We start from the raw sequence: 71,269 nt of genomic DNA, 5'->3' as shown, positions 1-71,269 counted from the left end.
AACATTAATTCCACAGATAAAAAAAGTGAAGAGATAGAATATGTATCTGACACCTTTATGTTGGCAACAAATACGTTTAGTAGTTTTCTACGCCTTGAGAAATCTACCGGATGATAGTTTTTCGCGCCTCGGGACTCCTATCATGAACCACTGTGCTTCGAGTGATCCACTAGATGCAAGATGACAAGTTTTCGCGCCTCTTCGAAAACAAGTCGTAGACTCCTACGCCTCGAGCAATCTACTGAATGATGATCTTCTGCACCTTGGGAAGATTGATGTGTGATAGTTTCCACGCCTTGAGAATCCTATCGTGAGCTTCTGCGCCTCGAGTAGCTCACAAGTAAAATTCCATACTCCGGGAATAACACTAAGTGTCCACGCCTTGGGACACCATCGCTGACCTCTACGCCAAGAGAAGTGTGCAACGACCAACCATTTTCCGCGCCTGGGGAAAAACTTGTCTGATGATGAGAAATTACAAGTCTCTGTGCCTCAAGAATCTTGCAACGTGAATCGTCCGCACCTTGCGAGATGATCACTAGGTGTTTGATAAATGTCTGACGATGATTGTTCGATTAACCCCAAACAAAGGCTGCAGTATGTTTTGTTGATGACTTGATGTTGAGACCTTTAAACCGATTATATCCGATCGCATTAGGTGCCTAAAATGATGAGAATGTGACATTGATATTTGCTGTGGGAAAATGGTAATTTTATTGCCATTTAAATATCAGTTGGAATTTCTCACGAGTTTTCGGTGAAGAAAATTACTGCCAAATAATTGCGAAAATCTCGTTCAAACTGGTCAAAGGACATCGGGAATATTCCCTGAGGATTTCCTGTTGCCGCTGCACGTGCCAGAACGCCGCGCCACGGGGCAAATTGCCGTGACACGGTATTTTCTGTCGTGTAACGGCAATTTTGTGGTGTCACAGTAAACCTATTTTTTTTATTTAAATGCAGGTAGCAGCCTGACTTTTCATTTCATTTCATTTTTCCGTTGGTTCACATTTTCGCTACTACTGCTGCTGTTTCTTGCTCAGATCTTCGCCAAACTTGGTCAAATCTCTAGCATAGCTTCTCATTTTCGCATCTCTACACAAATTCATGTAAGTTTTTCTGCCTTTATGTTGATTTTTGCCGAAAATTGTGATGTTTTTGCGCAAAGAACTTTAAAAATTGAATTGGAGGTTTTCGATTTTGAGGTTTTATGTTGAAATTCTTGCTATGATTTTGCTTGTTTATGAATGTATATTGGTTTCTGAGCAATTTGAGACCAAGTTTGCTTGATTTGGTGAAGAAATGAAGAATTCACCATTTTTTGTACTACTTTGTACGTGAATGCAATTGTTGGTGTTCTTCATGTTTCTCTTGTTGTTTTGCACTTAAAATGATAATTTAATTGTTGTAGATCTTATAGAAAATTCTTTGTCACACGAATCTACTGTATTTTGTGCAAATTGAAACATACTCTATTTATGTTCATGTACTACATTATCATGGAGAACATAGTATCATGCGACTAGGAGAACTGTAGTATTAATTTGTCACGGGGAAACTAGATACTAGAATGACTCCATTATTATCATGCGGCTAGGAGAACTGTAGTACTAGTTTGTCATGGAGAAACTAAATACCAGAAATGATTCCATTATTTTGCTAATTTTTAGCCATGAGGTAAAATTTTAACGTATAACGGAAAATGTATCCTTGGGTAGCCCCCCGAGCTGTCTTGAGTAAATGATTGAATAACTTAGGAAATGATGCTAAGTATTTAGATTTTTATTTCTTTTTTTTTAACCAAAAAGTATGCCTCGCCAACGAGATAGAGACGTTTCTACTCGCGGCCAGCATCGGGCCTATAGGGAGGACACTCCTTATGTACCTGAGGAGGAGGAGGAGGACGGGTTTTACAGCCTCAGTCACGGGCTTCTACCAGCAAGAGTAGGTGGACACCACATGAGTAGACCCCAGACTAGTTGGTTTTCTACCGTGAAAACCACATTTCTCACCATCCGCTTGTTGGTTTAGTAGATGGTGTGCTTTGTCATCACGGCTCGGGATCAAGAGAATTGATCCCTAGGTTACCTGATCGTATCACGAGGGACCCTGATACCAGTGCTTTGTGGGAGTCCACCGGTCTAAGTGACTTTTACTCGGCGATTTTTGGGTTTTGCAGCCCCCGAGGTTGCGGTTCGACCATTGTTCGAGCCTTGTTGGAGTATTTTTGGGATACTACCAACATCTTTCATTTTGCTTGGAGGGAGATGGCAGTGACCCCCCTAGACTTTAGCATCATCAGCAGCTTACGCTTCACAGATCGAGCCGTTCAGCAGACACCTAAGCTTACTTGGTCTTCGAGTGATGTAGGGGTTATTAGGGCCCAGCCGCTACCTTGGAGTGGTCGTCGGAGTCAGCAGTCAGAGTTAGTATCTACTCTAGCTCAAGGTCTTGACATGGCAGGGACGACGCCCGAGCTGCGTGTGCGGATTTTTGTCTTAATTCTTATCTTTAGGACTCTTTCTCCTGAGAAGAGTTCTCGTTCTCTTCTTCGCTACTTGCCGTCCTTGGCCAGGATTACTGAGATTGGGTCCTTTAATTTGGCCGGCTTGGGGTATGCTGATTTGCTTTTGTCGCTGCGGCAGGGTTGTCGGCAGGTAGATGACCGGACCCCTGTTACAGTCTACGGTCTCTAGAAGGTTGTAGAGGTGACAATCCCTTTTCTTGTATTTTGAATTTACTTCTTTGGCTCATGAACTCATATATTACTCTTGTTGCTGCTGTGGTTCTATGAGTACTTCCCGGGATTGGCTCCTCGTCGGCATCAGGGAGCAATTCGCGGTTTTCCCATCGGCGCGAGTTAGCGCCGACAGGGCGAGTCACGTGTAATTCGGTGGCGAGCTTTCGAGGGCTATTGCATCGGGATACCTCCACTATTGGTGTAAGGATCGAATGTTTAGTCTTCTTTCCCCATCATGACTCTGCGTCTTGGCATTCACCTTGTTTTTCTCTCTTTTCAGATTCCGATCGAGGTTGTATACTGCCCCTAGGCTAACCTTGAGGGCCTTCTAGTGGCTTTGGACATCTTGGCATGCCGTGCTATCTTCTTCGACACTGCGCGCGCTATTTGGTATTTGGGTGAGCAAGTGACTCGACAACACATTATTGATTGTTTTGTGGTACCGGTGCTTCCACCTCTGTCAATGTTACATGTGCGTACGCTGGAAGCGCTTGTGCATAATGGAGGTCATCTTTAGATCTTTTGGCGAGAGCTTGTTTATATGGACGCCGACTATACTCGGGAGTTGCTTCCTTTCTTGGCTCCGCCACCACGTCTTCCTCAGGTTTGATCTTTGGGATATACATTTTTATCGTAGTCACTTTTTAAACCATCGAATAACCTGATTATTCGATCATGTTTTAGGTGACTGCTCGTCGTAGTGGGAGGCTTGAGATCGGTATGGTCAAGATGCATATCCTCAACGCTCCGGAGGGCTATAGACAGGCCCAGGAGTCCTATCCTAAGGACATGGAGCCGGTAAGTTCTTCGACTAATGTTTTAACTTTATTTGATCTTGTTTGTTACTGAATTTATGTTTCTGCTTCCAGGTTTAGCGTCCAGACGCAATGAGCATGCTTCGGGTTATTGACGCTCTGAAGTACTGCATCATCAAGTTGCGGCGTGGTGTGAGCCGTCGAAGTAGTACGGATAGCGTCCATGAGGTATGTTTATACTTGACTATTTCATGTCTTTTAGGAACGGTGGAGGTCTCGCTCGCGTTCAAGGCATGGAGGCTTGGGTGAGTCTAGCCGTTGCCGGCGATCCCCAAAGACTCGTCGGCATTCTCAGCCACAGCTTACTCAGCCTTTTCAGCCTCTGCAGCCTACATTTAGGCCCGTGACTTCTCCTCTGGACAAGGGCTTACATTCTGTTCCGGTGTATTCGACGATGCCTATGTCTTGGGGGCAGCCACCTCAGCCTATGCAGTTTACAAGTTGGTCAGGGCCTTCCTTGACTGTGACTTCTACATGAGCTGTGGAGTCGAGCAGGGACACCACTCCACGTACTCGAATGATGGAGGGGCTTTTCGGTGCGTCCTTTCCCTATCAAAGCCAGAGAGAGCCTGACCTGGAGTTTGTTCCTAGTTCATCTGGATCAGAAGATTTTTAACCGAGGGATTTTATTATGTACTCGTTGATAACACTTGACATTACTATTGCACATTTTATTCACACTTTATGCATTTGACACTTTATTTATTTATTTATTTATTTATTTATTTATTTGATGTATATGTTAGTGTGTGCATGTGACTATTTGTGTGTGATTGTGTATGATTACAATGCGAAAAATTTCCGTAATTTTTCATAAGTGGAGGGTACCGACCTTCTTCCGTAAAAGAAAAAACGGAAAAGATGTTAAGATGTTAAGAGTTTTACACTTCCCCAAAAAAGAATAAAAATTGAATCAAGTTTTACAACTTCCCCAAAAATGAAAATGAATAAAAGAAGGGGACAAGTTTTACAACTTCCCTAAAAATGAATAAAAAATGGGACAAGTTTTACAACTTCCCCAAAAATAAAAATGAATAAAAAAAATGGGACAAGTTTTACAACTTCCCCAAAAAAAATGAATAAAAAAAATGGGACAAGTTTTACAACTTTCCCAAAAATTAAAAAGAATAAAAAAAAATGGGACAAATTTTACAACTTCCCCAAAAATAAAAAAGAATAAAAAATGAAACAAGTTTTACAACTTCCCTAAAAATAAAAATGAATAAAATAAAATAAAAAGATAGAAAAATGAAGGTAGAATCTATAACTATACTAAAACAAAGGGCACTCAAGCTACACCTTAACACATGTCCCTCTATGCTTAAGAACTTTCCCGCTCATTTTTCCACCTCTAAATATATCAAGTAAAATTGTGACATCGCAATATACTATAAATATGTATATTCATATAGCTAAAAAAATATATTCTTGCAAGGCAAAAAATATATTATTGCAAGGCAAAAAATATAGTATAATATATTCATTATATTTACAAAATAACTTTACAAAATAATCTAACATAATATATTCATATACTTACAAAATCAATTCCTCCTTATTATAACTAATTAGATCAATTATTAAAATATTTCAAAAGTTCACTTAGATATTAAGAGATTAACTCACTTTTTAAAAGATAAACTAGCCTACTTATAAGATCAATTATTAGAAGATTTTAAAATATCTTACAAATAATTTAGATCTTATGTGACAAATTGCATAATATTTTTTTATCTTAAATTATACGTGCAATTTTATTCAAAAAAAAATTATACGTGAAATATGTGACAAATATGCAAATATACTTGAAAGATATTATAAATAATAAGTATATATTTGATATGAAAATCATAAGGAATTTTCTAACTTTATTCAAAAATTACTTCATATTATAATATAATCACATATATAATATCAATAATCATATTTGTAAGAAATCAACTCTCTATGACTTAGTTCAAATTACAACTACAAGTAGAAATATATACTAAAATACATTGCGACTAAATAAAATAAAAAATAATACAAGCATAAATATTGAAGGAAATAAATAAATATAGCTCTTTACTTATACAATGAATGAAAAATATTATTCTGTATTTATATATTGAACATATCGTTTCAATTATGGCTACAAGTAGAAATATATACTTAAATAAATTGTGACTGTCCTTCAAAAAAAAAAACAAAAAAAAAAAAGGCTACAAGCATAAAATATTGAAAGAAATAAATATAGTTCTTCACTTATATAATGATTGAAAAATTACTCCATATTTTATAAATTGAATATATCTATCAATTATTAGAAATTTAGAACACATTTTGGACCATTAGAACAAAAGGCACTCAAGCTACACCTTGACACTTGTCACTTTATGCTTAAAAAGTTCCTACTATTACCTCCGCAATAAATTTGATGATAACACATTGTATATTATTACGTTGATATATAATTTTCGAAGAATTGGATTTGGGTTTCATTCTGTTTCCTAATATAAAATCAAGAAAATCCACAAAAAAACCGAGGAGCTGCAACAAGGCGTAACTTGAGATAATTCTTGAGCCTAAATTGGATGATTAATTTATTGAAATCTATAACTTGAAAAAGGAATTGTCGAAAAACACTGATTGTGGATTTGAGAAAATGGGGCTAACATGCGGCTGAGTTTGCAGGCTGATTTTCAAATTGGGTTTTGATTTTACATGTTCAAGCTAGGACATACGTAAGTAGAATGATTTGGTTATTAAGATATGATTTTGAAGGTGAATAGTGGGTTTGATCTTTATAGGGAGACCTTATAAGAGATTGGAAAATGTGGGTATCACTGTGTGTGACACCAAGCAACTTCAAGTGTCTAGAGTACTGATATGATTTTTTCATGATAATGATGAAGATGCTAAGCTACTATATTAGATACATTAAATTGTTAATATATAATATTAAAGTTTTAATATCAGATACTCCATATTAAACTTTTGATACCAAATATTAAAATTAAATCTTGATATCTGATATTAAAAAAATTGATATCAATATTTAATTGTTGATGTAAGATATTAAAGTGTTGATGTCAAATTTTAAAATATTGATAGATAATTAGATATATGGTTTACATTAAATAGATATATCACGATAATTTTTTATTTATATTGGTGTAACTTTTGATAATTTTAGGATAAAATGTACAATATGGACGTTTGTAAATTAGATTTTTTTTCAAAACTATGACAACCTTATGGAAAGAAGAGAGTATGTTTGATTAGCTTGATTTAAATAAACATACACATAAAGGGTAATACATGAGACATGTAAATAGGCATATATAAATCATTTTGATTAAAGGTATAATATAATCGAAATATATAAAGGCCATAAAACTTATTATTCATATCTTTAATATGTCTATTTTTTTAAAACATTAAATTGAAAATATCATAATGAGTAATTATTGTGATAAATGGTTGTACATTATTGTGATTTATATTGCTGTATAAGTTTTCAATATTGTGAATTAAATTCAAACAAATTTTATATGTGGCTGGCCACACTGTGTGGTTAGGGTTACTCGAGTTATTCGATCAGGGGTTACTCGAGTTACTCTGTTAGGGGTTATTTGAGGGGTTCAGTCAGGGGTTACTCGATTAGGGTTTACTTGAGGGGTTTGGTCAGGGGTTACTTGAGGGGTTCGGTCAGGGGTTACTTGAGAGGTTCGGTTAGGGGGTAATTGAGGGGTTACTCGATCAGGGGTTACTTAAGAGGTTTGATCAGGGGTTACTCGGTCAGGGGTTACTTGAGGGATTTTTGTTCAGGGGTTACTCGATCAGGAGTAACTCGAGTAACCCTTGACCGAGTAACCCCTAACTAAGTTGCTCGAGTAACCGTGGTCACACGGTGTGGCCAGCCACACAGAAAAGTCCCCCATTAAATTAAATATTGATTAAATTTTATAAAATTTAGTATTTGAACTGTTAAAACCGTGCAATTGCACGGGTTCTATACTAGTTTTATTAAAAATAAAACGCTAAAGAGAAGAAGAGTTCGAATAAAACTCCTAAAAATCGATTTAGGGTAGACGGAAGATAAAAAAAGCAAAAGAAAATCCGGAATAAGAGGGGTCAAGGATAAAATTTGATGTTGATTTTGTGTCTGACACGTAACTGCTGCCGTGGCACGGTAGGTTTTTCCGCGACACAGTGCTTGTTGCCATGGCACGGTGATCCTACCGTGTCACGGAATTTTTGCGCATGCAGCTGGATAAATTTTTTTCGTTCCTAAACTTTTTTTTGCTATAAATTTCGACCAGTAATTCGTCATATGCATAATTATGAAACACAAAATAACTAGAATTTCATATTTCAATAACAATGTCTCAAAACTCTAACAACACCATGCTTGATTGGTCATATTCCTTGACCAATGTAGAAAAAAGAGAGCTAGAAACATTCTTTACCAGAGGTGTCTTAGCATTAAGGCACGTAGCAATTGAACATGATTTTCTAAGAGTGACCTTGGATTATTGGAATCCTGAAACACATTGTTTCAAGTTCAACTATGTTGAAATTTGTCCTGTGCCGGAAGAATTTGGTGCTATTTTTGGCTTCCCTGCTAGATTCCTTGTTGCAATGCCTACTCAGCGTGAGTACTACTACCATAATTTTGAGCGTCACCTTAATCTGACAGGCGCAGACTTGAATAAAATTGTATGCGGTGGTGAAGTAGATTTGGTAAAGCTTGAAAATTTATGTTTAATCGTCTTGTTTTCGAATCATGTCATGTATATCGTAGAAGTGCTTTTAATTTTTGCATGTTTAGCAAGCTTTTATTTGCAAACGATAAAGTAGGACATGCTAGTCTAGTTTTTGTGCTTAAGCATGTTGAATCTGGAAGATACCCTATGCCTACTTGTCTTGGAGAAACACTGTGTGGTTTTGATGAAGCGAAATCTGATCCAAAAGCCATCATGAAGGGCTCTCCGGTACTATTGCAAGTAAAAAAATAAAATTCTTGATCCTGAAGAATTATTTTTTAATGCGACACTAACCATCTGCCTTTTTTTTTTTGTTGATGGAACGTTTAGGACTGTTTGAAGCCCCGGACGATATCGGAAAATATGGTCCCATGATCTTGTTCGTAGGAAGAAAATCTACTCTGCGAACATGTCTTATGATGACTGGAAGGTGTTCTTTGCCAAGAGGGAATTTTCCCTTGGGTGGGTGGTGCCGTGGTGGAGGCTTACTAAGATGATTGGGACGAATGAAATCCATATTTTCTCATTTCTAGCCTTTCAAAATTGACTTTTTATTATCCTTCCCGATTGATGCAACAATATGGACTTGAACAAGTAGTTCCACGTCATAATGATAGTCCTCGTGAAGTATCATTGTATGAAAGTAATGTTCACAAATTTGAGGCATACTGGATTGAAAGACCAATACGGACTGTTTTTACGAGCGATCAACCTCCTCCACCCTTATCTAGTGAGTACAAAGCTTGGTTGAATCCTAGAAGTAGGAGGGAACGAGTTGGATCACAAAAATATGATGTGAAGGGATGACTTGGAGGTAAAAGGGTGTCCCCCTAAAGATCGTCTTGGTCCGAGATCACAAGGAATTGAGTTTAAGACTCCTATCATGCCTAGGAAAAAGAGTTGGGTAAAAGGAAAGGGTAAAGAGAAGATGGTTTATAGGGAGAAGCGACCTAAGGATTATGAATGAGGTGAAAGGGGTGAAAGTTAAACTAGAGGTGTGACGATTTGAGCTACTAACACTAGGCGAAAATACAAATGGGCACCGGTTCAAAACCCCCATTTAGCACCAGTTTTGAACCGGTCCTTATTTGAGGGATGCCAAAAACCAAAAGATTTGGCATCGGTTCAAAACTAGTGCGAAAACTTAGATTTCGCCCCGGTTCTTGCTGTGAACCGGTGCAAAAAAGACCCAAAAAAATAAAAAACTTTTTGCATCGGTTATGTTTTAAACCGGTGCCAAAAATGCCCCAAAAATTTATAAAAAAATTTTTTTTTGCGTTTTTTTCATTAAAATTGATATAGAAACACTAACATATATATAAAGTTACATATTTTCATTAACAAAGGTTGTAATATTACAATTAACCTGCACTTCAACATTTATAGTCTACAATTCACCCCCCCCCCTCTTGTAGTAATCGAACTATTTTTTGCTGTATAAGTTAAGGTTGGAAAAGGGCAAACCATTGGGACCTCCTTAGATCATGAATGAGAGCTGGACTTTCCAGAAAAGGACAATGTCACAAGAACATGCCCACATAATCAAACTCTTGACAATGTACCACAATTCTGTTAAGCAAATTTGATGATCAAGTCAGCAACTGAGCTGGGTTTTTCTACATGAGGGATACGGCCACAATCTGGTATTTGACGTAATTTTGCATCTTGCAGCTAACCGTGCAGTTTCTGCAAATTATCTACCAATTTCCAAACATTTGTCAGAATCATCTTCGGTTTCATGTTTATGAAAGATTACACCCAAAACCAAACAAAGGACAAGAAAATTAAGTAATGCAACACTTTTGCAATCCATTTACTTCCCTTAGATACAGGTACTGGATGCACATACAAAAGAATTGGTTTATATAAGTCACTCACAAAGAATTCTGAAACTAAATGGATACACATATAATTGAATCTCGTTCTATAAAATTCACGGATAAATAATCATCTCAACATATTTTCTGAGTATCAAAGACACAAAGCATGGAATAGCTAGCTCACTTGTAAGTATGTAACTATAAGATATACATGACATGCTCACCAATGCTAGCTTGTAGCTGATAATCTTGTCATCCTCGCCCCATATTATAAGTGTCTGCTGCTTTACCTGTCAAACCGAGTTATAGAAACGAAATTGTAAAAAAAATTATAAGTTGTCACGTTCCATGTCCTTAATAATATAACCTATCATCATCATCATTCATCAATCATCCTTTCTAACAAAACTATAGTAACAATAGCTAAAACAGTAAAAGAACAGGCTTAAGAAAAAAATATAAAGAGAAGAACCACCCAGGAGAGGGGAGGACAGGGGAGAACCGATGGAAAATTTGTTCCCATTATTTTGCTAATAAAATAATGGGAACAAATTTTCCATCTCGACAAACATATAACCAAGAAACACTAGACTACTAAAAGAAGTACATAAAGAAAAGGCAGCCACAAAAGGTTAACAAAATTATTTCAGCCAAATCAAGCTCCGCCAAGGCTAATAAACCTTGGGGGATAGAGTCAAGAAATACAAAATCTGAACCAACATTGTTATTTCGAGCCCTCTATCTATGTGAAAAGGAAGCAATACATCATTTTATTATTACTTCTCTTATGTTTATGTTTCTTGTTCATTTTGATAAGCATCTCTAATATAATTTGTAGCATTCGTATCATGAAGCAAGTAATCCTGAAAAAAGTTCTTAAAAGGAAATACAGATTTGCAACTGCAGCATGGATTCACCTCAATCCCGAAACAAAGAAAATCAAAGCAAAATGCACGAAATTAACAACAGTACTTCTGATTTATGGAACCCTAACTGAAGATTTAGGGTTTTGATCCATCAATTGAGCATCAAAAAACAGTGTGAACCATCAAATTTTCAACTAGGTATTCCTCAAATCTTGTAAACCCAATTCATGGAACACAAAAAGTGAACATTCTTGAACAAATCGACCAAAAAATCCAAAATAATTCCAAAAAATTGAAAACCCCTAGTTAAGTTGAAACAGAGTTAGAACTTGATAAAACTAACCTCATTGTGAATCCCGAGGAAGCAAATCTAACCTTAGAGACTGCTTCAATGGAGGAGAGAAAGCTCAGAAAGTCCGAAGCCACTCCAATGGAGAATTTTGAGTACGCTCCACAAACCAAACCCTGCAACACATTAGCAACCAAAATTGACTCGATTATCAAACTAGACTCCAAAAATTATGTTAAATTCTTCGACTATCTATAACCAATAGTTCAATTATCCAACTTCGAAGAACCCTAAATTGAGTATATAGTGACAATTAATTAATTAAATTAGGTCAATGATTAAAGAAAAAGAAGCATCTAACCTTTGAGACTGCTTCAGTGGAGGAGAGAAAGCTCAAAATTAAAGCCCCTTCAATGGAGAATTTCGAGTACGCTTCAATGGAGGGGAGAGAGAGGAAAGAGAGGCAAATGAGAGAGAAGGAAAGATCGAGGAATTGAAAGAGAAAGAAAGAAGATTATAACCGGGTTTTTTTTTATTTTACAATAGCTTTTGAACCGGTGCGATTTACTCACTTTTCGCACCGGTTTGGTTAGAACCGGTGCGAAAACTCTTTCCCTCAATCTCGCCTATTTTTTTCGCACTGATTTTTTAAAACCGGTGCGCATTTGGCGGTGCCCATTTAAGTTTTTCTACTAGTGTAAAGACACACTAATGGTGAAGGCTGACATGGTTGAGAAGAAGAAAGAGATTCCTAAGGCAAGAAGGAATTGATCAATATTGCTTTGTTTTAATGATTTAAGTTTTAATTTTAAATAAGGTGTATGATGCCAATAGTTGTAGTGCCATTTATTTTATTAATAATAGCATATTTATTTTTGCCTTAATTAAAAATTACAATGACTATTTCCTTCTTTTTTTTAATTATCTGAGTCAAGAAGTCGGACGCAATGGAAGAATAATAATAAAAATAAACGTCGAACAAAACAAAACTGCAAGTTTTTCGCAAAAAATGGATTGTCGTGTCACGACATTTTTGCCGCGTCATGTTAAAATTTGTCGTGTCACGGTGCTGGTGTCGCGTTGCGGTTCTTCTTGTCGTGGCGCGGTGCTTGCTGCGTTGTGCGATTTTCAATTTTTGATGTTGTGCTTCCTCGTTTGCTGTAATTTTGTTGACAAAGAAGGGATTTGATTTTTAAATTGGTCGTGCCCCCTTGGGGGGTTGCCTACGTATCCTTACAAAGGAATCAAGCCAAATGTATCTCTATTGGGTCTAAAACCCGTGCAATTAAGCATAAAATTTCTTGAGTTGATCCAAGTTGGTTAAACTACTGTAAAATTTCACAATGTACGGACCTGACCAGTTTGGTCTAAATTTTCCTCTTAGATCTAACACATTTTTGCGAAGTGCTTTGAGTACCAAATCGCATTCTTTGATATTCCTAGTCTTGAATTTTTTATTGAAATGTCGTGCAATACGCATTTGATAGGTTTGGACATGATGCAAAGCTACCAAGTATTTTTCATCAAGTAAGACTAGTTCATCATATCTTGCTCTAATCCAATCGACTTCGTCTAGTTGGTTTCCTAAAGCAATCCGTAGAGATGGGATCTCTGGCTCGATTGGTTGTACGGCTTCAACTCCATACACTAAAGAGAAGGGGGTGGCTCCTGTTGATGAACGAACAAAAGTTCGATAACCCCAAAGAGCAAAATGTAGCTTAGCTTGCTTGGCCAATCTTTATAATTTTTCGTCATCTTTTTGATGATGGTCTTTACGTTCTTGTTGGCTGATTCTGCCACACCATTAGTTTGTGGCCTAGAAGGCGATGATCTGTGATGTTTGATATGGTATTTCTTTAATATTTCTACGCACTCGACTTGGAAATGCGTCATGTTATCACTGATCATTTCGTGAGGCACACCATAACGGCATATGATGTTTTTCTCTATGAATTGAGCTACATGTGTTGCGTTGAGCTCAGCATATGAAGCAGCTTCGACCCATTTGGTGATGTAGTCAATTACTACAAGGATGAACTCATGTCCTCATTGTCCTGGCGGCGTTATCTTCCCAATGATGTCAATTCCCCAAGTAGAGAAAGGCCATGGAAAGGTATATGTGTAGAGGAGTGATGGTGGAACATGTTGTAAATTTGTGTAGATTTGGCACTTCATACATTTCTTAACGTACTCGTGACAATCTTTTTCCATGGTAGTCCAATAGTAACCTTGTCACTGAATTTACTGGACTAACATTTTTGCATTCATGTGCATTCCACATATTCCGACATGAAGGTTTGCCATTGTATTATGTGCTTCCTTCTTAGTTATGCACAACAGGTTTCTTCCCAGTGCGGTCCTCTTATGGAGTTTTCCCCTGATGAGCACATACTGTGAGGCCAGGAGCCTCAAAGCACGCGTGCCCTTTAATCAATGTTGGGAGGTTACTCTCCCTTTGTCACATAGTTAAGGATGTTTGTGTACCACGACTCTTCGTCTTCTTCTTGCGAGTCTTTTTCATCAAGTGCATGAACATAAGCCGGCTCGTATCTTTGTTCTATGGTCAATGAAATTCTAATTGTATCCCTTGGGATTTGGACCATTGAATCCAACTTAGCTAGCGCATCAGCGAACTGATTATCTTCTCTGGATAAATAAGTGTATTCCACTTCATCTAATTGCTCCGTGAGAGTTTCCAAATGAGCTTGACACATAGCAAGACTTTCACTTCTCACTTTCCATCTCTTAGAGATTTGGTTGATGATTAGTGAAGAGTCACCATAAATTCTTAGCTTCTTGATTCCCAAAGCAATAGTTGTTTCTAATCCCAAGATGCATGTTTCATATTCTGCAGCATTGTTGGTGACGTCAAAATCGAGCTTCATAGAAATTGGGATGTGTTGTTCGTTGGGTGATACTAGTAAGACTCCTACCACACAACCTTTTTGGGTTGAAGCTCCATTGAAATAGAGCGTCCAACTATCACCCTCAATCATAAGCAAGTCTTCATCAGGGAAATTTTACTCTTCTTCCGCCATCTCAGGTTCTTCTAATGGGAAATCTGCTAAGAAATCGAAAACTACGGAACCCTTGATGGCTTTTGTGGAATGAACTTCAAGTCAAACTTAGCAAGGTTGACTGTCCACCTTGACAATTTGCCGTTGGGAGTGGCTTTCTCGAACAAGTATTTGAGAGGATCCATCTTAATACGACATGCACCGTATGGGTGAGCATATAATGTCTTAGCTTCTTTACGGCCCACACAAGTGCGAGACACAACATTTCGAGTGGTGTATACCGGACCTCATAGCCTTGAAGCTTCTTACTCAAGTAATAGATTGCAATTTCTTTGCTTTCAATTTCTTGTGCTAGCATTGCCCCCATCGTTTCTCTTGTGACCGTAAGGTAGAGTAGAAGAGGAATGTCAGGTATCGCGGGTGCTAGCACAGTTGGATTCGCCAAGTATGTTTTGATCTTATCGAAAGCTTTTTGGCATTCATCATCCCATGTGACTGGGACATTCTTTTTAAGATTCTTGAATATAGGTTCACATACCATAATGAGTTTGGATATGAACCTACTTATATATTGTAACCTTCTAATGAAGCCTCAAGTTTCTTTCTCAGTCTTGGGTGGTGGCATGGACATGATCGCCTTGACTTTTGTGGTATCTATTTCAATTCCACGACAACTGATCACATAGCCTAGGAGTTTCCTTGATGTAACTCCAAATACACACTTTGTTGAATTCAATCTCATGTTGTACTTGCGAAGTTGTTTAAAGAACTTGCGGAGTGCAATGACGTGGCCTGGTCGATCTTTTGGTTTGACGATCATATCATCAACATAGACCTCCACTTCGTTGTGCATTATGTCATGTAACAATGTTGTTGCTTCTCTTTGGTACGTGGCACCCGCATTTTTCAACCTGAATGGCATTACCGTATAGCAATATGTACCCCATTGTGTGATGAATAGGGTTTTCTCCATGTCTTCTTCGGCCATCAATACTTGATTATACCCGGCGTACCCATCCATGAAGGAGAGGAGTGCATGGTTTACTGTATTGTCAACCAGAATGTCGATGTGAGGTAGAGGGAACCCATCTTTTGGGCTTGCTTTATTGAGATCTCTGTAATCAACACACATTCTGACTCTTCCATATTTCTTGAGAACTGGAACCACATTGGCAATCCATTCTGTATATTTGGACACTTTGATGAAGCCTGCAGCTAGTTGTTTCCTGATCTCTTCTTTGATTTTAAGGGCCACATCAGGTTTCGGGTGTCGCAGCTTTTGTTTGACGGGCTTCATACCTGGAATGAGTGGAATCGTATGCTGAGCTATGTCCCTGTCAATACCTGGCATATCTTGGTACGACCAAGCAAATACATCAACAAATTCACTAAGCAAGTTAATAAGTTCCTTACGTTTGTCAAGACTTGGTGTTAATCCAATTTAACCTCTTTGAGAGTGGTGTCATTGGAAATATTAATTGTTTCTGTATCTTCAACTATTGCAGTTTTATAATCGTGCTCTTCCATTGCTTTTATTAGTGCTTTGTCATTTTCATCATTAGCAAAGCAATATTGATCGGGGTTAGGGGAATGGCACGCATCGTAAGCAAAGGTACTCATCTCATTGAATTCATTAACCATTACATCAAAGAGGGCAAGGTCAACTGCAACCTCACCAGAATTATTGGGGATAGATAGAGGAGACTCAATAATAGGAGGAACTACAGAAAAAGACTCAATAGCAGATACGGGTTCAATCTTAGATCCTACAAGCTCACAAACAGACTCGGACTCGAACTCATACGATTCAGATTCATCAAACATGGGTCCTTGCCCAATGACTTCCACCTTCTCTCTACTTAGAGTAGTGATCTTCACAGTTTTGCGCCAATCCTTCAAAACACCTTCAGCCAAGACAATGAACTCAGAGGGGTCAAAGTCCTTATTTGACATAACAGCCTGGATGAGCGCAGATTTATCATTGTCGATGCGTCTGGGTTCATTCATCTAGAGCCCAAAGAGAAGGCTAGTAGCCATTTCACTAGAGCCTGGACTAGTTGGTTTCTCAGCTGTGGGAAAATATCACTTTCATCGATGAAGTCACAATCCATGAAGACCTCAAATCCTGGCTCACGCCTCCCATTGCAGATGAAAGGTTCAACAAATTCATAGCACGGAAAATCTTCCCCTTCCTTGATGTACTGGCCATTGAGAGTGAGGGGATAAGGATCCATAGGCATTTCCGTATTCATGACACGAGCTGTGTTGCGAGCAACCATCTTGGGCACAACTTGCTTCATCTCTTCTTTCGTTGGCTTGAATCCCAAGCCAAAGGTGTCCTTCTTGGGTGCACCAGGGTACCCCCAAAGTTCAGCCTTTTTCTTCTTAATTCCAAGGGTCATTCCGAGGATATGCCCTTATTTCTTCATGATTGCATTGACATTGACATTGGAATAAGGATCGAAGTCGAGGTGGCACTTCTCTTCTTCCTCGATCATGAGAACATCTTCCAAAGAAAAGCCCCAAAGATCCTCATCTTCGTCATCATGCTCGACATGGACAATAGGGGTGTCGATGACGTGGATGCGCATAGGAGAGATCTCAATAGTGATTGGAATCCCTCCAACTATTGCTTTGACTTTCAGGTGCAGTGATGAAGGGATTGCCTTTAGCTCATGAAGCCAAAGGCGTCCTAGCAATAGATTGAAAGAAGCCTTAATATCCACCACTTGAAACTTGGTGTCACGTTCAATGGCTCCAATAGTAATATTCAACATGATAGTACCCACGACTTGACGGCGAGTATTATCATAAGCTTAAATCCCTTGAGTAGAGGGAATCAATTATTCATCTCTTATGCCAAGCTTCTTCGCAGTGCGAAGAGGGCATACAGTGATTGCCGAGCCATTATCAACTAGGCTCATAGGGACATTCATTTGCCTGCACACCACATTAAGGTGCAGTTCCTTGTTGTGTTGATCCTCTTCTGGGGGTAAATCCTTGTCAGAAAAAGAAATCAGATTGTTTGTGCTTGGTAATTTAGTAGTGAGAAAGTTGACTAGCCCTTGAGGAGTCATGTCAATATCAACTCCTATCTTAACAAGAGCTTTCATCACAGCCTTTCGATGCTCAGGAAGGTAGCCAAAAGCTTCCACACATTCATTTCCACCTTAGTCTTTTGAAGTTGCTTGATCACATCGTTGCTTAGAGGGTCAATGGGATCAACTACTGGTTGTGCTTGTGGTGGAGGTGTAGGTGGACCAGGTTGTTGTAACCTTCCGATCCGGATGAGAACCTCAACTTCGAGATCACCCCATCACTAAATTCATAACTGGTGGCTCCAAGAGATAGACGTCTTCATCGTCCCTATCCCAAATTCCATTAACTTATTCATAGCTTGAAATAAAAATAATTTCTAGAAGAGGCTCATCCACAGATTGGATGAGTAGCAACGAATCAAAGGAGATCTCATCTCTTGTGATAGTCAAAGCATCAGAGAGTGTACCTATTTAAATATTTGGCTTCTTGGCCCTTGGAGGGACAGGAAGTTGATTAGCATCAGGATAGCATCCTTCAATTTCTAGCATTGTTTGGAAGTGTGACGCCTACCTTGGTGAAACTTGCAATGAGCATTAGGTTCATAGCTTGCACTTCTATTTTCAGGCTTGGGCTCTGGAAATGGCCCAATAGGCATAATCAATCCTTGACTGTGAAGGCGATCAAAAGCAGTATCATAATTCATTCCCAAAGGTGTGTAAACCCTTCTTTTCCTTTGGAACTTTTGTGTGGGAGCATTGAGAGCCAACACATCATTGAGGTTGTACTGCCTAATGTTGTTGGTAGCATCATTGGGCATAGAAGACGAAGAAGAAGGATTGTCGTTCTTCTTGTTTTTCCAAGTATTGTTATTGTTACTGTTACCAGCAGTCTTGATCAGCTCATCTTCGATTTCGATGCCCACACTGTATACAAAGGTGTTCAAAGGCAAGAACCTAAGATGTTGCTTGTACTTGTGAGTCAGGTTCTCGGATAAAGAGGCAAACCATCTCCCTTTCTTTAGGGGGATCCACCAAGAATGCAGCTGTTTCCCTCCACCTGTTCAAATAAGCGGTGAAGCCTTCATTCTCTTTCTGTTTGAGAATGGACAATTCATGTTAAGAAGTTCTAGCTTGAATGTTACATTTGTAATGATTCATATAAATCTCAGTAACATCACCCCAAGTTGCAGTATACTTGGACTCCAGATAATAAAACCATTGCTAGCAAGCATGCTCCAAGGAAAGAGGGAACACTATAGGGAAGAGTGCCACATCTAGTCCTTTAAGAGTCATGGTTGCAGAGAAAGCCTTCAAATAGAACATAGGGTTGTCAGTAGGCTTGACTTCGGTAAGCCAACAGTGGAGAAATTTTCAGGGAGCTTGCCTTTCACAGCCAAAGCAGTGGAAGGTTGTTCCACGTAGATGAAATCTTCATAAATTTTGCTCACTTTTTCTTTCAGCTTGTCAACTGTAGCAACAGTGACATTTGTTAGTTCCATGGTAGTGACTTTGGTAGTAAGGGATTGCATCATGGCAGAAAGTGCCTCGATGGACTTGTTGATTTGCTCAATATCTTCCTTACTAGCCATTAGAGTGTAATGAAAATAAATTGGAGATGGTGATGGAGATGAGCTTTGTGGAGACGATGGTGGTGGTTTCCTTGCACGCCTCTTAGGTTTAAGAGATTGTTGTGGTAGTGACTCGAACCGTACCAATCTACCCTGCTTCTTGACCAAGCGCTGCGATATTGAAACAAACGCACCTTTAATGACTTGACTCAACCTTGACCCATTCGAAAAGTAAGAAAGAAAAGGGAAATAAAGAGTTTCGAAAAAAAACTCGTGAGTGATTAAGTGAGGTTATGAGACGCGTGTTACGATTGTACAGCTAGACGCGACACTAGGCAAGACGCACAAACCAAAGAAATACGCACGAAAGACCAAAAAAAACTAACAACAACATTCCTTGGATACCGTGCCATAGTACAACTATCGTGGCACGGCAAGCTGTACCATGGTGCGGTATAGCCTATCGTGACACGGTACTCAATTCCAGGTTCAGCTCGTGATATTTTTCCAGTTTTATTTAATTTTAGGGTCCGTACTAATACTATGTGGAATAAAAACCCTCGGTCATACGTTAGTCAAAACAACAAGATGAACAAACACACTTGGGGTTAGTAACACGACAATGAAGCCAAGTAACACTTAGTCACGATGATGCAATGAAAAGTTCACAACCTAAGGTCAAATTCTATGTTCCATTATGGTCAAGCTTTTTGGTGTCAACAGGGTACCATGGTTAAAAGTTTAGACGCGTTAGCAACGCAGCCTCCCTTGAGGGTGTATGCCAATAGGCGGGTCTTCAAGTTCGTGATGAAATCGAACTCGACTCCATGGTTTAAGTGGATTTAATAACTCGGATGAACCCTTATTGTCATTAACGTTTTCGATCGATAGAGATTAAATACCCCGAGGCTATAACATATGTAGAACACATACGGTTTTCCGAAAAAACGAAAGAAGCTAATTGTGAAAAAAAAAAAAAGCAGAGCCATTGTTTTATTTTTAGCAGTATCGTGCCACGTCAAAAGTTGTCGTGCCACGGTATAGATTGCCGTGACAAGGTAATCTGTGCCATGCCACGGCAGTCCTACCGTTGCTCGGTACTGATTAAAATAAATTAGTGCCCCTGTTTCTTCGATTGCAATCAGGTTATTTGATTTTTCGTACGAGACAAACCTAAATACGACGTTAAAACGTCATTACATATGCAACAATGCCAAATTAATCACAGGAATACGATTTAAGAATCTTTCAAGTCTCATCCATTCTTCTCAACTAAATACCGATCACTCAAATTAATAAATAATCAAGAATCCTCCCCACTGGAGTCGCCAAATTATAGGCGTCGTTCGAAGCGCACCTAGTTAAGCATGTTGTGAATAGCTTGGCACTCATAGAAAGTGGGAATTGACATACTATTAGGAGCACAAATAGAGACAAAGCAAAGTAGGGAGCCGCCAACAAGTTTATAAGAAATTTGTAAACCGTTCACGGATCATTATAAGGCAACCACGAAAGACAACAACGATTGACCCATGAAAGTTACACCCCATTCATAATCCACGAGATTACTAACTCCATATAGTTCGGAACCACTAAAGGAGGATCGGGGATGAAGGTACGAAGTAAGTCATAAAATCGCATTCGCCCGTATTGGCCTCTACTCGATTCTTACTGTGAAAAGTATTTCCTACGATCTCATAGGCATACAAACAAAGTTTCAATTTGCTCCAAACTATTATCAAGCTAAATTAGTTGAATGTTGATGCAACATATAATTCTAAAATATTGTGATCACATTAATTAAACAACATTAAAAAGGAACCTAAAACCGGTCGTTCAAATTATCTTATTAATCGTTATATTCAATTATATATTCCCTTTTACATGCAATATGGTGATCAATAAATGTAATAAAATAAACATCAACACTAGAAGCAATTTAACCATAAAAACAACGGTTAGTATATGAAAAACATAACAAAAACCGTTAGAAATATAACAGGAACAAAAGAAACATAAACGCGTTAGTAACTTCAAGGAAAACAATAAAACAATAATGGAAAATTAATAAACAATAATGGAAATTAAATCAAATGAAAGTAAAGTTGATTTGGGGGCTAAACCCTCAAACAGTTCCACCTTTCACGCCTTGATTTAAGTTTAGAACTTCGGATAAAGTACAGACTGCGTAGAGTGCTTAGGGAATGTATTGTGAAAGAATAGGGAAGGCAAATATTTAGGCTAGAGCATAAGAGAGAGAAAGAATGATTTTTGGTGCCCCCAAACTGAGAAATGAGCCTCGTATTTATAGAGGAAATGAGAGGGGTGAGGTCCGGAAACCCTAAAAATGAAGCACCGCATAGAAAATTAACCTAGAAATTGTTGCGTCACGACGTAAATTACCGTGACACGGCACAGATTGCCATGGCACGGCATTTCTACCGTGACACGATAAATTCCCTTTCCTAGACTTCCGTCTAAAATCACTATCTTTTTGTTTACATTTAGTACAGAATAATTTAGGTGTTGTTTCGGCGTTTGGGCTCATTTTAGGTTTAAGGTTTTAATATTTATTAATCGAGCTTAATGAATAAATAAAATGAATTAAAATGGTTTGGACTGAAATAAGGGTTGGACTATACTTTAGCTAAATACTTGGACTGATCTTTTAACCGATTTGTTTAATGTGTTTGACTGAAAATGAATTTTAAGCACTCCCAAAATTAAATACTCGACCCGACTAATAATGGCGGTGAAAAGTTGTTCATCATCGGGTTTGATTATGGGGAGACATTTTTAGATGTCTACAGTTATGGGTCAAAAAAAGTTGTTCAAGACCCACAAAACGGGTCGGGTTCGGGTCAAATTTGCAGGTCGGGTCAAAAATTGACAGGTCTACTAACCGCATATGAGGGTTCCACAAAATTTGTTTCCTCCTATTGAGAAACTCCATTTTGCCCCAATACTTTCTATACATTATTGTCGATGCCATCCGCACATATTGATGCCCAACATGCGCTCTAGGACCTGATACACCGTAATAGTCCCTTTGCGTGGCATCCATATTATCGCATTCAATGATCAACAGTCCTGAGCTACATTGCAACAAAAACAGAAATAAAAAATTCCATAAGAACAACCAAACCTAAAACTCATATTTATGATAAGCACAAGTACTCCATCCTTGAGATAAATAAAACAAAAGTAAAAAAAAATAAAAAAATGAGACGTACTTATTTTCATCCTTCAAATCCTTCCACCCTTTGACAAACGTCACCAACCGGTTACCAAACCCGGGTCACTATGTTAGCACCGGGTTCACCATCCCTCGAACAACATGCACAGGAAGATTCCTTCTCTTCATTTGGGCACTTTTCAGCGGCTACTGCATCCTTCAATACCTTGTTACTGCCCCCACTATGACGGGGCTGGCTCCCTTTACCAATGCTACTAGTGTTCAAATCTTGATCGTCCTTCGGTACACTGCCCTTGGAACCAGTAGCTAATTTGTCCCAACAATCCTCTCAACTAGACTTACAAGCATAAGGAGTTAACTGAGCAAGGACCTACATCATCCAATTGTAAGGGAAGTGTCAAAGGGTTAAAAAGAAAAAAAATGATCATAAAGTAAGCTCAGTTCATAAATGTTCATCAGTTTTTAACCTCAGTTCATCACAAAAGTGATATACCTGATCAACCACGGCATTGACCGAATTATAACCCACACTATTATTTTCCTCCAACCCGACATCACCGTCTCGTGGAACTAGAGGATGGTCCTCCCCATAAGCAACATCAACAACCTGCAAAGGACCATCAAAGTTAGTTAAATGTTACACACGGCACAAGGCAACAGAAACATCAATAACGGACTACAACTCATCGGCAAATTCCCAAATTCTTCGTCAGACCGTCGGTGGTCTTCTACAGCACCCTTCACCTGTTCAGAATTCCACACCTTCACCCTCAGATAAACACCCCAGTTAATTGGTACAGGTTGAGGTGATCTAAGTAAAAAATCTGCATATTCCATTAACTACATTAGTAACTTTGAAGGAATAAACCCATAAAAAAACAAGCAATTATATAAGCTTACCAAGAGAAACACAATGCTCCCACCACATCCGCAACGAAATCCATTTTTCTGAAATTTTGTCTGAAATCAATCAGCGCAGTCGCGCACCCAATCTATTGTGAACTTGCACCAATCATACTCTACAGCTTCACATGCCACTGTCAATGTCGGCACTAAGAATACAACCAAATTCAAACTATTCGCCGTCGTGCAGACTACCATTCCTAGAGCAACTATTAAAAAAAGATGTCATAAAGTCCTCTTTATCAACTTCTGTCTCAAGCTCGACAACAGAATCATCTTTTAGCACAGGGCACAAGGCATCGGCTGTTGCATTCAGGGACACGGTTTCCCCCTTTGACCCTACACCATAAAGATTAAATACCCTTATAATCTTCTGGGTATCCCCTTCGCCATCCCCGGCAACTAGAGGCATTGGAATACCAAGAATAGACCTCACTTGATTTGGCCCCAACGGAAGAATTGCACCATCTCCAAATATCATTGTCCCATCGCCAAACACTCTACTCATCAGCCAGTAACAGAACTGCCTGGGTATAGTCTTCACATTCAAATTCAGCAACCCTGCAAAACCCATACTACTCAGCAACAAAACCCCAGTTTTCCCCCAAATTAAACCCTGTGACCCATTTTCACAATTGTGACCCTAATTGCGACCCATATTCAACACGATTAAGCCCAAGCCATGTATTCAATTACAATTTACTCAGTTACTCCGACATACCAAACCCTTTATGATTTTTTGCTAAAAAAACCTAACTTTTAAACATCGTCGATTTTGGGAAAACCCTCACTTATTTAGTTCACATTTCAACATTTAAACATGTAATTACTTACCTATTTCAACAATGGAGTATGTATACAATTGTACTAATGATTCGCCACGCCCTTTCCTTTCAACAATACTTCAGCAATTGAGAAGACCTTTCTACCGCTTCGCGACCTTGCTATATCCAAAGATCTTTCTTGCAATAACCCAATCTCACCTGAATTGCTCAGAAACATAGTCCAAGAGGAGAGGAGCTCAGAAATTATGGAGGAGAGAGAGACGAACAAGTCGAAGAGAGAGAAAGAGATTAATTTTCTTGAGAGGGGAGGAAACATATGAGAGAGGAGGAGACATATGAGACAAATTAAATTTGCATAACGAGATACTTTTCCTCGAAACGGCAAACCAGATGCATTTTTCAAAATTACTTATTAATTGACGCTTTTGCCCCTGCGAGACAGTAGTAAATGTCTCTCAACCCTCCGTTTGAAACACCTCGGAACTAACCATCGCTCCCCTCCTTGATCCTCAATTATATTTTTCACTAGATGAAACCCGTGTGATGCACGGTGTTTGTATTTTTTCAAATAAAATATTTTACTAAATATATATTTATCTGATAAACTTTGTGATATTCACTTGTTTACTACTTGAACTTTTTATTATAAAATGAATTATTAATTTTGTTTTTCATATTTAGATAAAAATTCCTAATATAAAAAGATAATATTTTATTTCACAAAATTTCATATGTGACTAGTCACACCGTGTGGCCGGAATTACTTGGCCATGGGTTACTCAGTTGGTCAAGGGTTACTTAATCGAGCAGGATTACTCGGATGGTCAAGGGTTACTAGGTCAGTATTTTGGTGTGTCTCAGCTGGGCACAATATGGCCGGCCACACAGAAAGCGCTCTGATTTTATTTTTATAATTAATATAAAATTTTAGATCTAAAATAAAATGCAATTCTTTTTTTTATTGGCTAAAATATAACATTTTCCTATGTGAAGCTCTAAAATATTTTGAAAAAACTCTCCTCTATGTAATTTTTGTAAAAATTTATCATAATGTTGGTTCCATTAATCACCCAAATAAATCATTTAATTTTATTCATGATAATTTTTTAAAAATAATAATCTTATGTGTCGCTCTGATAATTTTTTATTTATTATTATATTCTTACGTAACGCTTTAAAAAAACTAATCTTACGTGGCATAATTCTATTGTAGCATTTTAAAATATTAATCCCACGTGGCTTTTTTTATTATTATAAAACTATGTAGCGCTTTAAAAAAAACTAATTTTATGTGGCATAATCCGATTGTAGCGTTTTAAAAATATTTATCATACGTGGCGCTCTAATAATTTTTTAAAAATTAAAATCCTACTTGGCGCTCTAAAAACTCAGAAAAAACTCCCCTCTATATATATACTAGTTTTGAGTCTGGGTGATGCCCAGATTGTTGATAAAATTTTAGGATAAACTTTTTAGCTTATATATTTATTAATACGGTCATGTAATCCCTTTTGATAATGCAGGATATTTAAACATACGATATCCTATAGCTTATTTATAGAATAGTGTACTTTTATAATTTTGTTTGTAAATAGATTTCTATGTTATTATTGACTTGAAAGTATTGTTATTGTACTTAAATTATTTTTACTGAATTGAAAGTATTTTTACCAAACCAAAATTATTTTTACTAGTTAAAACTTATTTTTGTTGATTCTCTATTATGTTTTTTTTTACTAAATTAGATATATTATAAATGGATCTTTTTTAAAAGAACTCTTTGAAACGAATTTTATGATGGAAATAAAACCGAGTTATAGGATATTTATTAAAAGTTATGATTAATTATGTATATATGAAAAGAGGGAATAAAGCTCTATACAACATTTTTATCTTAAAAAATATATCCAAAAATCGCTTATTTAGCGTAGCGTCATATGTGTCACACTATAATACCTATTTGTCGCGTATGTGGCACGACACTTGGCGAAAAATTGAAATGCGAAGTGTTGTTGTATCGTGATCTAACTGCGAGACCAACTTTATTTATTAGTGATATGATATGATATGATATTAGATTTTGATTTAAACGAAAAGAATAAAAACTCATTGATCATGCATACTCCATAGTCTTTTTTTTGGTTCCAGAAAATAAAAAAGCCAAAACCAAAATTCAACCAATTAATTTATTAAAATTTTAAAAATTAATTTCCCACTTCCACTCTTCAGTCTTCACCCCTAAATCGTGGGCGACAATCTACAAGCCTTCAATCTAAAAAATCGCACCGTTTTGAACACATCAATACTATTATTTTAAAACAGGAAGTTGGAAGGACACTTATCCTCGTCCTGTTTTAAATTTTTTTTTTATTAAGTATAAAAAAAATTAAAAAAAAAATCATACATCTCTTCCATCCCAATCCCCTAATCATGCTTATTCAACAAAATAATTATTTTCATCAAAAAAATAATAATATTAAAATAGAAATTCAATCAAACATCTCTTCTACATCTCTTTCATCCTAATCCCCTAATCATGCCTATTCAAGAAAATAATTTTTTTGATATATTAACTAACTATAGATTTAAATTAAAAAGGTTTTTATAATTCCTCTGTCAATAGAAAATAGCCTTAACAAATTTACTATAGTGTTGGTTCATTTTCTTTCAAAAATATAAATAGAGAAATGGTAAACCAAGATCAATATTTTTTTTCTCAAAGGGAAGTTAATTGTTTAGAAACCCACCATTGAAAATACTAAATTCCTTTCCATTTGTATTTCACTATGCATTCATATTTAAAGTGTCAGCTTATGTATGATCAAAATGTGTTTTCCATATTTAGCAGAATTGATATGTTTGGTTTACAGAAAGGTCATTGTGGATCATGAGTAAGCGAAGTTCAAATTGGGCTACAAATTTATTTTGGTAAGTGTGTTTCTTCTAATTCATGTATATTGCATAACAATAATTAGAGGAAAAAAAAAATTGTAGCCCTTATACGTATATTTAATGTGGAGTACAAGCTAAAATTTATTTGCATGGTTGATATGGCATATATGGTGGAAGATTGGTATAGTATTCAAGAGAATTGGTAAAATGTAATCTTTAATGTACGTATCTCAGTTCAAACTTTAGGGTGTTTAAGATGTAATGGTAACATTTATTGAGGCTAAAAATTTTTTTTCACTACATCACAACTTAAATTGATATACTACGTATATGTTAAATAGGATCAAACAGTTTGTATCTTTTAAAATCATTAATTATATACGTAAAAATCAAAGTCCCAATTTAAATATTTCTACCTTTCCTAAATTTGCAGAAAGGAAAAAACTTTAGCACCGGTGAAAGTGAGATTGAATTGGGCTGCAAATTTTGTTAAGGTTAGTTGAAACTGGACCATGTCTACTCTATCTTCCGTCAATCGTTATTTCTTTACATCAATGCTTGAAACACCAATATAAAGCAAAGGAGAACTCTAGATAGACTCTTAAAATTTTATAGAAAAAAAAATCATCGGAAATTATGTTGTGTAGCATTTTTTAAACAATTTCTACAACTCCATAATTAATAATATTATTTGATTAATGTTTATTTTAAATAAACAAAAATTACAATGCAATAAACTTACCATTAAAGCGACGACGAATTGAACAAAAATAGAAGACGCAACACTGCTGAAGCATCCTCTATTGCTCGTCCCATAGTCGTCATATTTCCCGCGGAACCCAACTTCACTCCGCCAAACTTTCATACTAAGTATTTTTTCTCTCTCTTCTCTTCTCTGCCATGGCCCCCAAATCCGACAGCGCTGAAGGTATTTTCTCTCTCCTTTACTCATTTTCATCTTCAATCACTCCATTTTGTTGTTTTTTAAGGTTTAATCTTCTCATTATACCACTCATTTAGCTAAATTCGTTTAATTTCCTCTTAATTTCACCAATTTATGAATTTTTTCAGTGTTAATATCTGTAACATTTGTTGAATTTTTTTGGTGGATGTAATTTGTTCAGGTATAGTACTCAACTTCGTCAACGAGGTAATCCACTTTCCTTAAACCCTTGTTTTTATTATACAGATTTTGTGGGGAAATATCCGATAAATATGTTCTTCTAATTGTTGTTTTTTTTTTTTTTTTTTTTTTAGATTCTTGTGATTGAAATTGTATACAACATTTATGAACTTGTAATTTTAGACCTGAAGTTGTTTGGAAATTGATTGATTTTTCTGTGAAATAAGTATTGCAAAACCAAAGTACCTTATTTTAGGTTAGGATGTTTAGCTGAAATATAAAATCAGGAACATTTTCTGCATTTTTTTTTTAAATGAATTCTATAGTCGAAAGTTGCGGTATGAAATGATATTTTATGAAACTGATTTTCGAGTGTATGATTTGTGAGCATGGCCCAGAGTTTCCAAAAGAATAAAAGTTCATGGACTTGTGAATTATTCTATCATATGATATCCCTATTAGCTTTTGTATGTTTGTAAACCGAAGGGCGATAACTAGCTACATTTGCGGGATTCAAGTGTCATTTGGTCTATTATGAAGTACTTGATTATCATGTTGTGTCTTGTATTTTGAGAGTTTGGAGAAATGTAAGGTTGGAGTTGAGAACAATAAGTTAACAAGATTTCAATGAGATAAGGTTAACAACTTGGTAAAAGACCTGACATTGCACTTTCATGTCTGTTATTAGACATTTAGACGTGTAATCTGATATGATTAAGCGGAAAATAAATAAATGAAATAGAAGTCATTTGAAATATTATGACATTTCGGGGACTTTTCCCTAACTAGCAAAATGTTTAAATAAAATATTTTAGTTATTTTTATCAATTTGTCAGCCACTGCCCACTCATGTTTAGCAGGCTATACTTGTTTGTCTTAATTTGTATTATGTTTGTTGTTCTTATCCAGCAAAATAGGCCATTAAATGCCCAGAATGTTGCTGATGCGTTGCAAAAGTTCAATCTCAAAAAGACTGCAGTTCAAAAAGCTCTTGATTCACTCGCTGATAGTGGGAAGATTGCATTTAAAGAGTATGGCAAGCAGAAGATCTACATTGCACGTCAAGACCAGTTTGAGATTCCAAACAGTGAAGAGCTTAATCAGATGAAGGAACAGAATGCCAAATTACAGGAACAAATTAACGAACAGAAGAAAGCAGTTAGCGAGGTTGAGGGAGGTATGCTAAACTTCTAATTTTACACTTTGATAAATTACATGGTTCTTACTCATCCTTTCATTTATTAATGAAATTGAAATGAGAATTGAATTGGAATTTTGGATGCAATGCTAGTGATCTGTGCTGGGCCTGCTGGCTTTAATTTGATCTCCTTGATCATTTTGTTTTCAGAAATCAAATCCTTACAGTCAAATTTGACGCTAGAAGATATGCAAGCCAAGCTGGGAAGACTTAAGATAGAGGTATATTGCATCATTAAATCATTTGCAGGAAGATATTTTTTATTATTCTATTAACTTGCGTTTTTTTACAACAAATAGCTGAAATTGGGAGAACTTTGAACTTGATAAATTATCTGTTGACATCTCAACTAGGTTGAGGAAATGGAGGATAAGTTGACTAAATTGCGTGGAGGAGTCACCCTTGTGAAACCAGAGGACAGGAAGGCTATTGAAGATCTGTATGTGAATGCAATTAGTCATTGGAGAAAGCGCAAAAGGATGTTCAAAGATATATGGGATACAATAACTGAAAATTTACCGAGGGATCTAAAAGAGCTTAAGGTCTTTTTCTTCCTCACTTCTATAGTTCTATAGGCCTCCAAAAATATTTCCCTTCACTGATTCAACTCCTTCCATTTATTTCAGGAGGAACTTGGCATTGAATATGATGAAGATGCTGGTCAGAGTTTGCAGTCTTTTTGTAATTTGATGCCACAAAGCAAAAAGCGGGGAAGAGGTCAGTAAAGTTCATGCTGCAGTTAATGCTGAAGTTTTACTAGTGGCTTGCGACAAAGTTCATGGTATATATTTTTGCATTTGGGAAGTATTGCACCAGAATAGATCATTCACGTACGCTGGATGCAGCTTTTTCCTCGTCAGTAAGTTCTACTAGAACTATAATTTGTAGTTGTAAAAGCATTTGCACTTATTAGTGTTTATTAGCTTATATATGCTTGATAACTATAGAGTCCTTTTTCAGTTGTACCAGAAAGATCAGCTTCTCATAGCTGATTTCATTATCAAATTATGTACAGTATCTTCAACATAACTTAAGTATACTGGATTACTGGTTACCTACCCAAGAAACTTTATCTGAACTTGCTTGCATTATTTAGTGAAAACAAGATTATCTCAATGATGAGCATTTCTGTACTAATGCATATTGTCCGGAAAGTGAAATTGTTGACTGGCTATCCATTCATAAGGGGAATTACTTCTCAGATCATTCATTGTTTCTGCACTTGATACAATAAATTTAAAATAGTGGTTAGTTCTGGGACATTGACCAGATGGTCATGGACTGCTTCGAAGCTTACTCGATCTCAGTTAACAAATTTCTTTTCCAGAATAAGGCTACGTTTCAGTTTTTATAAGCATAAATACATTTACTATTGCCTCTATATACTTTCTGCAGAGTAGAATTAAAAAAAAAAGGAGGCTTAAAAAACAATTTAACTCAGATATTCTTCTTGCTCATCTAGAGATAACTTCAATAGCATATAAAGGTATCAATGCTATCTTCTGGTCCTCACAGAAACAGGCCTATTCACTGTATTCAATCTCTGTGAACTCTTCACAGCCATTCCTGCAGAAATGTGTTCCTTGCTATCTTTCCCGGAATTAGCTTGAATATTAGTAGCTGTTCGTTTAGGAGAATAGTAAAGCAGCTTGGTTTCTCTTTTTTCCTTTTCATCTTTGTCTTCAAGTGAATAGGTCTCACTCTTAGCTACATCTTCGCCAATGTTCTCACTGAACTTCAGGTTCTGCTCTGCTATACTTCTCGGATCTACTTGCTTGATGTTAATCATCTGGTCGCTTTGACAGATTTCCTCTTCGTCAGAATTGAGGCTGTATTTGTCGAATGGATAAACCTCTTCATGCCGTAAAACAGAGTCTTCAAGTTCCCGTGAATTATTTTTCTGACTATTAACAGTTCTTGATTTTACTTCACTATTTGAATCCATGACTTGCTTTCTCTGTTTATTACTTGGATGATTGAGATCATCTGGTGGTCCACCAGAACTAGACCTAGAGAGATCCACAGCAGCTCTTGCTGCAGAAGCTGCATACGCTGCTGACAAAAAAGCTTCTTGGGCAGCTTCTGCTACATCTTTATATTGTTTTCCCCTATTCAATGAAAGACTTAAATCCCCAACTCTGCACATTTCTTCAGGGTAGTCCTTCCTATCATCTCCAAAATTAACTCCTGAACTAGCTGATTGGTTTTTAGCACAACGATTGTCCTCTTCTTTATTTACCTGCACAAAGTTAGTGCATACATACATTATTTCTAGTGCACTTTTTTATACCTTCATTCCAATTCTGATACTCCCCTGTCCATCAATCACAAGCTACATACTTTGTATGATTAGAGTTACTTTTAAAAATTTTAGTATGGTAAACTTTGGACTTTATAACTTGGAATCTTGGAGGACTCTAAACAGAAACGTGACATACGAAGTATAATTTAGGAACAGAGTAACATTTCTGAGAATTCCACTGATAAGCCATTGCGTAAATATCAAATATCATAGTAGGGAAGACTAATAAAGTTGAAGGGACTTTATCAATGAATGGAAGAAGCAGTACCTCTGCTGCCATTGAAGTAGCCTCTAGCTGCAAACTGACGCCATTTTCATCAGCTATTTCTTTCAGCAACTTCATTCTACTTTCCAAACTTGGCTGCCTAGTTGATAGTTTCTGGATGATCTGCCCAGAAAAACACCCGTTAATCACACAATTAACATGTATTCTTGACATTTAAGTGGAAATCATTTACCTTGAGGTTGACACCACATCTGTTACGTAATTCAGTAGCGCGAAGGGTGAACTCTTTGCCATAACGGGATGAAAAAATATAGCGTATCTCCTGTAGTTCTGGTAATTCTCCGCACCTTGATGCTGCAAAAATCAGGCTTGATATAGCCTCTTGAAGCTCTTCAGGGCAGGTTCTGAAATCAGATGATATTTATTTATTCATGTGTCAAACATGAAGACTGAAACACCACAGAATTAAATTAGAACAAAAAAGTAAAAAAAGGAGGGTAACTTTTCATCTTCAATAAGTTTGACCCTCTCACTCAAAAGAATGCAATAACTCTCAATCATGGCAAACACATCCAACATATTTTGCTCCTTGATCACTTGTTCAACCTATCAAAAACACGCAAGTAAAACCATGCATCACAATCTATTCTGTGTCAGACATCATAAATGGTGAAGAAAGCAATGGTGGTTACCCTGATGAGAGCACGCTCGTGTTCAGAAATTTGGAGGAGTTGAACGACATCAGAGCGTGCAATGGAACATCGCGCTCGCTTCTGGTTCTTAAGGACAGAAAGCCTAGATATGGCAAGGTTTACAAGGGTTTTGAATTTGGAAGCCTTAAAGCTTCTTCCTAGCAATGCATCCAGCGTTTTTCCCATGCTTAACTTCTTACTATCACCAACACTAAAGGTGCGCGTAAAGCCTACAAAAAGATTTTCCTAGCGGCAGGTGAATGCAGCAGCAACAGTCCCAAGACTCCCCAAGCGGCAGGTGAATGCAGCAGCAACCGGACACGACGGCTGCTGCTGCGAGTTTGGCTGCAGGGATGAGGACAAGGGATACGACTGCTTGGCACTTTGTGTGATGACACAAGATGTGTGAAAATATGGACTTTTATTTTTATTTTTTAAACAAACGTGTTTGAAGAGGTTTTTGATTACTTAGGGTTGAAGAGAGCGATATATAGTGGAGCATCAAAGACTTGTGGAAGATTATGAACAGCTGGCTTCTTTTTTTTGGAAAAAAAATATTTAATTTGGTTTTGGGAAAATCGTGGCTAAAAAAATCATAATGTTAACGCGGTTGCAGTTTCTTCAATAAGTCTTAATGACCTAGCAAATAAGAAAAATATTATTTTAATTGGTGTAGGTTAGTTTTTACATTTTCTAGAAAGTTTTTGCCTAATTTTCAAATGTTTATGTACGTAGGCAAAACATACACTAATGTTATCGAAGTTAAGGCTTGTTTGGTGGCCACTAAGAAAGGTTTTCAGAGTGATCGGTAAATATGTACGGGAAACATACTTGTAAAATACTAATGGCAGTTTTTATTAACTTTAGAAGGTTAATCATAAAAACAGGTTATCAAATTGTTAGTATTTTGTATATATATATATAATAAATAGAACAATTGGAATCCAATTCAGATGCTTATCCTTCATCTTTAACATCGTACCATGGCCATTATCCTGGCTCTCACCTTAACCCTAGTCCAATGTCAAAAAAAAAAAAAAAAAACCTAGCTGAATATATTTCTTCAAAAACCGATCTTTTGTCAATATTGAGTAGCAGATTAATATTTTGTCATAGCTATTAGCTAAAGGTAGTAGGGTACAATTTTATCATATTTATAGAAATTTTTTTACGATACAAGATGATATGTATCTCAAAGGGGTATATTTGTCATTTTAACTAGTAAGATAGGGTTAAAATTGTATAATTGTCTAGAATATCATTCTATTCAAGCAAAATCAGAAGAGCATCAATGGAGGAACAAAAAGCTTCAATGGTGAAATGGAACTCGACAATCGACAATCGACTTCAATGGAGGAAAACAACACTTATACGCATACCCTTCGGGCCAAACCCTTAATTTTCTCCATTTTTTTTAGGATTTTCGTTTAATTTGACGGCAAAATCTTTGGAAATATAACGGTGAACGTTGGTGGTTTACGAGATGAAGCAAGATAATTGGGAAAAGGGAAAAGGAGGAAGAAAGATATGAAAATGGAGGGGAACGAAAATGGAGCAAATTGTCGGTTGAAGAAGACCAAACCCAGAAATTTTGTACATAAAAAATTATACATTCATAAAGTTCCTTTTATTTACATATTTGCCATTTTGAGATACAAGCTTTGTATCTCATATTGAGATAATGGGGCTCCCTTGTAAAATAGTGGGTATCGTAAAAAAGAAAGGTAAGAGAAATTGTAAGAACAATAATAAAAAAATAATTAAAAAAAAAAAGATAATGCATGCCCTTCATAGGAAGAAAGAAAAGTAGAGCAACAGAACATGAACGACTTTATAAGAAAATTATGTCAATTTTAAATATGAATTTTTTTTAATTTTAATATATATACAAGTATATGTTTCTACTTTGACTGCGCAAATATCTATTCGACCAGTACTATCTCGAATTATATATTACTAAATTTAAAAAAAAAAAAAAAAAAAATTAAAGCACTCATTAATATGAAACAAACAACCTCAAGAATATACAACTTTCTTTTCATATGTAAATTGGGAATAATTTTTAAAATACCTTTAAAATGTGAATTGTTAAAATTTCCAAACAAAAACATCATAATAAAATGGAGAATTGAGTGAATAATATTTTAGGAGGTTGTACGACATAGGTGAATCTTGGTAATTTTCACCCAACCAAACCTTAGCTTCCACCTACGAAATTTTATTGGGGCCTCCACCTAATGTCCAATGTTTTTGGCGGTATAATTTTATTGGGGTCTTCAACAAATGTTTTGGCGGTATAACCTTTAAAATTATATTTGTTGTTCCTCCTACTACAAGGAACTTGCTCCATCATTAAGATGACTTAATCTCCTCTTAGTATGCCTCATATGAGCAGAACACACTCCCATGGTGTCCCCTTACAATAAAAATCAAGGGAATGATGCGCAACCAGTATTATGTAAGGTACTGCAAGCATATTTTGCAACGTCTCAATTTAGCCCCTCAAATTTTGAATTTTGGGAAAAAAAATATATAACAGCTTACATCGAAATATTGATCAAAAATACATATGCAACATATTATGATTCGATTGAAGATGAAAGAACCATTCCAATTCTATGAAATAGATTGCAAATAGAAGTCAAGTCCAAAGTTATGCATAGAGTCAAATCTTGTAGAACATTAACTTGAAACCATAACCGGGACTACACCGGTAAGGACCCCATCTATGTTTGTTAAGGACAAAGGACTCAAAAGGATGGAACTTTCATTATTTTCTACAACAATCACTCCAGGAATCCATATATTTGTTACAATCACTATTTGTAAAATAAACCAAAACCTTCAAGTAATAATACAAATTGAACAAATGGCCCGAACAAAAGGCACAATCAGAAGACACCGCCTATAAGGGCAAAGAGCGAAAATGCGTCAAGCGCAAGAGATATTAGCTACTTACTAAAATTCTCACAAGCATCTAGTGTTCAGCCAAGCATGATTGCAGGCCATTGATGATCGCCAGAGGCAGAAATTATCAATATTAGTAGAAAATTTAAGATATAGGGTATGGATTATAGGGCCATTAGTCTAACAAACTACTCCGAAGAAGAGTTTTCTTTTTATGTCCGACATGATCTGTGCTTAATTGAGTGACAATTTAATTATAAGATATATTTACCCAAAATAAAAAAAATAAATAAAAAGGGGGGGGGGGGGTGGGGGGGATGGATATGCAGGAATAAAAAAATGAAGGAAATAGCACAGGGTTTTTTTTTTTTTTTTTTTGAAACAGCACAAAGAGTGTATATATATACATAGAAGATGATAAAAAAAATTAAATAATTATATACAGCAATAAATAAATTATGATGGATAATTCCACGGATATAAAAGGAAACTTCTACCTTTTAGGAAACTAGCAAATATTGCATCATTCCTGTATAAGGAAATCCAGTTTCTCCTTTTACACCACAAATAACCAATACATCCTTCATTGATGTTTCAAGTTGCTAAAATTGGTGATTATAATTTTATATCACTAAATAAAACTGATTATTCACTAATTACATACTGTATTTTATTGACTTAAATGGATTAAAACTTACTTTTATAGAATATCATTTATCTAATTTGGAGTATAAATAAAACAAAGGGCCTTTGGCTCTTATCAACATTCTTTCTAAAGCTCCGTTCAATTCACCTTATTTTTGCTGAACTGAAATTATTTTTACTGAATTGAACTAAGCATTAATCTCAAACAAGCAAAATGATACAGAAGCAAATACCAGTCTACCAGAATGCTGTAACTTTCTGAACACTTAGTTTTACTTTTACAGATCAAAAGAATCAAGTAAGCCAATTTCACAGAATGCACACATAGACAACAGACAAACAAACACCCAAGAATTTTGAAATTCAAAAATCTCTTTTGCATTGTATGGATTAAGAGATACCACACTAATGAACTACGGTATCTAAGTTGAGAATGAAAATTAGCAGGAAGATAGTGTGGGTCACCAGCTCAAACATAACACACGACTGACTAAATTATATCATTATCTCCCTTGGAAAAACTCAAAGCATATCAAAATATGGGGCAAAAATAAATCTTAACCAAAATTTAAATCCAAATCAAGCAAAGAACCCACGAGTTATTAACCAAAATTACAACAATCACAAGATAATCAGGGAATTTGCCACAGCAGTGCTTCTCCTAGACCCTATAGAAGTATCATATATAACAAATAAAAGAAGAAACCCAAAGCCTAGAAGGTCCCAGCCTACAGAAGATAAAGATGCACATTATAACCATGCTTTAGCTGGAATATGACAGAATTTATCAAAACAGCACCAAAGTTCTCCTAAGAGGTGGAGAACAATGAATTTCGGCCCAGACAAACATAACTGACAGTAAAACTCAGCGCAAACTTTTAAGTTTGAAGCAGGATCCAATTCTTCTAAATGAAAATACGATTAAGAAATCTTTTAAGTTGTGTCTCATTTACAAGCATCTAAAATGAATTTAATGTACACGACTAGAGGAATAAATTACACAAAGTCTTAAAAAAATAGAGTGATATTGTACATCGGTTGTAAAGTTCCCCCAAAAAATCTAAGATGATCAAAAGTTACCCCAATATATATAAGTTACCCCGATAAAATTAAAAGTTATTTATGCTTTATTGATAGATTTACTCTTTTTAAATGAGTAAAACTCAAATCACAATGGGTGAAAATAATCATATTATCCTTATAAAACTTATCCCATTGCCTATTTACATTAAAATCATATCAGGTTTAAAGTTAAACCAAAGACGATTAAAGTTACCCCAAATTGGCTAAATTTAGCGGGTGTACACGAAAGATTTTGGATGAAATTAAAATTTAATACAACAAAATTGTAAACAAGAGAAGCTAGGGTTTACTAATCATGGTTTTATTAAAAAAAAAAGAAGAAAAAAAAAGGATAAAAACCTACCATTAGCATATTATAACTAATTGGTTCCATAATACAGTTTTTACATTTTCGAGATAACTAAAAACTTGAAATGATAATAATGTAATTCTCTTTTAAATCCTCCCCCCACCCCCCCCCCCCCAGCCCAACAAAATACAAAAATGCAAATCTTTTTGAGCAGCTTTCAAAAACTCCTATTGACTCTCGACTTTTGTCTACTTGTTATAGTACAGCCATTATAGGTAAAGATATAAACATTTAGATTAGGAGGTTAATTACTTAATTGTATCGTTGATATTGAACTTTGCCTGATTTAACTAATCTAACAACTTATATTTCAATTCCAACATTCTTAAAACATGCAACCACCATCAATTCCTTACCAACCTACCCAGACAATGGCAACATCTATCAATCAATTAAGTAGGGTCCAGTACATGAACGAAAAGTGATTATTATGTAGTCATCCAAAAAAATCTTCCTCCTCCACCCCTTAAGATCAAATACCTCATTCTCATACAAATCCAAATGCTTCATATCCTTCCTGACTCCTTATATTATGGATCTATTTCTACTCCAAACGCATATAAAATCTAAAAGACCCCGGAAAGTGATGACAAAATCAAAGGTGATAAAATATTTGAATGAGTTGATTGCAAGAATAGTGAAGGCCGTTAAAGAGAGGTCACAACATCAAACTCTAAATTAAATCCCTCAAATCTCACAAACATCACCTGGAACTCTTCCTATTTGAAGGCAAGTTACACCTCTTTGAATTTCACAATTAAGATGGTGAATAACCTCTTCAACCATGACTTCAATATGCTTCTTTCAAGTCGTTTCATTTCAAAATCCTAACTTAATCTCCCCACTACGACACACCTACATGTAGAGCTTTCCTGAACAAAGAAGAGCATACTAAAGATGTATGCAAAGGAGGAGCTGAGCATGGAGGACAACAAAGGAGAGGGTAGCCTGCCTTCACAAGTATGTTTACTCTGGGAAAAAACAATAGCCTGAATGTTTTACCAAGGAGAAGGAAAAAAAAAAAAAAAAAAAGCAATCTGCTTATTATAAAAAATGGGTCTGGCTCCATGGATCTGGACCGGGTTTTGGACCCATTGCCATCCCTAGGTAAAATCACTTTATGTATGGTAAAATCATCTTCTATATAATCAACTTTCTCGGTGCACAATAAACTTAGTGTGCACCGGGTTTATTTTAGAATTTTTATTGAGCTCTATTCCAAGACCATTATTTCTTACAATTCATCGGTGTAAATAAGATAACAGATAAAACGTTCCCATAGACAATACCTCATCAAAGCCACAATAATTCAGACTAAGATATGGAGATGCCTAATATTAAATACAAGATATAATATTGAAGTATAAATATAAATATAATAGAAGTATTTGAAAAACAAGAATTCCACAAAATGACACTGTCAGTCTGTCCTCAAATTAAAAGATTGATTTTCTTTTTTGGCCTTTGTAAGTTACAACCAAGATTACAGAAAAACCAAAATACATTTTAAACTGAAACAGTAGGATATCCAAAATGAAAATTGATATTGGTTCAGGCACACGATTGAAATACATGACAAATGGGTACATGTATTATATTTCAAACTAGGGTATAAAATTAGTTTTGATCTTTCACCTTGCCTAAATCCGTTAGTTGAAAAGACAAGCTATCCTTGACTTTGGCAAAAGTAAGCATGCCTAGACCCAAGTATGGACTAAAGATTTACTCTTTTCATGTGAAGTGAAACCCGCTAAACTACCTCAGTTTCTTAAGTCTTAATATAAAACTTGGAAGCAATAGTATGGTTATTATTCAGGGAAATTATTTTCCGACACAAAAAGAAAACCATCAAATTGTAACTTAAACAAAAGAACACAGAAGATAGACAGTACACACTAGGTAAGTAGAACTGTAGAAGCAGGAATTCAGCTGAGAATGAAACACTATATATCTACAATAAACATATGTTACAGCGATTAATCCTATATACTCAACTCATAAAAGGCTCTCCTGGCTTGATATGTAACAGGGCTATATATGACCTTCATTGCCTCTTTGAGATTGGTTATACTCTAGTGTTTTACTCAAGAAAAAACCCATACGATATACTTGAAACAAAAATAAAAAAAAAAAGATAAAAAGAAAATTGGCTTCAAATACAACCAACTTTCACCTATGAGATCTAAACTTCAGCTACCTATCTACTCCAAATCGTGGCCTTTAATCACCATGATCGAGTTTGTGACAATTGCAGTCCTCGCATAGTACTAAGTTCCTAAAAATGTCACCAGTGTTTCAGAAAGAGAGTATCAGTTTAGAAAAACAAAAGTCCCATGTCTGAGCTCAGCTATCGCCAGCGAGTAAGCTCCCACTCTTCATTATATATCTTTCTCGGTAATTGGGTTCATTCTCACTTCCAAAATTCTAATTTCTCTAACCTATCATGAGGCGCAAATAAAAAAGTTTGGTGACTAGGTAAAGTTTAGCACTCGTCCCTTCTTTACCAATTGGCACGACAAGTTGATCGCTTCCACCTCGCCCTTAGGTGCACAGACATAATTCTAAATTATTACAACTTACAGCTATAAACCATCAAATTAAAGAAAATGAAGTTTCTGCTATGTAATCCGTTCATGTTAAAAAGCTTTTTAGATGAAAAACACTCCATTACAAAGCTATTTCACCTCCAACAAAGTGCTTAAAATTTATCATTTCAGTTGCTTCACTACTACGGATTATTAGATAAGATATGACTAAATGCTGTCCGAAAATCAAATAAAGCAATGACAAGCTAAGAACAATTAATCTTTTTAATTTTTTTTTTTTTAAAAAATATCAAGACATGTACTTTGCATTTTATGGTGATTTTTCCTCACTTTAGTTAAATCCCTTACCTAGGCAGAGATGAGCCACCACAAGGTAGGAGTTGTACACTGCACTAGATTCGAATGACTAAAAAGAACTTTTTATTACACGACTGCATTGACTAGAAGGGGAAATTATACCACAATCTCTGTTTATGTCAAATCTTGGTAGAACAATCAAAAACTAGCTTCAAAAGTGACAACCCAAACAAAATTATATTTAAGTACTACTACCAAAGTGTTCATTGAAATTTTTCTTGTCACTCAAGATGCACATATATAAGCAATTTCATCTACTAGAATATGAAAGTTGCAACATCCTCACATAAGCAAAAATATTTAACACCAGAAGTTTTACCAGGTACATTAATAACAGGAAGATATCAGTGGCTACAAAGACTACTTACATCAACTATTAGGTTCAACACTACATTTGAACTCATTAGACTTTTGTAACATGTGATAAGATCAGCAAAGAATTTAGGGAAAGGAACATTTCGCAATTAACCAAGAGACTTACAGCACACAGCCTGACCAGAACCGATAAAACAAGAAGATAGAGAAAGGATACCAAAAATAATGAGGAAACTTACAAAGAGTTGCAGGAGCAAGAACCGTTTCCCTATCAAAGAAAAAAAAAAAAAAAAAAACAGTTCATTTAATGCCCCTAGAAGATTCAACATGATCCTGAACATAAGCAGATAAACTATGACAAGAACTCACTGCAAAAACTTTCCAAGAAGTAGCACCAGACATCTCCAAAGCCAAAGCCTCCATAACGACCGGCCATAAAGCAGATGTAGCACATTCATTAGAACAATAGAGACATAGATATAACCCCAAAAAAATAAAAGAAAAAAGAAAGAAAAAGGAATCATAATCTTGACGAAAATAACAAAGCCAAGAAACTAAATAGCACGACACTTGACAATAGAGAAATCAGATAAACTATTTCGGGGTGTTAGGCCACTTAGGTGGAACACAACACTCACGAAATAATTTTCATGAAATAAATAAATTCAATCTTCAGGTTTATTAACAAGGGATATCCATGACTAGCTTATGAGTCAAACTAACAAGGGTATCAAAGTAATGATCCCAGTAAACAACAAAGGTACCTTCTCCATGGTGCCTTCTAGGCATATAAAGATTGGAGGGTTCCCCCAAGAACTGGAAAATCCCTGAATCAAAAGCAAGATTAGACTCTCCAGGCAGAAAGAAAATAAAAATATATAACTACAAATACCAGATAAGAGATGTATATAATCAGAAGAATTCAGAAAGATAAGTAGTAAAGATGGTAAGAAGAGCAACACCGATGTTGTATGCATCGTATACTTTCATTCAAGAAACCAAAGTTAAACGCAGAGTACATCGGCTTCCGAAGGATAACTATCATGAGCATTTAAGCTCCACGTTTGAGCAACATTCATCCAGTGTGATTATGAGCAACAGATCAAAATAAAGTATAAGAAGATATACTAAACTCACAAGGCAAATGTTTAGAGAGAAATGTAATAAATGTAATGTACTATTGCACAATAAATTATCAAAATGATTACAATAAAAGAAAAAAACGCCTTTGGCGAGTTGTCTTACAATAGAAACAGAACACATTCCATTGAGAACTGCCAGTAAGTGACCTCCCAAAAGATATCAGCCTTCTGAGTCCAACTTGAATGACGCCAGAAGCAATCTCCACCAATCAGGCCCACAGTAGTGCAGAAAAGATAGACAGTAAATTCCCAATGATTAGAGTCTGATATAAACTAACACCGTAATATACAAAAATCTAGTGCTACTGCATTTGTGGAGTCAGAAAATCAGCATCTGAATTCACTTGCCCGTAATAAATGGGTGATTCAAAGCTTGTGAAACAGTTAGCCTTTTATCTGGATCTAGGACAAATATTTTTTCCAGCAGATCCTTGAAGTTGGCTAACATTTTTGGATCTTCACCAGAAGAACCCCTAATGATGTTACCAACATCTTTTGGCTTAATATTAACAATCAGCTTCCTAAGAGTCTGCACAAAAGCCCATAGCTCCAAGTTAATAAAACAATGCATGCAGCTTTGTTCATTTGAGATACACTATAATCATTAATCTTACTGCCTTACCTTCTTAGTGACAGGATCTTCATCTAACGCAAGAAAATTTAAATCCTGGTCAAAATGTTGCTCAATGAAAGCTCCCTGAAAAACAGAAAACATAAAGAAAAGAGCATATAAGAATAGTTAGATAAATATATAATTATTTTCAAAAGTCAGTGTCCTAATTATATCTTTATTAGAATTAGCTTTCCACCTCTTGTAAGAGGGTTACATCTTAGTATCTAAGAATTAAAAAAAAAAAAAAAAAAAAAAAAAAAAAAAAAAAAAAAAGACAAAAAAAAAAAAAAAAAAACTACTTAATTATGCTAAAATGGCATCCATGGTGAGTACCTTGCGAAGCATCTTCTTCGGGAAAGGACCCTTCAATTCCATATGAAGACGAAGCATATCATTGTTTGAGGGGCCTGGAAAGAGAACCTTTCCAGTATACAACTCATATAAACAGCAACCAACTGACCAAATGTCCATGGGGTGGTCATAGGGCAAGCCGAGAACTGCATCAGGAAAAATTACAAGCCTTAAACAATGAGCCAAACATTGATATGTATAGCGATGATATGTAATCAAACACATAATATCAGTTTTCATCAACAACAATGTCTTGTAACACAAATTAAAATTAAAGAACTTACTAATCTCAGGTGCACGGTAAAAACGGCTCACAAGGTACGGCGTGATTTCATTTTTACCAGCGAACATTGCATTTCCAAAATCACAAAGCTTCAGCACATTTTTAGATTCATTGACCTAATTGACAGAAGATTTAGACAAATCAGAAACAATTGAATTTGTTTATAAATAATGTGAATTAATAATTTTCTAAAAATTACCAGCATATTATCTGGTTTTATGTCACAATGTAGAACTCCGCAATTTCTGAGATGCTTCAACGCGATAAACAATTGCTTCGCATAGGTTCTCACAGCAGTAAGCTTAAGGCCAATATTACGACCAAACTTCTTTAGAACCTCACGCAGATTCATATGAAGTGATTCAAAAACTATACAGAGATGATTACGGTACTTGAAATTTGAAAGATAACGAACACAATGTCGGCGATCATCGGGATCTGAGCCAACTAGCTTCTTCAAAATCACCAGCTCTTCTGTCCCTGCTTTTAACCTTCATAAGAAATGAACAGCAGTTATTAAATTAGGACTTTAGGCACAATCACAATAATACAAATTCTCAATAGTAAAAGGTTGAAACAAAAGGAGTTACTAACATAGTTTCATTATTTCGTATTATTTTGATAGCCACTTCCTCTGGATCCCCACTTCCAGCTTTAAGATCCTTTGCACGAACAACAGTGGAAAATACACCTTTACCATGTGCTGCCGTGATTTCATAGCGACCATCAAGTATTTCACCAAATCGAAAACCTTTAAGAAACAAATAGAGAACCAATTAAAAAGAGCAGAAAGCTAACAGGAAGAAAAGTGTAGCGTTAACATGCCCTAGCCAGGGTAGAAGCATAAAAGGCACTAACTGTAATAAGACTCCTGATTATTAAGAAGAAGCTAGCAGGCTACATCTCCTTAAAAGTCAACAGAAAACAAGTGACAACTACAAGACAGCAATCCCCTGTTCAAAAAAGCATATAGTCAACAGAAATTCTTTTTTAAAAAAAATAAAAAAATAAATCAGAAGCCTTGATTTAAAACCTCAGAAACCTTACCCCCCAAAAAGGTCAGAACATGACAAAACTGACGGAGTTGTCTTAATATTGCAACACAAGAGGGGATTTTTATTTTCATCACACAGCTTTTCAACAAAACCAAAAATTTTTAGACCATCAACCAGATTAAACTCCATGTTCAGGGCTCAAGGCCAAATCGATGCTTTTACAAACCCACGCCACCACTTAAGATCTCTGATATACAGACTACAGATCTTAACATCTACAATCAATTCCAGACACCAATAGATGCATATAACAAGATTAAATAACCGCATGAAGCAGTAATTAGGTACAATAACCCCAAATAATAGCAATTAGCTACCACAGCAACTCAGCAAGCCATCCCATTCAAAATAAATATAAATAGTTAAAGCATAGGAGAATCTTTATTTTCAATGTGCAACAGAAGTCTTCCTATGCAACATCCTTTTTAGGTGGTTGATAAGCGAACAATGGAGCATAAAGAAAATAAAGAATAAAATACATTATAAGGGAAAGGGAAAGCAAAAAACTTCACCTACAGAATATTATTAAAAGAGAACAAGTAAACGCATATCCATTATTAATAGACATTCCCTCCTACAACCCCAATGTAGATAACGAGAAAAATCATACATAAAAGTCAATGCAAAGCAGTTAAAACAAGGAAAATGCAAGAATCAGAAAGAAACAGACTTACTGTAATATCCCTCTGGATCATCCCAATTATCATGAAGACCACTCCTTTCAAGAGGCAGACCATCTCCCTTACCCTGTCAAGTCAATGAAAGATCATGACCCATTATATATAATGTACATACAAATTTCAGTAAGTTACAACATGTTCACTAACTCAATATGTAAAGTTTAAACGGTCTAAATTCTCAATGGACCAAACCTACCCCAATACAAAAAGAATCAAAATAAAACACCCCTAGTATATCTACAATCATTCTAGAAAACTTAACTTAGGCAGGAAGCAAAATACATGAGCTACAAAAAATAACATCTTTCTTAGTGTATGATATGAATGTAACTCTCTCAGCTTCCACAGATAACAAAGTTGCCAACCAAATCTAATTAGTTTCACAATAACACCTACAAGGTTGATGATATTGAAGTATTGAACTATTTGTTGGCATGTTGCCAACATCACAATATATAGAATTTATCCCCCGAAGCAAAACTGTCCAAACTTTTAAAGTGACAGCTATAAATGAAAAACAGTTAAATAAGCACACGTACCATTTTACGAACTCCAGCAGGAGAATCTCCAAATATATCATCACAGAACATATCATTTGACCTTTCACTCTGCAAAAATATCATCCATAAGCTTAAAAAAACAGTAGAAATGGCAAAATAATACATTAAAATTAGATACCATCAACACTGTGCTAAATATTATAATCACAAAACAGTCAAAGCTATGCAATGCAAACATTTCTAGCCTTGACAAATAGAATATTACAAACACATCAATACAGTGTAACGGCATTGCTAATCTCGAAACCCAAAGCCCATTTCACATATTATCACCACAAACCAGATGCAAATCAGGTATCAAAAATAAGACTAAGCTTGCAGGTTCACATAATTGTACCCTGCAGGCTGCAGCCCCTTCAACAGGCAAAGACAGTGACCAGGTTAATTCTATATTTTATATAAATTACTTCCTCCGTTTTTTATATAGTTGCAACAGTTTGACTTTTACACTATTCATGTGTTCCACTTTGACTAGCTTTGACGATTTATAGCTATGCAAAAATATAGTCGTGGAATCTTTTAGATTCGTCTCGATTTATACTATTTTAATAATAAATGTTTATAATTTTTACATATGGGTAATTAAAGATATTAAAGATTGAAATCATGCATTGGCAAACGTGAAAAGAGAAGTGTTGCAACTATAAAGAAACAAAGGAAGTATAACTTTTGTTTCTAATTTACAATAAGGCCTCCCAATTGCCTAAATATACTCAACACTTCATAAGTAACTCCCTACAATGCATACGCAGATACAACACCAACCTGAGTTATTGCAAACAATTGGAGTTTGATATAAGCATGGGAAGACACAGAAAGAAGATTGTTTAAAAAAAAAAAAAAAAAAAAAAAAAAAAAAAAAAAAAAAAAAGAGAGAGAGAGAGAGTAACCAATGGGACCAAGCAAAGTGATCCGCAAATGATCATCTTGTTGATTATCCACCAAGCTCTAACAGGTCTTATTATGATAGCCAATATGCTAGAGGCATCGGCATGGTTGTAAAGGCAGGGGGCTTGGGGGGGGGGGGAGTCTTGCAGAAAGTAAGGAATAAGAAGTAAAAAATTATCTATCAAATTCTCCCTCCATTCCAAAAAGGGTCTTTTAAACAGATGAGCGGAGATAGTTATTACATTTGTATTTGAAAGAGATATATTAAATTGGCATTATATGATATAAATTGACGAGAAAACAATACACATAATCTTGTAAAAGAGAAAAATAATATGAAAATGATAGATGTTAAATGGACAGTTTGATGCAAAGGTATAAGTGTGCAAGAAGAAATGAGAATACACACACATTACTACAATTTTGAGCTGGTAGTCTTCTATCAGACGGTTAAATAACTTCAACCCTAGAAAACACAAAAATTACTACTTCAAAGGTCAAATATATATATCCAAGTATGAGCTGGTGGTCTTCTATCAGACAGTTAAATAACTTTAAAAATTACTACTTCAAAGGTTAAATATATCCAAGTATGAGCTGGTGGTCTTCTATCAGACGGTTAAATAGCCTTAACCCTTCTTTTCCAATTTTGACTAGAATTTTGAAATTACTTTAACATCAAAGGAATGTAACATCATTTCACATAAATCACTACAAGACTAACATTTTACCTATTTTTGGTAACTTATTTAGCTTTTTGTTTAACTAATACATGATCTGACAATATAGAAGTATAGGACCCGGCAAACCATCTTGTACAAAAGTTAGCCAAAACACAACTATAAGCCCCAACAATAGTTCTTTGTTAAATAACTATGACAGCAGGCGGTATTCAATTGCAATTGGAAGGCAGTAGATGAGAGAAGACAACATGCCACACATGCATAGGCATTATGCAAGGTAAAGTCTTCGAGAAAATAAATTGAATTATAAAACAACAGAAAAAATCCATACCTTAGGAGAACCCTCCCCCAGCATAACAGTATTCCTTTCAGCAGCCGTTAAGTCATTTCCAGGAGCAGATTTCCTCAAGTTTAAGGAAGTATCACCTACAGAATCCTTGTTAGCATCACCCTTAGCACCATTATTTTCTTTTTGAACAGCACTTGCAGAAGACAACTTTAGGGAAGGCTGCTTCGTCAGCTCCTCATCTGATACTGCACATTATAGAAGGCAAATATTAAGGCCCTTCAGACAAAGAACATTACCAGATGAGTAATAGTAGAAAAATGAATAACAAAAGAAAATAAAGATCTAGTTGAAATGGTTAAGTAACAAATAGATGCCTACGGAACAAAGATAAGCTTTACAAAGTAGTAGGAATTGTGCAAACCGCCACTGGTAGTTTCAAATCAATATCAAAGAAGCTATCACCAAATTTTACCTGATTGCAGATATAACAAGAAAATATGCTACAGCTTAATAGACAAGGCAACTACACCTCCTAGAGACACGATGGCAGTGCAACACAGACATACAACCATTGACTTTTATCCTTCCAAAAAAGAATTCTCTCTTCAATATACTTGAGTCCCTAATAGGATGTTAATAATAAAAAAAAATAGACTGCATTTCATTCCTCTTTACCCCTCTTAATTTGCAGGAGCCATGCATCACTTTCGACAAGAAGCTCTCCCATAAAAGATGATACTACAAGGCCAAAGGTGCAAGAAGGAGCTGCTTAGAGAAAAGCAACTCAGAAACGTAGCACACAGATTCTTTCAAAGGGAAAAAATTGTACCAATTACCAAGCAGGTGGCAACTGCAACACTTCTTCAAATTCCATAAGTCTCAATCTGTATACGTAAAGAACATTTGTACACACTATACAAACCCGTACACATAAAGAAACACTACTAAATACCAAATTCCCCGAATAAATACCAAGATACAGAACACACCTTTGGAGACTTCAGGCACAGCCTGCTGCTGCTGAAATTGTTTAGCTTTATATTTCTGAAGAATGGCTTCTCTTCGCCTTCTACTCTCCTCCTTGATTCTGTCGATATCATCCTCTTCAGGCTCTGCAGGCTTCAACTCTAGCATATCCTTGTCATCATCATCCCTGACAAGAAAACTAACAAATCAGCTTTCAATACAATGCAAATGAGAAACATGAAACTCAAACATTAAAGAGAGGTTCTTGAATGAACAAAAATTACCCATTCAATGCATCTTCATTTTCCATCAGAGAATCATCTTTAGTGGCCTTATCTTTATATGGATCATGCTTCGTCTTTCGGTCCTTGAAATATTCTGCTTCATCATAATCACTGCGCCTATCTCGATTACTGTATACATCATCACGGTCATCATATTTATGGTATCTACTGCTCCTATCATCCTTGTTATCTCTAGCCTTATCTCTATGTCTATCGCTGCCACTATATCTGTCTCTTCCCCTATCCATCTCCGACTTTTGAGACCTGTCCCTTACCTTATCCCGTTCTCTCTCAGCATCTCTATCTTTATACATGGATGTGCTATCATCTCTCCTCCTTTCCCTGCCAAGATCCCTGTCCCGACTCCTTCCACGATCTTGCTCCCTTCTCCTTTCTCTTTCTCTATCCCTTTCATGGTCCCTGTCCCTGCTCCCACCACGATCTCGATTCCAGTCAATATCACTCTTTACCTCTCTATGAATCCCCCTGTCCCTCACAAAATCCTTCTCCCGTTCATGGTCTCTGCTCCGGATCCTATCACGCTCCCTTTCGCTCCTCTCTTTTATTAGCTCTTGCTCCATTCGTTTCTTATCCCGGTACATCTTCTCCTCTGTCTCATTGTGCTTAGAATCACCATCTTCATGCTTTCCTTCATGCAAACTAGACCTGTGATAGCTAGAACTTCTCTCTCCTCCTTTATCCTTAACCTTTTCTCCACCATTAGATCTGTAATCTTTACCTCCACGACTATCCTTTTCATCATCCACCTCATAACCAACCTTGCCATTATCATACAGCTTTTCATCCCTTTCACTGCGATGCCTTGTTTTTGAATACCTCTCGTGCGCAATGCTCTGTGAACGCTCTCTTTCTTTCTTCCAATCAGGAGATTTAGACCAGCTCCTATCACTAGTCTCTAGATGGTACCTTCCATGAGAAGGGGAGAGATACCTTGCTTCGTGGCGGTCATCCCTAACCTTATGAGAAAATGAATCTCTTCTACTTCTAAGATCATCTTCATCCACCTCCATTAATTCAAAGGCATGTTTGCTTTTGGTCCTAATACGGTCCTTCTCCTTGCTTCTTTCTTGTAAAGGAGACTCATGCCCTGTATGTGACCTAGATTCTCCCTTTCTAGACCTGCGAGTAAGATCACCATTAGCCACCCTATCTGACAAAGGAAATTCGTCATGATGAGAGTGACTCCCGTCTTCCTTGCTCTCACTACCACTTCGATCACTTCTAGGAGACTTCAAATACTTCTTAGACTTCCCACTTTTATCATTCCGCGTCACATTATGATTGCTTTCAGGATTTTCTAAATCAGTACCAACAATCTGTGGCACAAGGAACAGTAAAAAAGCTAAGCAAACATCACTCAAAAATTCAAATCGAACACGAAATAAATAATGCAACACCCTGCAAAAACTATGCAATAATAACATGTAACTAAGTCTTACAACTTAAATCCGCACTGAAAACCATTGTCTTCTGGATTCATGATTCACCCTAAAAGAAGGCATGCTGTCTTTTACGTAACCGTCTTTAGGATGCCCATTGCCCCATTAATCATATCCAATGTACATACTATATGGTAAAATCTATATCACAAATTCTACATTTTGTCAGCTCATAAAATAATCCAACAAAAAAGAGTTCAATTTCTTTTCATATTAATCATATACTCAATCTAATTACCACAATCAAATAAAAAAATCAATCAATTAAGCAAGAAATTGAAAGAGGGAAAATCAGAAACACACCATGTAAGAATCATCACCGGCCTTAAATTCACCTGATTCGACATCGGACCCGACCTTCTTATCGAAAGAATCGACTTCAGCAGCAAGAACACCTTCATCATCAACAATCTCACCTTCCTCCATATCATCATAATCAACAAGAGGAGCTGGTTTCGTCACCTCTTCCACTACTTCCTCTCTATTCACAACCTCAATTTCATCTTTCTTCGCATCTCCATGCTTCGAGCTGCTATGGCGGTAATGGTGGCGATGGCGGCGGTGGTGACGGTGATGGCGGTGCTTGTGGCGCTTCGATTTCTCCGGCGAATCGTCATCGGAGGGAGAACGACTGTGCTTGCGATGAGAATCATGGGAATCGCTCGCCATTAATGGAGGAATTACTAGGGTTTTGATTTGGGTTTGGGAGAATTAGGGTTCGGGACTGAAAGGGGAAAAGGAATTGTTTGATTGATTGCGAGATGAATAACGATAGTTAGATATATAAATGCCGTGTCTGGGAATATTGATAATTGAAGTTTTTTTTAAAATTTTCCGAGTACTGAAAACCTTGGGTCTCAATTTTATTTTTATCCTTTGGGTAGTCTCAATTTATTTCGAAGTCCATAAGAATCATGTCAAAATCTCGTAATTTTGGAAAAATTCCGATCATTAAATACGAAGTATTTGTTATGCAAGGTGAGTGCAGATATTGTACTTTTGGTACGATATATTCTAATTTACATCACAAAATTAAATTAAACAAGTAATTGTGATTCTATAAGTTTACTCGTACATGACAAGTAGATTATGTATTTTCCATATAATTAGATTGAGGCAACGGTGAGTAATATGGGACGAGGAGTATACACATAGGGTATCAAAGTTTGTAGTGTGTAAGAGTAGTTGTACCAAAGTTGTGGATATCAAAGACCATCAAAGTTGCAAAGTTTGGAATATATTGGTGTTGTTTGATGTGTAGAAAAACAATTGTCTTGATAAGGTACGAGTGGGCAACCTGTTTATGAATTAAAATAACAAAGATCTCTTAGGGTAATATTGTGTGGGTTTTAACTATGTGATGATATTAATGTTCAATATACACAAGCGTGAGGTGTAAGAGAAAAATGTGAAACATAATACCTAGCATGTCATTTGAGCTTAGGTATGAGACTATGAGTTTAGTTTATACTTCTCACCACTAAAGATTTGTGAGGGCTTTAAAATGAAGATAGGAATTACTATTGGATCCAATCTAAAAGAAAAGGTTTTTCATAGAATTCGAGGTAGATGCCAAGACTTCCACGGTACCACCCCTCCAAGCTATTCTAACGATGAAGCAATTACTCGTCTGTTATAGAGGCCAGGTCGCAAAACACATCTTGAACTAGAATACACACGTGTTGAATTCAACTTTAATTGCAAGTGCATTATGAAGTAGCGCGCGTCCATAAGAAAAGTTTCCATTTTGGTTGTGAATGTTAAGGATCAAAGAATCTTCCAAAAGGTAGTAGCGGCGTTAGGTAAAGTAGCAGAAGATAGATTCTCTTTCTAAGCCTATCACAAACTAGTTTTATTTCGGGGTCTTTTGATGTGTCCTGCGGGAGAGTTACGTCACCAAAACTGGATCCTCGTACGCCTGTACCTGCAATAAATGGAAACTCCAGTTGTTCGAAGCTCTGCCTCCAACACGCAAGTTAGTACCGGGTGGAGTAATAAATGCGGAAAGTAAGTAGAGTAGATCTTCTCGGATCCCGAGATCTAGGGAATTTCACTGTAGAGAGTGAATAGTGTAATAAATGTGTGAGTAAAGATTGTAAGAATGTAGATGCCCTCCCAAAGTAATGAATGTCCCTATTTATAGGGTATGGGAGTGCATGCCCTTATCCTAGGTTATTTAACCTAGGTAATTGGGCTGCGCCGTTTTTACATACAGTGCCTCAGGATTTGGGCCCTTGAAGGCCGCCATTTCCCTAATGATAGGAGGTGCCATGTGTCAACCCCTGTGGGTCCCATTGGGACAACTCTTGAGGTAACACGTGTCATGATCTCATTTGTCCACATGGCTTTTACCCTAATCAAGTTTTAATTAGATATTATCCCGAATACATATGGGATCATTAACGAATAACAAAAGTCTTAGCTTCTTTATCAATCACCGGAGATTCCACAGCAAGAATTATGGTAGCGACATTAGGTTGAAAATAGTTCAACACCATGTTAGAATCCCAACAATGTGCCTGAGGATGTATGAAGTAGTAACTTATGATCCAATCCTTATCATTGCTAAGTAAACTTCCTCTAAAACTTAAGTTTGGTAACATGACCGCAATTTGAACTTCATGCTAATATGGAACATCCATACCCACTTTCCAACTATAGCCTTTTAAATTAACAGAGGTTTGCCCGCTTAAAGCAACCCTTGAAGTTCGTAAGAATCATCTCTTGTGGACCTGCTTCTAGTAGGGGTGAAAGTAATTCGATTTAAAACCAAACCGAATAAGCAATATGGTTCGGTTTCTTTTTTAATATGGTGCGGTTTGGTTTCAAAAAATAAAAAATTATGGTTTGCGGTTTGGTTTCGGTTTCGAGTTTAGAAAAACTAAAAACCGAACTACAAACCGAAATTTTAGGATTCCTAATTTCCTAGAGTCCAATCCCTTCGTATATAAGGCAACAAAAAAAATAAAAAATAAACCCTTACGCCATCATTAGGACTTGCTATTTGTTCATAGCCTAATATATGACATTTGTTTGCTTTATTTTTGGAAAACTTAATTAAATCAAGCCCAAAACACTGGTATTGAAAAATTATGCCAAAAAAATTATTGTTACAAATCAAAGCCCAAAGCACTAGATCCAAAAATTGCGATTTGGTTTGTTTTTTTTTTTTTAAAAAAAACCGAATTATATATGGTGTAGTTTGGTTTGGAGTAATATGGTGCGGTGCGGTTTGAAAAATTCCAAACCGAATTAATATGGTTTGATATCGGTTTGGGCTATAAACCACACCGCAAACCGAACTTTCACCCCTGGCTTCTAGTATTTGTGGTATCTGAAAGGAATTTTGTCAAGCATTGAAATGTTTTGAAACAAGCAATAGGTGTGGGTTTTGATTCTCCAAACTTGCTTCATGAGGAGAGCTTTATTCAAAGTAGATAGACATCTAATTTCCAAACCTCCCATTCCACGAAGAAGATGCACAATATCCCTATTTACCCAGTGTAATCCTTTGTTTTCTTTAGTCACCTAGAAAAAGTGTAAAAGTAAGGAATGAGTAGTTCAAAGCAAGAAAGTACATGAGACACCATAACTACAAGGATAGAGTTAATGAAAATTCACGTTTGTGGTTGAGAAAGCCTAGGAGAATTCTAGAATTTTGTCGCTGGTAAACTAGAAGTAATCTGTTTTTCTTTCCAAATAAATCAATGGGAGTACCCAAAATGGTGGTCAAAGACCTTTACATGCTTCATACGAAAGATTGATGAATTTAAATTCATCCAAAGCAACATGATTGGTTTCTTGGCAACTTATAATGAGTCATTGATAATCTAATATTGACTTAGGCTCTTTATTATTATTATTATTTTTTTTTTTTTTTTTTTTTTTTGCAGTAGTATTGTTTAAATCAAGCTGCATTAAATTAGTAGCTAGAATTTTTGGTATGTGTATATTCACACTTACATTATAAAACCAAATTTAAAACTTCTTTGTATTTCTAATTTACATTCTAGGGACTTTTAATTTAAATATTGTTATCGAACATAAAACCAATAACCTTTCAGCCAACACTAGTTTGGCCCATATCAACATCTTTGTACTTAGTTAGGTCAACTACCGGCTTCATAAATAAAAATTAATCTATACATCATGCAACATGAGCATGAGAATGACCATTTCCCATAGGTGGTTGATTATCAAGGGGTTGTTCTTGGGGAATTCCTTCATCAAACTCTTGTATTTCCAAAATCTCCACCCTTCGATTCATCCTTCTCCTAATCTTTATGGCCACATCAGATGGCCTAAATCTCCCGCACACGCTTACTCTGTTGTATTGTCTTTCTATCACATGTGTTTCCAACTCTTCCAATACCAAACGAAAACAAAAACAAATCAGGTAATTATAATTAAAAAAAAAAATTAATTTTACAAGTAGATTATTTATGTGAATAATAATCTATTGATTTTAATTTGTTAACCAGTATTTTCCAATTTTTTTTTTTTTTTATGTATTCAAACAATCAAAAACTATGTTTAATGAATGACTTTTGAACTTGAACATTCTAATCTACGATGATTTTTTTTTTCTTAAGAGATATGGAGTAAATAAAAGGTTTAGCTTATTTAGAATTACTATTAACCTATTGTCTGTAATTTAAAACTCTTTATTCAAAAAGTTAATACATAAAGTTGCATCGTAAAAGCCAACCAACAATAATCGTGTAACTAAAACAATGCGTTATATATGAACTCAATTCAACCTCACCTTTCATATTGAGAAGAGTTCTTCTAAGTTTTTTGTAACACCCTTTGCAGTCAATTGAGATTCTCATTAGCATGCAACAATACTGCAACAACATATCCTCAGATAAAAAATGTAACATAGTGGAGTAATAAAATATAAATAAAAATCCAAGAACTAAAAATATAAATAAATAAATAATTGTTAAGAGGTTCAACTTGCCTTTGTTGACATAGAAATTTCATGAGGGTTGGACCAAACAACTGGAGCAACTTGGCCTGTAACTTTTGTTTTATTATTAGGATTTGAGCAGGAGAAATTTAAGAATTTACTGAAGAAATTCTGTTTTACTTTTTGGGGTTTCATTTTGGAATCTGATTCTGCTTCTATTTGATAGAGATTGTTAACATGGAATGATGTGTTGCATATATATATGGTGCACGAATTTTGTGTCATATCATAGTGTATTGATAAGTAATTAGAATATCCTCCTAGATGGGCTAAGGTTTTCTTAAGTATTCCTTTATGTTTCTTCGTCCATAAACTTGGCCTCCTGTACAAAACCTAAAACTAAATTTTTGAGTTTGGTTATTCTCAAGAATCTGGCTTGCCTAGCCTAATCATTCTCGGGACTGCATGCAGCGCGTTATCATGGCATCTACCTTGAGGCTAGCGCCTGTGTTTTTCCGTATTACAATAGCACATAAACATTGTAAAATTTGGTTTCTGAGTAAGTTTCAGACACCCCGTTAGCTAAGAGGTCCGACAATTGCAAAGAGACGTGATAATGTGATGTATCATAAGAATAACAAATGAAAGGAAGAATTGACATCTTAAATTGATCAATTTTATAACACTCAAGTAACAAACCTTCACACACCAGAAAAGGAGAAGTTCTGAAAGATCAGAAAAAGAAGAGTTTTCACTATACAGGTACCCTGCTCTATTCCAATCTGTTTACTTACATTACTACTTTATGGCGGCGCTTCATGGATGATTCAGACCAGAAAGTTTAAGTCCTTGACGATCCAAATATTCGCTTAATCAAAGCCACCTTGCCGAAGGTAATCTTTTGACGGGCAATAATTTGTTTCTTTGAGCCTTTGATGTACTTACAAGTGATAGCCACCTTCTTTTCTGACAAATTCACCACCACAGATTCTGTTTCTGTATTAAGAAAAACAACGAACATGAATAATTTTACCCTGTACTGTCAAGAACTACTACGACAACTACAAGTCTACAACAACATCGGATTCAGACTAAAAGAAAGAACTCACCATCAAAACGAGAGATCATGTCGAGAATCCTCTTCTGACAGTCAGAGCACCTCACGTCTGCTGATAAAACAACCTCCTGCACCTGTTAACAAAATGAACAACAATAAGCACGCATTTTGGAAGCAAAATGCATTGCAGAGAATTCAGTAAAAGTTTTTCGACAACTGACATCCGGCATGGTTAGGGACTCCATAAACCCAAGGCTAGGGGAGGACTGATCACTTCTGATAACCTCTATCGCCTCCGTTGCAGATTCAATATCAACATCAAATGCCTTCATTCTTTCTATTACAATATAACGAAAGTTACCTAACAAACACTATGCTTGCTGGCTTCAACAGTTTTTATAATACGCGTAATTAAAATAAAAATTTCATACTTGCGTTAACAAATCTCAATCCCAGAAGCTGATAAAATACTGAAAAGGAACTAGTAGCAGACTATCCTATATTGAAAGAGGAATACCATCTTTTACTATTCTACCTAAAATTCTGAAATAGTACATAATTTGATGAAGCAGAAAAGTCAGTATCTAATATGATTAGACAGACGAAAGTAATGGGAGCGTAGGAAGGTGTACTTTTTATAATATTATACGGAGTATACATTTTTTTTTTTTTTTTTTTGATGAAGCGGAGTATACATTATACAATTAACAATATGCTTGGATGTGCATAGTTGATGAATAGATGCTTTGAAAAAGAGTGGTACAATGACCCCACAAACTATGTATAATTATTGGTGGTTTGGTAAATTTCATATGAACGTCTTGATTTTAGTCTTCGTCATTATTTGTTTTACAACGGAAATAAATGCTCTACAGCTGAAAAATTGGGGTATTAAGCTGATTGAATAATTTGTAGTTAAATCATTGGTTCCGAAACAATAAAGTGATTGTCATGCCCGAAGTGTATGTTGTAATTCATTTCTAAATGATAACACCCATACATTTTGGGCGATAAGAAGTGCACTTAAGGTTTAAGACAATCTTTTAGGAACGAAAAATAACTATTACGATTATGAAACCACCACTAAAATGGAATGATGAATAGATCAGAGATTTTTTTTTTTATTATAATTATTTTCATACAGTATAAATAACGATACAATCTTTGATCATTAAGGATGGAATTGGGACCCAAAAGTCAAAATAGGAAACGCACCCTTCCACCATTATAAAGAGTAAAGCAAAAGCTGGAGCATCATAAATTATGCTTTAATTGAGGTAATAAAAGCAATTATATATGAGCACTTTCTTTTCAGCACTATTCTTTACCTCAGCCCTATAAATCACCACCTGATTATACTGTCCTCTTTGGTCCTATCAGACCCCAAGATTCTTCACCCGAGAGCTACCAGTCCATGACTGTTAACATCATTAGAATTGTAGAATCCCTGCTCAAAACCCACTTAGATGACACAGGAAAGACTGAGACATCCAGGGACTTGTCTCCTTGGATTGCTAGCCATTGCAGCTCAAGTTTCTTATGGTCCTCAATGACCAGCTTGCTCGCATTCAGATACATGAGATCATTCTCAAAGGAGATAACCATCCCGTTTACGGCAAGTCCTACAGCATGGTACAAACCTATCAAGATCCACGATGGCAACTCTATAACCACCTGCTCTTCAAAGAGCTGTTCAATTACAGGGGTCTCTCTTGGAAGCAAGCAAGCTAAGCCCACTCGTCATTCTCAATATAGTAGCAAGATGTTGCCAATATTGCTCAATTACTGGCCCACGGAAATAGTTTCAGATCTGCATCCTCCCTTTGCTGCACAGGCATTAAACACCTAGGAGCACGAGGATAGGAACAATTAGAACTGTAGTTACTCCAAAACATTCAATAGCATGAGCATGATGAGTCAATTACTCAATAGCTATAACAAACAACGCATTTTTAATAATACAACGACGAATTCATATCCATGATAACACACAAATACACCATCAGTCAGTCAGATCACTAAAATACCATATACCTTCATTTCAGTGAGGACAATACAAACGATACAAGCTGTGAGATCTTTATTACTTAACGCGAATATACAAAACTACCAGAAACCTAGGCAAAGTAAAAAGTTACACCTTCAGAGGTCAAAGACTGCATGATCAAGCAAAAAAGAGGTAAGAAAAAAACCTAACATCCTAAAATACTCCTATTTGTTATTCTAAATCTTACTCAAAACTAGTTCCCAACAGTTTCAAAATCTATTCGCACCTGTGGGTCCTTGTTAAATATGAGTTGATACACATCTTTGCTCTGTCACCTCGCCCTTGCCTAGGATGACAATACTAGTTCCCTGCCAATTTTGTAGTAAGGAGAACAGAGATGGTTATCTTCACATGGATGAACGCAAAAGAAAATACTGCCATGACCTAAATGCCCGGTTAAAGATGGATTCACAAGCATAGAAAGTAAATTATCTGGACATAACAAGACTGGTTAAACACGGCACTACAGATGGGCTGAAAATAGCATCAGTTATGTACTTGCAGTTGTCACGGTCAACTTTAACAGACTTGCGATGCTCTTTTTCAGCTTTCAAGGCGGAAGGTACACGGAACACCTCATGATTGTCACGCCTTCTTTCAGGGTTAAACCCATAGCTCCTACGAGGATAAGGCTTCTGAACAAGTCCGCTGCGCTTTCTCTTACATGATGACTCCCACTTCAAGTGTGAAAGGTAATCATCTTTCAAAAGATCAGTCACAGCTGCACTGTTTTCCTTCTTGTACATGATATTTATACGGAAAGTATTAGAACAATCTTGAGACCCATGCTCATCTTTACCAATATCACACTCAGGATGTTTGGAAACACAAGCTTGCAAATGCTTTTCGCTGCCATACTTCACACATCTTCCCACTTTCAGGTCAGACACTATGGACATTGCAATATCTGCCCTTTCACTTAATTCTTTCCAAGCACCCTTTACCCACTCTTGGGAATGTCTCAAATCACTTCGAGAGAAGACGGCTTCTCGCTTTTCACCTAATATGAGAGTTATCTGTAGTTAGTTTATAATTTAGATATAGTTAGCAAAGAAAATATCCTATACAGAGAGACCAAATTCCACGATATCACAAGAATGCTTCTTACCTGGAAAATAAACTAAGAGTTTCTCATTAGTTTCTTTCCTAATAACAATACCCTCCCACCAGCCATCATGCCACCAAGCATCAACAATGGTGCCAACGTTGATGGCCCACGTGACTTTGCCATCACTTATCGGAGAAGGCCTTAAAGTTGTCCGACCATCAAGTCGAAGGCCCATTGCATCACTAACAGCAATTCTAGATGCTAATACCCATTCCTGAAAATATAATCAAACTCTTAATAAACTGAAAATATATAATATATACTTGTATATAACAAAGAAAGCAAAAATTAAGACACAAATAGGTTGTCATATAAGAAAGGAACAATTAAAATTACACAAGCTGACAGGAATAATTTTACCTTTTCCTTCACACCAAAATTCTACATTATTTATTTTAAAACAATTACTACATACAATATCGATATGATAAAGGCTACCAAACGTGGTTTCACAACCAAAATTCAGCACAAATAAATTCACATAAGAAATTTTTAAGTGAAAAGGGCATGTTTCTCTAATTGCTTTAGTGATAACCCAAATTCTAAAATTTCATTAATAAAAGTGGTCCACAAAACTCAGATTCATTCAAACATAAAAAATTCAAGCAAATAGCTCAATATAAAAGAGTTGCAGTCTATTCCCTATTTATTTCTCATTGTTTTCCCAGGCAAATATTGGTCTAGATGCTGAAAATTACCTCAAGACAATTAGCTTCATTCTCTGCATCCTTGATGTCATGATAACGAAGCTTTACTTTGTTCTTGTGCTTCTTTATGATGGTTGCTCTAAACCAACAACCGAACATCCCACTATCTTGCGACAAAATTTCAACCACTGAACCCACAGCTGTGTGTTGCACTACAACTTCAACATTCTCTTTTCTAAATACAGTGAAGCCAGAACCCTGTGCTACGCTGGCACTGGTATGACCTGTTGCGGGAACAGTGTCCAAAGAACCTCTTACAGTAGCACATTGCATGTCCTCTTTGAACTCTCTTGATAAACGCAGTCTCTTTCTTGGTTTACTCCCATTGAAAGCACTGATATCTTCCTTTTTCCAGGAATGCTCAGGCAGACAAGTATTCTCAATAACCCTTGCTGAAGGAAGAGAAGCTATGTATCTGACAGCATCCTGCTCCCAGTAACCTTTCACTTGAGTTATGTCCAAAGGCTTGAGATCATCACTCTCATACTGCTGACAGCACATATATGGTCGAAGCAAAGCATGCTGGGCTTCAGACACAAACTTGGCATAGTGCCGGGGACTTAGAACCATGGCAAATCCATCAATGCATTCAACACTGAGATCTTGAAGGCAAAGAGAAAACAAAATCTCTCTGTCGTTAAAATTGGGAGGCAAATCAATACCAACCTCGTCAATTTTATGAAACCACCGTACCACAACCATCTTGTTTCCTTTCACATCTTCATACATATCATCCAAGTAGGCTACAAGCCTTTTGTTCTCCTCAGCCAAAACACGGACAAACTGATTAACCTATTAAAAAGATTATAGAATATTGTTAAACTCTGCAGAATCACACAAATATTTCAGATGAATACAAGTAATAATGTGAAATATCCAAGCAGATAATGTAACTTAGTCTCACCATGAATTTAACTCCATTACGACGGAAAGCTTTATAGTGCTTCCTCTTCTTTTTGCAAGTCCATTGGGAGCCTAACCATTGAAACTCTTTGGTATTATGACCAAGCTTCCTTAGTTGGATGGCCTTGGCAATAAAAAAAATTATATTAAGACTCATAAACCCTATTAAAAAAATATCCAAACATTAAAACCACTTTTGACATCACAAGTAGCTAAAAAGTCTCAAAATAGGTACCTTAATTGTTTCTACATCTAATACATCAGGTTCACTTCCGTAAGTTGACCCACCAGACTGGGGAGAGACAGGAGTCGGTGATTCTGTGTTCAATCATCAGATAAATGACAATTAGCATTGATATCAATAAGACATCATTCACAATATTTGTAAAAGAAGAGAAAACACCATGCCACACCAAACAAAGCTACACTATCCTAACAAGTGATTACTGAAACACAGCATTCATCTGAGAACTACATACCAAAAACAAGAGGCTATAGTTAGCAGCAAAATACACAAATGCAGTTTTGATGTACGAGGAGAGGCAACAGAAAAAGAACATTTAGATCATAACCTATAAATGATGAGGGCATGAGGATGCCAATGCTCTCAACCAGCTCTTAATCCTGCAGCCCAGATCATAATAAGCTATTATTAAGCGCAAGGTAAGGGCTTACATAATAAGTAAGCAATTTTTTAAAACAACTTAAAATATCAACACAAAAGAAAATGGAAATATTCAGGGAGAAAATTACTGAACAAATGGTGAACAAATTAAAAATATCACATAAAATCATCCTTAAACTTGTAATAACTTAACTGCAATACCAGATCACAAGCAAAAGAACTAGAACCTTCTAAAAATAGCTCTAACTTCAAAACAAATATAAACATGATTTCCAATTCAATCAACTCGATAAGCAATCACCCAACTCAAAGGAATAGAAACAACAGGATTTTAAATCAATTAACTCAATACGCACTAAGCCAATCAAAAGAATAGAACAGGAATACACATCAATCAAGCCAAGATAAAGTAAACCAATTCAAAAGAATAGAATCAATAAGTTTTTGATGCAAATAACTTGAGCAGTGCAAATAACTTGAGCAGTGCAACCACTCAATAGAAAAAACCAACAGGAATCATGAATAGTTAACTCAAGAAGCAATTAACAAACAAAAAAAAAAAAAAAAAAGCCCAACAAGATTACAAACCAAAAAAAAAACCCTAAAAATCCTAATCACATATACCCACCATAGTTTTCTACCAAAAATAAAATAAAAAAAAAGGGGGGCAAAGACAACAAATATACAACCATTTAAACAATAAAAAAATATATATTATATCACAAACATAATAACAGATCAATTGAAATAATTAGCACATATAATTCAATTCAATTCAATTCCAATAAACGCTCCAGACAAACATTATAACTATAAGATCTGATACTTCATCCCCCAAATCTATCTATTCCTTAAAAAAAATTCCTAATTCTTATACTTAAATCAAATGTTTATTATCTGAGGAAATGGTTATAATTTGTATTATTTTGTTGAAAATTAAAAGGAAATCTTAGAGATAAGATGTGGGCCAAAGAAATTAAGGATTCAATTCCTCGGTATAAAAAATTCAACACGGAAATCCATTTATTCAGCTCACCTCTCTAGTCCAAAATCAAGGAAAAAGATTCAATCTTTTTCATTAAGAACACTATTCACGCCCCCATATTTCAAATTTTTAATAGTATTTTATATCCCAAATATAAAAAATCTATAAATTATGTAGGAAAAAAATTCAACAGAAAAATAAATTTCCAGATCTAGAAAGTTTATTTGAAAAAAAAAATAGAATTTAAATTTGGCTCAAATTATAGGAGGGAAAAAAAAATTCTTGATTTTCAAAAATTTGATGAAGAACGCAGAAAAAACACAGGGAAGAAAAACCGTACAAATTTCAAATTTTGCAAATTAAAACGAAAAATCCTAGAATTCCAATTATTTGACAAATTTGGAGAAACCTCCAATTCTCTCAAAAAAATTGAGTGAATAAACAGAATATCAGATCTGAAATTGACCTTGGACAATTGACTCAAATTCATCCTAAACCCACTTCCCAATTCCAGAAAAAATCAAAATTACATTAACACCAACAATAAAATTAAAAATAAAATCTTTCCATTAAACATCCTACAAGTAATCCTCAAAACGGCTGAATTTGATTTTTTAAAAATTTCATGATTTACAACTTTTGATGAAGAAAGCCGAAGGGGGGAGAAACAATAGCTGAAAAATGCAAAAAATTTGCATCTTTCAAAAACAATCATTGAACAAATTAACAAATCCAAAAAACAAAGTTGAAGAAAATAAAGTTCCGTTAAATTAATCAACCCTAAATTCCCAAAACACTTGACACAATTGCGAATAAATAACCCAAATCTCTCAAAAAATTAGAATAAATAACACAATTTCAGATCTGAAATTAACCTCGAACAAATCAAACCACCTTCCAAACCCCAACAAAAAAAAATCAAAAACACGAAAATTAACACCACGAATTAACCTCGAACAGAATCCAAAAAAATCAATAAAAACCACAACAACAAAATCAAAATCAAAAAATACCTGGAGTAAACGAATTCAACCAATCAACAACTTCCTTCTTGGATTTAGGCTTAACAAACGAAGAATAATCAAGCAAAAATCGATAAGTCATATGCCTCAAACTCTTCTCTTTAGCAATAACAGCAAGATCAGAACCTCCATCTTTTCTCTTCAATACATAATGAATCTCTCTCCTCCCTTTCTCTCTACACACATACACCTCTTCCCATCCCACATACACCACCTCCTTCGTCGCCGTCTTCGCCGTCGCCGGCAATTTCTCCATTTTCACCAAAAAAATTAAATTATATTGAAAAAAAATTAATTTTTTAATTTTAATTGAAGAAGAAGAATCCAGAAGCTCTTCTCGCTTTATCTTTTACTTTATTTTTTAATTTTCTATTTTGTTTTTTTTTGGTTGTGAAGATAAAAGGGGGAGAGTGGGCTGAGAGTAATGTGAATTATATATGTAGGAGAGAGAAAGAGCGGAAAATTGAAATTAGGGTTTTTTCAAATCAACGGTTGAGATTGATTTGAATAGAGACGGTTGAGATTGAGTTTGTCCTACTCGATGACACGTAAGAAACTCTGTAGGAAATTGCGGGTTAACTTTGAATTTTTGTAAGGAAAATTACGGTTTTATCCTTGGATATTATTATTTTTTAAAATATGGAAAATTTTATGATGATATTCTATCTTATCTGCAATTGGAAGGAAAATTATTGTGTGTATCAGAATTCAATTTGTGAGATTTGATATAATTTTAATTTTGGAAGGAAATTAAATTAAATTTAAGGATGGGTATTGTTGGAATAAAGTCAAGGTATCAATAGTTGACTGAAATTAGTGGTAAGTTGGCGCGGAGTTTTTGGTTTAAAGGTTTTGGTTAAAATTTTAAATGTTAGTTACCCCCTACTTGCTTAGATATTTTATGGTCAACTTGAACGTATTAAACTTTCGAGGAAGTTACATTTGAGGAATTATTGAAACTTGAAAGTTGCGGTTTCTTAACAACTAAATGGGCATAAGCGTGCTCTTTAGGCCCAAATGTCATGCGAGTGTGTAATATTTAGGTGGGTTATACTAAGAACGGATTATCAAAAAGTTATGTTAAACTCGTGTTGTTCATAAGAACAGTCCATGCGTACCTCGTCCTACGTCGTGTTAGTGGGTTCTCTTAACAATTTTCATGAATTTGTCAAATTTGTTAAATCTAATATCATATCATATTTTATCACTAATAAATAAAGCTGGCAGACCACGCGAAAGCGACATTTGTATTTCAGTTTTTCGCCAAGTGTCGAACCATGTAGACAACATAAGTATTATTGTGACACATATAATGCTAAGTAGGAGAATTTTGGATAGATTTTTTAGATAAAAATGTTGTATAGAGATTTATTATCGATATGCTTTTAATATTTTATATATACAAAATTAATCATAACTTTTAATAAAATTTCCTACAACTTGGTTCATTTTCATCATTAAATTCATTTTAAAAAGTTCTTTAAAACAAGATCCATTTGTAATATACTTAATTTATAAAAAAATAATAATAGAAAATCAGTAAAATTAAGTTTTAATCAGAAAAAAATAAGTTTAAATCGTTAAAAATACTTTTAGTTTAGTAAAAATAATTTAAGTTCAATTAAAAAAAATTCAATTTAATAATAACATATATATATATTTACAAACAAAACTACAAAAAGCATACTATTATATAAATAAGCGATAAGATATCTTATGACTAAATATTTTGCATTATTAAAAGCGATTATACGACCGTATTTAACACTCAAGCCAAAAATTTTATACTAAAATTTTATCAACAATCCGGACATTGCTCGGGCACAAAACTAGTATATATATAAAGGAGAGTTTTTTTCCGAGTTTTTAGAGAGCCACTTAATATTTTCTTAATGGTCATGAAGGATTATAAATTTTAGTTATAGCCAATTAAATAAGAGATTAGTAAATTCTTTTAGAATTAAATAATTCAAATGTCACATAAACAAAATTGGCGAATGAAATTTTAAAGTTTAAATTAATTAAATATAAAATACTATCTTTTGAGATTAGGAATCAATCAATAACTATATACTAAAGGCAAAACCTGGAATGACACTTGTCATTTCCTGGTTAAAAATTTTCCCGCCTTTTTTTTCTTTCCTTTTTTTTTATTTGCCATTTTTTTATGACATTCATTTTATAACCTACAATAATAGTTATTTTGATTTTGAGAATATATTTAATCCAATTAAACTCAATTTTTTTGTACATATATTTTACATACTAGGAAACTTTTAGTTACAAAAATAATAACATAGATAATATAGATTAAAAATTAGGTATTGTAATATATTATATTCCAAGATTATTATAATATTATCAATATCAATTTTTTTTCTCCAACTTTTGTCATTTGACAATAAAATTTATTTAAATTAAAAAAGAAAAATCATTTTGGTAGCATATTTGTATAAATCTTAAAAGGGTTTTTCTACGCTGTAACCTCGTTTTTTTTTCACTTTTCTACGTTTTGCCCTAACATATATGACTTTCTACGCTGTAACCCTAAAACACGAAAAGTGACTATATTGTGCCCTCGTCGTTAACTTGTCGTTAGTGCTTCCGTTAAAACCCAAAAATTAAACTTTTTTTTTTCATTTCCCCTTCCTCTTTCCCTTCTTCCCTCCATTACCACCAGAGCGGCCCGGACTCAGTCGAGTCGTCGCCGTCGTCGTCGACTCTCTTTCTCTCTCCTCCAATCTCCACCAAACCATGGCAGCAGCCCCTGCCCCCTCTTCTTACAACCTACAAATCGCAACCCCCGCAACCACCAGAATCAATCACCTTCTCCCCTCAACCCAAGCACACACCAGCCCGCATCACACCACTACAACAGCGGCTCACCCACCGCCGCCGACACTCCCTGTTACCCCGACCTCCCCTTACCCGTCGCGCCACTCATCCAAACGAAACCCTAACCCGCGAAAATCGACTACCGCAGCCCCGATTCCACCACTTCTCAACCACTGCAGCCCCGAAACCACCCCCTCCCCTGTTTTCCGGCCACGATAAACCCTATTCCCTCACCTAAAACCACCAAAAATCCATTTAACCAAAAAACCCGAAATCCTAGGAAACGGGTTTTCTGGGTTAAACCCAAAACCCAAAAAGGGGATGCAGTGGTGGCGTTAATTACTGCCTGGTAGTGCGTGTGGGAGCAACGAAAGGAGTAGGATGCGTGGTGCTGGCTGCTGACCTGCTGTGTTGGTGCGTCTAGGGGCAACGAAGGGAGATGCGGGGATGGTCGGTGCTGCTCTTGTTGGTTAGGCGGTGATGCCAGGGGAGTGAAGAACACAGGGGAGGGGAAGAGGTGGTGGGTGGGATTTTTAAAGCTCAAAAAAAATGTGGGGGTGGGGTCGCTGGAAATGGAGGGGGAGGGGGGCTGACGGAGGGGGTGGCAGTGGGGTGGTGGAAGGTGGTTGGACGGTGGTTGGGTCTTACTAACAAAAATAGTAACAGTTAACGGAAGCACTAATGGCAAGTTAACGGCGAGGGCACAATATAGTCACTTTTCATGTTTTAGGGTTACAGCGTAGAAAGTCATATATGTTAGGGCACAACGTAGAAAAGTGAAAAAAACGAGGTTACAACGTTTATAAGAACAAAATCACTTTATTGTAGTATACATAATATATATTGGAAAATTAAATCTAATTACTCTAAATATTTATGGGATTATTTAAAAAATAAAAAATTCTACCACTCACTAAAAATATATTTAAAAAATTTGATTACGGAATACCATTAAGTTTATGGTTGAGAATTTTTAAAAGTATATGGCTACCAAAGATACGTAAAAAAAGGTTGGCTACCGTTAGAAAAAAGCAATAGTAAAGGGCTACCATTGAGAATTTCCCTTAAATTGTCATATTATGCCGGTCAAGTGTGTTAACAATTTAAGGATAATTGTATATGAGTTCGTATATGGGTACTAACCTAAGCTAATATTTTAATTTTCTTATATAAAACTACCTTAATTTCTATTAGTATATTTTTTTTATATACAATTCAATTCAATAACCTTTACATATTTGGTATAAACTAAAATTCAAGTTATTTTGTTACGAATAATTTTTTTGGATAAGTTATTGTTGAATTAACACCATTATTTATAATTTATTTGTAGTAAAATTAAATTTAATAATGACCGTGCATGACACGGGACTTAACCTAGTTTTATCTAAATATATAGCTAATGAAAGGAAATTCACATTTAATTTTAAAATAAAAATATTAAATGATATACTACGTACGGAGAAACATCAAACATATTTATTCAAACATTCATACAAACAATTATTCAAACACATACACAGGGCCGTCTTAACAATTTTGGAGGCCCTCTGCTACCATAAAATTTGGGCCTATAAAATTTTACTAAGTTCTTCGTAGTTCATATGGGTATATGTTATACACAACTTATCACATTAAAAAATTATGATAAAAACAATTTATTTTTTAACAATATTTGAGAGCAACAATAGTTTTAACTCTAAAAAGACATCCACATTCAAGCTTAATTTTTTTTTAAAAAAAAAACAAGCAAGCGGGATATTATTAGCTTAAATCAATCTCCGCCTAAGTTGTTAAACTTTGAGGAAAAGCCAACATACAAATACGTTCCGATGAGATAGAAGTATCCCACCTAAAAACACAATGTGCAACAACATTCCCACCCCGCTTTACATGTAAACAATTAAACGAATTAAAGTACCCACCTAGCAACGCAATTAAACGAACGTAAACAATTACGAATGACCTCATCATAGAACAAATAGACAGGAGCAACCCCTTTTGAATGCGATGCTAAAAATAAATTGACAAAAAAATTATTGTATTATATGTTTTTCACAATTCAACAATTAATAGAATTAGAAACAAAATAATTTGGAAACAATAAAGCTTGTAAGAAAACATATTGGAAATAAGATTAACCTGACTGAAATTGGGAGTGTTGCCTAATATCTTACTTCAGAATTTTAACTTGATCCCTTGATGATTTTGCAATAACCCAATTCCCCTATAGATTCATCCCTAATGCCCACTTGTTAACTAGTACTTTGCTATAATTATACGAATTTACTCTGATTATACGAATGAAATTTATTGAGTTAGTGATAGATAGATAGATAGATAGATAGATAGATAGATAGATAGATAGATAGATAGATAGATAGATAGATAGATAGATAGATAGATAGATAGATAGATAGATAGATAGATAGATAGATAGATAGATAGATAGATAGATAGATAGATAGATAGATAGATAGATAGATAGATAGATAGATAGATAGATAGATAGATAGATAGATAGATAGATAGATAGATAGATAGAAATGTTAATTAAAACAATAAAAGCTGCACCAATGGAGTTTATTGATGCAGATTAGATTTGGGAATTAGAAAAAAAAACATAATGAGAAACGAAAGAAATTTCGAAAAAACAGCTAAATTATTGAACGCAAAATGTTGAAAATCACAACCTTACAGCAAGAAAGATGGAGTTGAAAACTTGGGACGTGGGACTTTTATGGAGAAGATAACTAAATCAACGTGATTTCAGTATTAAGTAAATGCAGTAGTATGGATTCTAGGGAGAAGAAAATTGAACAGAATATGAGAATATACTAGTAAAAAGTAAAAACTTGATTTGGACTAATGGGCTACCAGAAAAAAATTGGGCCCTCATATTTTAGGGGTCTTGGGCAACAGAGCTGGTTGCACACCCTCTTCTACATGCCTGCATATACATATATATAGAAACATCAAAACCTTTATCAAAGGTCTAGCCACCTATACGTACCTCAACCTTCAAGAAGTATTATCCCGCCAATTACAATCACAAATGTTCTCCATGGAAGAATTAAAGGAATATGATTAAAAAGATAAATATGGTTGGAAAGAATAGGCAGAACTTGCAAGAGGCCATACCTCCTAGAATATAACTCCAAATTGAGTGATTCTTATGCCTAATCTTAAGGATTTTTTGAGAGGAACAACTTTCCGTAAAACACTAAAATGCTAAAAATGACCAGAAGTGTCCGAAAATTGACTTTAAATATATATAGTGGCGGATGTATATTAGTGCACAGTGGTACACGTGACTCACCAGTAAAAAAAATAAAGTTTAATTAAACGTGACACATCCGCATTAAGCGCTATTGCTTCACATTTGGTTAATTTTCAGAAGAATTACTCTCATTTTAGACAAAAAGAAGAGGGGAAAAAAAAGAAATGGAGAAACTCCATTGAAACCGACGAGTTCTTTTGATCCCAACCAATAAAAAGATAAAGTAGATGTGTAGTTAATACTGGGGTAGGTGTGGGGGACTGAAGTATGGATTTGGCAGGTTTTTTCTTTTTTATATAAATTTTAGTTATAACCAATTAAATAAGAGATTAATAAATTCTTTTATAATTAAATAATTCAAATGCCTCATAAGCAAAATTGGCGAATGAAATTTTAAATTTTAAATTAATTAAATATAAGATTTTATATTTTAAGACTAGGAATTTTATCTAAATATACAACGAATGGGAGGAAATTCACATTTTATTTCAAAGTAAAATTCTTATATGATATACTACGTACAACGAATAAAATAACAAATTTTATCACATAAATACAAAAATAAATTCATCTCCTAAGTGTGCACACCCCCCCTCCCTCCCCCCCCCCCCCCCCAAGTTAGTATCGTTATGTAGAAAGACTATTCTTGAGGAAAGACTAGGTCATACAAAGTCCATAATTTTATTAACCAAATCCGTATAGTGGGATCACAAAAACATGCCTGCAAAGCTTCAATATATAATTCCTCATGAAGTAAAATAAACCTTTGAGAAATTCCAATCCAATCCTTTTAATTAATTCAATACTCTTTCAAACTTTCTTTAATCATAAATAAATTCAATTTAATTCAAACATGATTTCAAAAATCAATCCCTTAAACATATTTATTCAAACATTCATACAAACAATTTTTCAAACATATACATATATAGAAACATCAAAACCTTTATCAAAGGTCTAGCCACCTATACGTACCTTAACCTTCAACAACTATTATCCTGCCAATTACAATCACAAACGATCTCCATGGAAGAATTAAAGGAATAGGATTAGAAAGATAAATTCGCGTTGGAAAGAATAGGCAAAACTTGCAAAGGCCATAACTCCTAGAATATAACTTCAAATTAAGCGATTTTGGTGCCTAACCTCAAGGATTTTTTAAGAGGAACAACTTTTTGTGAAACAGTAAAATGCTAAAAATGATCAGAAGTGTCCGAAAACTGACTTTTAAATGTATATAGTGGCGGATGTATATTGGTGCACAATGCTGCACATGACTCACTAGTAAAAAAAATGAATTTTAATTAAAGGTGTCCCATCCGCATTGAACGTTATTGCTTTACATTTGGTTAAATTTCAGAAGAATTACCTCTTATTTTAGACAAAAAGAAGAGGAAAAAAGAAAAGAAATGGAGAAACTCCACTGAAACCGAAGAGTTCTTCTGATTCCAGTTAATAAAAAGATAAAGTAGATGTGTAGTTAACACTTGGGGTAGGTGTGGGGACTGAAGTATGGATTTGGCAGGTTTTTTTCCTTTTTTATAAGAATAAATTAATTATATTCAAGTTTGTATAACTGTATGAAAGGGTGGGCCGTGGAGTGTGGAGTAGCTGGCCATAACAGGTGGCTTAATATTTTTTTTTGATTGTTTTTCCTTTATTTTTTTTAGGAAACTCTCTTTAGTAACACTTAACTTTTTTTTTTTAATCTTTGGTAATTGCAAAAATTTCAATTCTCTTTGATAATCCTGTATAATTCATTTTTATTGCTTATAACATTAATGATTATTTTTTTATTAAATCTTAACTATATAGTTAGGTATATTTAACTAAACTCCCTCCCCCGCCAGCGCCAGCAGCCCCCTCTACCGCGCTAGCACCCAACCTTCTCCCCCGTCGGAATGCTCACTCCCCTCCCTTTCCCCCACCGAGACAACCTACCCCCCTTCCCCTTTCACCTACCTCGAAATGGTCCCCTCTCCTTCAACCACACAAATCGTCAAATAGATGCCGTGCCCAAATTGAGCTCAGTATCATCAGGGGTAAGGTTATCCGAAATGCCAACGAAAGTTCTAGGGGGATCAAAGACTATGATAATGGTGTTAGATCTTCAA

The 71,269-nt window shown here is 35.5% G+C and overlaps 5 protein-coding genes and 2 long non-coding RNA genes across 13 annotated transcripts; 1 reads left to right on the top strand and 6 right to left on the bottom strand.

Moving 5' to 3' along the window:
- Positions 1-9,612: 9,612 nt before the first annotated feature.
- LOC110691319 lies at positions 9,613-11,962 on the bottom strand. The gene is made up of 4 exons (XR_002505283.1): positions 11,640-11,962; positions 11,333-11,454; positions 10,348-10,413; positions 9,613-10,000 (listed from the first exon to the last, which is right to left on the bottom strand). It is a non-coding gene; the product is annotated as an uncharacterized LOC110691319 (long non-coding RNA).
- Positions 11,963-21,728: 9,766 nt separating this feature from the next.
- On the bottom strand, positions 21,729-24,174 carry LOC110691238. The gene is made up of 5 exons (XR_002505269.1): positions 23,835-24,174; positions 22,998-23,561; positions 22,591-22,921; positions 22,135-22,467; positions 21,729-21,996 (listed from the first exon to the last, which is right to left on the bottom strand). It is a non-coding gene; the product is annotated as an uncharacterized LOC110691238 (long non-coding RNA).
- Positions 24,175-27,417: 3,243 nt separating this feature from the next.
- On the top strand, positions 27,418-30,080 carry LOC110691237 (homologous-pairing protein 2 homolog). Its single transcript, XM_021868150.1, has 6 exons — positions 27,418-27,605; positions 27,802-27,827; positions 28,710-28,977; positions 29,149-29,219; positions 29,352-29,540; positions 29,625-30,080. The coding sequence occupies exons 1-6, from the start codon at positions 27,578-27,580 to the stop codon at positions 29,721-29,723; spliced, it is 681 nt and encodes a 226-aa protein (XP_021723842.1). The 5' UTR covers positions 27,418-27,577; the 3' UTR covers positions 29,724-30,080.
- Positions 30,081-30,291: 211 nt separating this feature from the next.
- LOC110691235 lies at positions 30,292-41,792 on the bottom strand. Of its 3 annotated transcripts, none has more exons than XM_021868148.1 (7): positions 41,666-41,792; positions 41,185-41,247; positions 40,790-40,837; positions 40,660-40,688; positions 31,759-31,930; positions 31,569-31,688; positions 30,292-31,237 (listed from the first exon to the last, which is right to left on the bottom strand). In XM_021868148.1, the coding sequence occupies exons 1-7, from the start codon at positions 41,681-41,683 to the stop codon at positions 30,494-30,496; spliced, it is 1,194 nt and encodes a 397-aa protein (XP_021723840.1). In that variant the 5' UTR covers positions 41,684-41,792; the 3' UTR covers positions 30,292-30,493. The 3 variants fall into 3 exon arrangements, with proteins under 3 accessions (XP_021723840.1, XP_021723841.1, XP_021723839.1); XM_021868149.1 differs by lacking the exon at positions 41,666-41,792 and adding an exon at positions 41,383-41,494; XM_021868147.1 differs by lacking the exons at positions 41,185-41,247; positions 41,666-41,792 and adding exons at positions 32,029-32,132; positions 32,219-34,684 and having other exon boundaries at positions 40,790-41,178.
- Positions 41,580-50,577, bottom strand: LOC110691234 (serine/threonine-protein kinase prpf4B). 2 transcript variants are annotated; one of them, XM_021868145.1, is made up of 12 exons: positions 49,978-50,577; positions 48,215-49,551; positions 47,954-48,129; positions 47,007-47,209; positions 45,084-45,152; positions 44,539-44,611; positions 43,404-43,560; positions 43,009-43,300; positions 42,811-42,925; positions 42,509-42,672; positions 42,185-42,259; positions 41,580-42,091 (listed from the first exon to the last, which is right to left on the bottom strand). In XM_021868145.1, exons 1-12 carry the CDS (start codon positions 50,341-50,343, stop codon positions 41,903-41,905), a joined length of 3,216 nt encoding a protein of 1,071 aa, XP_021723837.1. In that variant the 5' UTR covers positions 50,344-50,577; the 3' UTR covers positions 41,580-41,902. The 2 variants fall into 2 exon arrangements, with proteins under 2 accessions (XP_021723837.1, XP_021723838.1); XM_021868146.1 differs by having other exon boundaries at positions 47,954-48,117; positions 49,978-50,575.
- Positions 50,578-53,596: 3,019 nt separating this feature from the next.
- Positions 53,597-56,638, bottom strand: LOC110691233. Its single transcript, XM_021868144.1, has 5 exons — positions 55,865-56,638; positions 55,696-55,777; positions 54,638-55,582; positions 54,440-54,521; positions 53,597-54,036 (listed from the first exon to the last, which is right to left on the bottom strand). Exons 3-5 carry the CDS (start codon positions 54,869-54,871, stop codon positions 53,822-53,824), a joined length of 531 nt encoding a protein of 176 aa, XP_021723836.1. The 5' UTR covers positions 54,872-55,582; positions 55,696-55,777; positions 55,865-56,638; the 3' UTR covers positions 53,597-53,821.
- A 94-nt stretch (positions 56,639-56,732) lies between these two features.
- Positions 56,733-63,429, bottom strand: LOC110691232. Of its 4 annotated transcripts, XR_002505266.1 has the most exons (8): positions 63,032-63,165; positions 60,981-61,032; positions 60,644-60,726; positions 60,410-60,532; positions 59,497-60,297; positions 58,799-59,012; positions 57,917-58,690; positions 56,733-57,488 (listed from the first exon to the last, which is right to left on the bottom strand). XR_002505266.1 is itself a non-coding variant. In XM_021868142.1 (6 exons), exons 1-6 carry the CDS (start codon positions 63,294-63,296, stop codon positions 58,119-58,121), a joined length of 2,058 nt encoding a protein of 685 aa, XP_021723834.1. In that variant the 5' UTR covers positions 63,297-63,428; the 3' UTR covers positions 57,659-58,118. The 4 variants fall into 4 exon arrangements, 2 of the variants coding, with proteins under 2 accessions (XP_021723834.1, XP_021723835.1); XR_002505265.1 differs by lacking the exon at positions 60,981-61,032 and having other exon boundaries at positions 63,032-63,428; XM_021868142.1 differs by lacking the exons at positions 56,733-57,488; positions 60,981-61,032 and having other exon boundaries at positions 57,659-58,690; positions 63,032-63,428.
- Between the last annotated feature and the right edge of the window lie 7,840 nt (positions 63,430-71,269).

Source organism: Chenopodium quinoa, unplaced genomic scaffold (genome assembly GCF_001683475.1).
Source record: "Chenopodium quinoa cultivar QQ74 unplaced genomic scaffold, ASM168347v1, whole genome shotgun sequence".
In the NCBI taxonomy this organism is placed as follows: Eukaryota; Viridiplantae; Streptophyta; class Magnoliopsida; order Caryophyllales; family Amaranthaceae; genus Chenopodium; species Chenopodium quinoa.
This window is presented reverse-complemented; position numbering and strand designations above follow the sequence as displayed.

What these genes read in the sequence shown, in the direction of transcription:
- LOC110691235 (XM_021868147.1), bottom strand. Translation starts at nt 32,404, where the DNA reads ATGGGAAAAACGCTGGATGCATTGCTAGGAAGAAGCTTTAAGGCTTCC. An exon ending in AAACTTATTGAAGATGAAAA is followed by an intron (nt 31,931 to 32,028) that starts GTTACCCTCCTT and finishes ATCTGATTTCAG; the next exon opens with AACCTGCCCTGAAGAGCTTC. An exon ending in GATGTGGTGTCAACCTCAAG is followed by an intron (nt 31,689 to 31,758) that starts GTAAATGATTTC and finishes TTTTCTGGGCAG; the next exon opens with ATCATCCAGAAACTATCAAC.
- LOC110691237 (XM_021868150.1), top strand. Translation starts at nt 27,578, where the DNA reads ATGGCCCCCAAATCCGACAGCGCTGAAG. An exon ending in CAAATCCGACAGCGCTGAAG is followed by an intron (nt 27,606 to 27,801) that starts GTATTTTCTCTC and finishes TAATTTGTTCAG; the next exon opens with GTATAGTACTCAACTTCGTC. An exon ending in TGGGAAGACTTAAGATAGAG is followed by an intron (nt 29,220 to 29,351) that starts GTATATTGCATC and finishes CATCTCAACTAG; the next exon opens with GTTGAGGAAATGGAGGATAA.
- LOC110691233 (XM_021868144.1), bottom strand. Translation starts at nt 54,871, where the DNA reads ATGACACAAAATTCGTGCACCATATATATATGCAACACATCATTCCAT. An exon ending in AAATTTCTATGTCAACAAAG is followed by an intron (nt 54,522 to 54,637) that starts GCAAGTTGAACC and finishes ATGTTGTTGCAG; the next exon opens with TATTGTTGCATGCTAATGAG. An exon ending in AACTCTTCTCAATATGAAAG is followed by an intron (nt 54,037 to 54,439) that starts GTGAGGTTGAAT and finishes TGGTATTGGAAG; the next exon opens with AGTTGGAAACACATGTGATA.
- LOC110691232 (XM_021868142.1), bottom strand. Translation starts at nt 63,296, where the DNA reads ATGGAGAAATTGCCGGCGACGGCGAAGACGGCGACGAAGGAGGTGGTG. An exon ending in TAGATGTAGAAACAATTAAG is followed by an intron (nt 60,533 to 60,643) that starts GTACCTATTTTG and finishes TTTATTGCCAAG; the next exon opens with GCCATCCAACTAAGGAAGCT. An exon ending in ATGAAGCTAATTGTCTTGAG is followed by an intron (nt 59,013 to 59,496) that starts GTAATTTTCAGC and finishes TTATATTTTCAG; the next exon opens with GAATGGGTATTAGCATCTAG.
- LOC110691234 (XM_021868145.1), bottom strand. Translation starts at nt 50,343, where the DNA reads ATGGCGAGCGATTCCCATGATTCTCATCGCAAGCACAGTCGTTCTCCC. An exon ending in ATACGAAATAATGAAACTAT is followed by an intron (nt 43,301 to 43,403) that starts GTTAGTAACTCC and finishes TTTCTTATGAAG; the next exon opens with GTTAAAAGCAGGGACAGAAG. An exon ending in TAAAACCAGATAATATGCTG is followed by an intron (nt 42,926 to 43,008) that starts GTAATTTTTAGA and finishes TCTGTCAATTAG; the next exon opens with GTCAATGAATCTAAAAATGT.